General features: G+C 44.0%; 4 protein-coding genes and 2 pseudogenes across 7 annotated transcripts in view; 5 read left to right on the top strand and 1 right to left on the bottom strand.

Moving 5' to 3' along the window:
- LOC118638941 (leukocyte immunoglobulin-like receptor subfamily B member 3) overlaps positions 1–15,877 on the bottom strand; it is a 20,511-nt gene extending 4,634 nt beyond the window's left edge. The window contains 10 exon segments of the mRNA XM_036275082.1: positions 7,497–7,796; positions 8,101–8,233; positions 8,236–8,381; positions 8,602–8,913; positions 9,060–9,357; positions 14,684–14,756; positions 14,897–14,981; positions 15,117–15,401; positions 15,573–15,608; positions 15,733–15,877. Coding sequence (XP_036130975.1) covers positions 7,497–7,796; positions 8,101–8,233; positions 8,236–8,381; positions 8,602–8,913; positions 9,060–9,357; positions 14,684–14,756; positions 14,897–14,981; positions 15,117–15,401; positions 15,573–15,608; positions 15,733–15,766 — 1,702 coding nt within the window. The 5' untranslated portion in view covers positions 15,767–15,877.
- Positions 15,878–20,618: 4,741 nt separating this feature from the next.
- LOC118638942 (28S ribosomal protein S16, mitochondrial-like) lies at positions 20,619–21,107 on the top strand. Its single transcript, XM_036275083.1, has one exon. It carries the CDS (start codon positions 20,619–20,621, stop codon positions 21,105–21,107), a length of 489 nt encoding a protein of 162 aa, XP_036130976.1.
- A 1,003-nt stretch (positions 21,108–22,110) lies between these two features.
- On the top strand, positions 22,111–22,666 carry LOC118638671 (annotated as a pseudogene).
- A 206-nt stretch (positions 22,667–22,872) lies between these two features.
- On the top strand, positions 22,873–23,057 carry LOC118638666 (60S ribosomal protein L39-like). The gene has a single exon (XM_036274754.1). The coding sequence runs from the start codon at positions 22,905–22,907 to the stop codon at positions 23,055–23,057; it is 153 nt and encodes a 50-aa protein (XP_036130647.1). The 5' UTR covers positions 22,873–22,904.
- Positions 23,058–24,348: 1,291 nt separating this feature from the next.
- On the top strand, positions 24,349–30,760 carry LOC118638945 (annotated as a pseudogene).
- Positions 30,761–44,616: 13,856 nt separating this feature from the next.
- Positions 44,617–60,384, top strand: LOC118638647 (zinc finger protein 112-like). Of its 4 annotated transcripts, none has more exons than XM_036274729.1 (7): positions 44,617–44,654; positions 46,712–46,759; positions 47,653–47,779; positions 52,624–52,719; positions 55,827–55,928; positions 58,790–58,867; positions 60,346–60,384. In XM_036274729.1, the coding sequence occupies exons 2-6, from the start codon at positions 46,745–46,747 to the stop codon at positions 58,864–58,866; spliced, it is 417 nt and encodes a 138-aa protein (XP_036130622.1). In that variant the 5' UTR covers positions 44,617–44,654; positions 46,712–46,744; the 3' UTR covers position 58,867; positions 60,346–60,384. The 4 variants fall into 4 exon arrangements, with proteins under 4 accessions (XP_036130622.1, XP_036130624.1, XP_036130621.1 ...); XM_036274731.1 differs by having other exon boundaries at positions 58,793–58,867; XM_036274728.1 differs by lacking the exon at positions 60,346–60,384 and having other exon boundaries at positions 58,790–59,097.
- Positions 60,385–60,948: the final 564 nt, after the last annotated feature.

Raw genomic sequence — 60,948 nt, forward strand, 5'->3', positions numbered from 1 at the left:
ATTTAGCACACACAAAATATTCTTTCCATCAGGGAGCAGATACAGATGAAGATACAATTATGAAATTGGAAGACAACGTTGGGGAAATTTTGTAGAATGCAATACAGAGAGTCTAGAATGAGAAAATTAAGACCCAGGGGAATCGAGAGAGAGAGAGGCCAAAGGGTAGTGTGAGATTCAGGAGGAAAGCAGTGAGGATGATGTCTGCTACAGTCCTAGAGGTCTATGGTTGGGTATTTTACAGTGAAGTGTAGGGAACATGCAGCGCCAGGGTGCATGAATGTATACATGAAATGTGTGTCTTGATATTCATGACAAGAGGTGAAAATTGATGGGAAGTCACATTCAAGCAGAAATATAATGTCAAAAGTTAAGGGGGAAGTCCATTCAAATACGGAATTGTAAATGAAGAATTCTAAACTCATCCACATTTTTATTAAAAGGCTATAGTGAAAGAGTCTGAGGGGAGAAGTCTGTTAGAATGAGAAGATGGGGGCCCATCTGACATCCAAAAACTCATGTCTCATGTGTGAAATTCACACACCAGGTTCCATCTTTAGGAGAATGAGGAGGGTTTTGGTGGTCAATCCTTAGCTTCAGAGAATTTCTACTTCTTTGTATTGGAATTATATTGTCTATTAGATATAAGAAAAATTTCCAGTATCTAATTGGAAATAAATCATTTGCAGACATACATGGTCTCAAATATTTTATTGTTTACACACTCACTAAAAGCACACGAAAATAGTAATTAACCCAACAATATTATAGAGAAAAAGTAGAGACAGTGAGTTGCATAAGTGAGAAAAGTAACGGCAAAACAAATAAACTTAGGAAAAGTATATTTGTGCATGAGATTTTCAAATTAGTCCCAAGGAGTTCAGCTAATGTGTAATGACCTTTTCTTACCTAAGGAAGATAATACAAAATGGTTCAGAATTTTAAATATAAATACCAATACTCACAATGTTGTTACTAGGCAAATTTGAAATGCATATATAACCTCCAAATTGTTTGATGAAATTATATTAAACAAATAAATCTCAATCAGTTCGAAGCAGGCTGGAAAATTTAAAAGGAACTATTTGTTTTTATTTTTATTTTTATTAATTTATGTTTGTTTCGAATGTTTCTCCCTTTTTTCCCCATTGACACCCTCCTCGCCAGCCCCCCCACCCCATACCCGGCTTTGTTGTCTGTGTCCATCGGTTCGGCGTACATGCATATAAGTTCTGTGGTTTATCTCTTCCCTCTCCCCACCACCCCTTCTTCTGAGCGTTGTCAGTCTGTACCTTACTTCCATGTCTCTGGGTCTACCCAATTCCTCAGACTGTTATGTTCATTATATTCCATAAATAAGTGAGATCATGTGATACTTGTCTTTCTCTGTTTGGCTTGTTTTGCTTAGGAGAATACTTTCCAGGTCCCTCTATATCATCTCAAAGGATAATAGATCTTTCTTTCTTACAGCTGCATAGTACTCCATTGTGTACATGTACCACGGCTTTTTTATCCATTTGTCTACTGATGGACATTTGGGCTGTTTCCAGATCTTAGCAATTGTAAATAGTGCTGCTACAAACATGGGGGTACATATATTCTTTCTGATTGGTGTTTCAGGCTTCTTAGGGTATATTCCTAGAAGTGGGATCACTGGATCAAATGGCAGTTCAATGAAAAAGGAACTATTTAAAATGAAACGTATGACTTCATCAAACACAGCCCGCAGGCCTATTGCCAAGGGCGTCCGAAGGACTGTGGCTGTCACAGGTGCTGAAGCCCAGATGGCGCTCAGGAAAGCAGAGAGCTTGAAGAAACCTCTCTCAGTCATGGAGAGCAAAGTGAAGGCCCACTCTGTACCAAACAAGGACGTGCGGAGGCAGATTGCTGACCTCAGTGCGGCCCTGGCCACTGCTGTTGTCCCCCAGGGTCAGAGGGATGAATTCGGGGAGAATCTTAAATCTCTGAAGAAGATCTTCGATGACCCAGACCGGGCTAGCAAAGCTGATGTCCAGAAGCGAGTGTTGGAGAAGACAAAGCAACTCATTGACAGCAAGCCCACCCCGCCCTTCATCATCTGGAGATGGAGAGCGGCATGTCAGCCGAGGCCCTGAGGGAGGACTTGAAGCTCTTCAAGACGCATTCCCCGCAGACCTCGGCCTGCTCTTCACAGTGGACCATGAGGCTGGCAAGCTCACGTGCTTGTGTCATGTCCCCCAGAATGCAGCCGCCCGGGGCCTGAAAGCCAGTGAGTTGGTGCAGCACGTGTCAGGCCTGATGGATGGCAAAGGTGGTGGCAAAGATGTGTCCGCTCAGGCCACAGGCAAGAATGTGGGCTGCCTGCAGGAGGCGCTGCAGCTGGCCACTTCCTTTGCACAGCTTACACTGGGAGGTGTGAAGAGTTGAGGGGAGGGGATGCCTCCACTGGGAAGCGTCTCCCCCACACCCTGATGTACCCGTCCAACCAGGAGCTCTCCATCTGCTACCCGGATATTTGAATCCTGGGACTTCTAAATAGCCTCATCTCTTCTAACCCAGCAGTATCTGGAACTCACTTGGGTGCAGCCTGTGACTCAATGCCCATGTTACATTTCTACATGGAGCCCTGCACCTCAGCACGATCTGTGTAGAACCATTGTCCCAGGATTGCTATTTATTGTCATGCTCATGTCTACAGATAGGTCTCTACAGACCGAGGCTCTGGGTCTGTAGAAAGGAGTCATTTTTGCTGTAGAGAATAAAGGACCATGTGCAATAATAATAAAAAAAGAAATGTATGGCTCTGGCTGGTCTTACTAATTGGAAGAGGGGTAGCCTGCGGACCAGTGAGTCGCAGTTCAATTCTGGTCAAGGACACATACCTCAGTTGCAGTTCATCACCGACCCTGGTCGGAGTCATGCAGTAAGCAACCAATCGATATGTCCCTCTATGTCGATGTATCTTTCTTTTTCCCTTTCTCTCCCTCCCAATCTATCTGAAGATAAATGGAGAAATGTCCTCGGGTGAGGATTAGTGAAAATTAAAAAAAAATCTTTGGCTGGTTTTGCTCAGCGGTTAGAGCATCGGCCTGCGGTCCAGAGAGACCCTGTTCAGTTCTCGATAAGGGCACATGCCTCAGTTGCGATTTGTCTCAGGCCCAGGATGGGTCGTGCGGGAGGCAGCCATTTGATGTGTCCCTTTCATGTCCACGCCTCTCTCTCTCTCTCTTCCTCCCACTCTATCAGAACAAAATATAAAAATATGTTCTCGAGTGAGGATCAGAAAAATATTTTAAAAAAAGAAATAAAATGTATGCATTACTTAAATAAAATGGTGTCAAAAATTCAAGATAGTTTGTTATCAAACATAAAGACTTCTGGTCAAAGTGGCAGAGTAGATAGATGCAACATTTGGATCCTCTCACACCCGCAGCAAAGTTGCAGCTAAACTACAAGACAACCCTCATTCAGAACTGCCTGAAATCTAGGTGAACGGAGGTCCCAAGGATATAAGGAAGAAGCCACATGACACAGGTAAGAGGAAGGGGGACCTGCAGTAGGCTGAACCCACAAGCACAGGTATCAGGTATCAGGGCTTTTATTTATTTATGTTTAAGGAGTGTGTTCTTTACGTTTCTTAAACAATCCTGGTGTTATGATGACACCACACTGTGTGTGTATGACTGTGATCCAGCATGAAGGGTACATAGATGTGAATCCAAATCAGCTGTGTGGTACGGACCCTCACGTCACAGGGGAGAACAGAGGGCAGTGGAGGAGAGTCAGGGATGACAGGGAGGGGGAGCACCACAGTCCGATGGGGGAGGCGTCCTCCACAGGAACAGGGCACGTGCTCCCCTGCACCCAAACCTCATCTGCACCTCTCCTCCCCTGGACATTCCCAGCAGAGAGTTTCCCAGTTCGGGTCCAGATGCTCATTTCCCACGTTCTGGGATCATCAGATGTGCTCCAAGGCACCCCACTCTGAACGGTGCATTGTTCTCTCTTGTGTTTAAGTCCTGGCTGCATTGTGGATCCTTCCCGGGCTGTTCCGAGCCTGAAATAGCAGCAGCCCCAGGACCAGCAGGACCAATCCAGCCACGCCCATCCGGATGAGATTCTCCACTGTGTAATCTTGGGGGTAGAAAGATAAGAATTGTGGGTAAAGAGGTCAGAGAGGTCAGGGCAGACCCAAATCTCCAGGATTCTGTTGTCAACCCAGGGCTCCCAGTGCCTCTTGATACCTGTGACCCTGTGACGTCTTAATTCACAACCTGATCTGAGTCACGTTGGTAAGAGTTAGTTGAGCCCAAAAGCTCAGACAGAGTGTAAAAATGATGTCAATCCGGAAATGATTAAGAGCTGTGTGTTTTGTGTTCAGTCTGAGTGTCAAGACCCCATAAGCTTGTTTCCCTCCATCTGGGAGATCCCACGTTTTCAACAACCTGGACACAACGTCCACACGGTAGAGTTTGTTGTCAGGGGCTCCTGAAAGTCAGTAGCACAAAGGGGTGAAAGTCAGGTTCAGGGTGTCCTCCACCCCACCCACCCAGATCTCTCCTCTCTGGGGTTCTGCATTTCAATCGTCAATTGAAATTGTTCCTCTATTTATTCATTTATTAATTGATTTTTAATCTAATAACAAATACTTACAATGCTAGATGTATTTACCAGGTGAAAAATATGGATATCTGGATGAATATTTCTTGACACTCTTGTAGATACATAAATGTAGTATTATTATAGTAGTCAATACAGGGTTGGGTAAAAGTAGGTTTACCGTTGTGAGTCCATGAAACACAGAATTTATTCTTGTATTTCCATTTATTAATGTATTAGTCTCTACTAAAAAAACTGTAATCCTACTTTTGCCACACCTTGTCTATGTATAACTAAACGTAGCCATACACACACACACACACAATTCATATAATATATATGCATTATATAGAGTATAGTATAAAATATATACAGTATATTTGTCTGTTTCTCTTACATAAATAGTAAATTATACGTTATTATGTATATCAATATATATTTTTACTCTACCAATATGTAGTGTGTGTGTGTGTGTGTGTGTGTGTGTAGAGAGAGAGAGAGAGACAGACAGGCTGAGAGTTGAAATCAACAGGTGATAAGGAGGCAGGACCCTGATGGTCAAGGCTGGTCTTGAACAAGGAATAAGGTCCTGTCTGTGGGGTGTAGGGAAGGGGCAGAGGGGAAGAGGAGCTCGGAGGTCATGGTTAGTAGAGTTAGTTCAGTAGGACGCCCAGCTGGGGAAAGTGTCATCATCTTCTCTCTAGTTTGGACAAACGTTAGAAAGTCTGGTAAGATTCCTTGGATGGATGGCTAATTATGCAATTTTTATTGCAAAAGACAACCCCAACGTACTGTTTATCAAAGGTCATAACCAAGGAAGTCCACAGCTCTGGTTCAAACATTAAGTAACAGAGTGAATTCCCCAATTAAAATATTTAAAGAGCCTCAAAAGTAGGAAATTATGTCTATCTGTGACCTCACTTTGATACAAAAACCAAGATGTAAAAAAAAAAGTATTGACCTATCCTAATTGCAAATATCCAAGCAAAATATCCAAATATTGGCTCACACATGGATGATAAGCGGTCTTCAGTTGGGTTAATATCCAAAGGGGTGAAACCAGGAAGCCTCTGTAATGTGTGTCAGGTGTGTACACATCCGATTCTGGGATGAAGACCTGAGCAGGTGAGCGGTGGGGGTCTGACTTCTCTGCTCGGTCTGATCACCTTCCTGCTCATTTCCACACACCTCACCCCGCCCTCCCTACCCTTTATCCCTGCTGAGCTTCAGAAAGGGGGGTTCCGGAGTGGGAGACCCTGTTCCTTTCTGCACGCTCAGGGGCTGGATCCTACTTTGTGGAATCTCCTCCAACACTCATGTCTTAGTGTCCCCGACTTTCTTACGGACAGGGCTCTGAGCTGACTGAGCACAGAAAGGTCAGGGTCAGGGTCCCCTCACCTAGACCAGGAGCTGCGGGGGAATCTGAGGTGTGACAGCAGGTAGAGGTGGGTGCTGGGTGAGCCACCCCTCTCCAGTCCAGCCCACACCCACCTCCCACTCTGCAGACTGACACCCCTCCCACCGCAGTGGGGCCTGTGTGCACATGGAGTGTGTGTCTGGGAAGGGCAGGGGGAGGGCTGTGTCCTTCCTGAGCTGTAACCAGGGTCAGGCTGCATGTTGAGGGCACTGTGAGGGGGGTGGCGGGAGTCCTGCTCCACAGCCATGAACCTAGGACTCGGGAGGAACAGATTGTCTGAGATCCCACTGGGGAAGGGGCAGAGCTGGGATTTGAACCGGGGCTGTGGCTTCTTTTCCTGACTTCACTGCAGCTCCTTGAAGGCTTGTGGAGGAGAGCTCAGACACCGTCGGTGTCCCCAGCACAGACGGACATGCACACACGTTTGCACGCACACAACACACTCATGCACACACATGCACACACACGCACACACAGGCATACACACAGTGTCCAAGCATCTTTGGAGACATGGGTTCTCTGAGAAGAAGGAACTGACCTCAGGCCATTACCAGGAAGTGGCTGAGCCAAGACCAAACTGAGCTCCTCCCCCACCCCCTCCCCACAGACACTCACGGAGCCCTCCCTGGGCCTCACTCAGGGGCACCCTTTTTCAGAGCTTCCTGGGATCAAATGGAAGCTGATTGGTGGGGGCTCTTCCCTCTCCCCTTTTCCACACAGCGGATCCTCCCCAGGGTGGGAGCAATGCATGGCCACCCCACCTGTCACCTGCCAGCCTCAGAGTCCTGGAGCCCTGTGGGTCCCCAGTATGTCTGCCAGGCCCCACCCCTGGGAGACCAGCCATGCCCCAGCAGGGGGTCTTGTCCTCTCTGGGGCCCAAGGCCTCTGCTAGTCCCCACTCTTGTCTTGGTCTCTCAGGGTGTGGACACAGGACTGGAGACGGAAGGGGGTCGGGATGGGTTTCTCTGACCTTTTCCCTTTTTGGTCAGTCTGAGTCTCTCCAGCCTCCCTCTGGCCCCTGGGAACATGTCTGGGCCTCAGGGATGTGGGTGACGATGAGGCAGGGGTGTGACTTGCTCTGGCTTTTTCTTTCTTTTTTTTTTTTATCCTCACCCGAGGATATTTTTTTTTCCATTTTTTTTGTTCAGATAGAGCGGGAGGGAGAGAGAGGAAGGCAGAGAGAGAGAGAAACATCGACGTGAAGGGACACATCGAGTGGCTGCCACCCGCACGACCAACCAGGGCCGGGGACAAACTGCAACCGAAGTACGTGCCCTTAGCGGGAACCGAACCCGGGTCTCTCCGGACCGCAGGCCGACGCTCTAACCGCTGAGCCAAACTGGCCAGGGCTGCTCTGGCTTTTCCCATCCCTCTGGGAGGTGAGGTCCTCTCTGGCTGCCCCTCCTGTGACCCCCTCACTGCTATTCCAGCCCATGGTGGCCTGGAAACTGGGTCCAGAACTGACCATGAGGACACAGGGGGCAGGGCTGGGGGTCCTCACCTGAGACCAGGAGCTCCAGGGGGTCGCTGGGGTGTGACAGCAGGTAGGGGGAGGCACTGTGTGAACCATAGCACCTGTAGGTGCCCCTGTGGGCTGAGGTCACAGGACTGATGGTGAAGTTGGCCTGAGAGGGTGCAGTCGTCTTCTGCACAGGAAGGTGCTGGGGGGGATCCAGAGACCCCTCCCTGTGCAGGTGGAAAGTGTCAAACCAGATCTCAGATCCACACTGCAGGGTCACGTTCGCTCCCCAGGGTACTGAGGGGCCCGGCAGGATGGAGAGGGAGGGTTTCGTGTGCATTCCTGGGGAGGGAAGGTGTGATGTGTAGAGAGCTGCCCCCTCCCATATACCCTTGACCCTGAGCTGAGGGACCATGTCCTTCCCCAGGGACGCTGTCTGTGATCCTTCTCAGCTCCTCTCAGTGCCCCCGGGGAGGTGTCTCTATGTCTGAGCCCCTCACTCCGCCTTTGTCACTCCCTCCCTCTGCACCTCTGCCCCTTCTCAGCCTCTGCCCAGGACCCTCTCCTGCCCCCAGCACCACCAGGGGACCCTGTCCCCAGCTCCCTGAGCAGACACTCAGGACAGCGCCAGGGCTGGGCTCCTCACCTGTGACCAGGATGTCCAGGGGGGCGCTGGGTGCTGACCACGCATAGGAGAGGCTGTGTCCACTGTAGCATCTGTACCGGCCCCCGTGGGTGTGGTCCACACGGCCCAGCAGGAAGTCGGGGCTGTGCTGCCCATCAAGGCGCTGGGGGGTGTGAGCCCCTGGTCCTTGGTCAGAGCGAATCTGTCAAAGCCAGCCTCCGAGCCACACTGCAGGGTCAGGCTGTCTCCAGGCAGCACCAGGGAGCCCGGCTGGGCCGAGAGGGAGGGCTCCCTGTGCACACCTGGGAGAAGGGGACGTGGCATCAGGGGGCACACACCCCATTGCCCACTGGGGCTGCAGGAAGAGTCCTCTCCTGTCCCATCCTAACCTCCCGCCTGAGGTTCTGTCCCCCAGAGGCCAGTGTCACTGACCCCCGGGCCCCAGGGCTCCACTGGGAACAAGCCTAGGTCAGTCATTTTGGGTTCAGGAAACACATGGGTTTGCACAGTGTTTCCACTCACCTGTGACCTCGAGACGCAGAGGGTCACTGGAGTGTGACCACAGATTGGGGTAGGATCTGGGGGAACCATAGCATCTGTAGGTCCCCCCGTGGGAGGAGTTCACGGGGCCCACAGGGAAGGTGGCCCGGGCATAGGTCCGCCCAGCACTGGACTTCGATTGCGGTTCCATGTGTCGGGGCGGGTCAGCTCCTCCCTCCTTCAGCAGATGGAAAGTGCCCGATGTGTCCTGTGAGCGACACACGAGGGACACGCTCCCTCCTGAGGCCACCACAGGGCTTGGCTGGGCTGAGAGGGAGGGTGCTCTCTCCACTCCTGAGGGAGAAGGGCGATCTGTGTTAAAGGGACCATCACCCACATGTTCCCAGTGTGGACTGTGGGGTGAGGTCCCCATGAGCCCCCATTTTATTTCCTGAGTGTGAGGGAAGCCACAGTGGGGAGGGCACCCGGGTTCCGCTTACCTGTCACCACCAGGAGCAGGGGGTCACTCCGCTCTGAGAGTTTGCGCTCAGTGGTGTAATACGCACACTCGTAGGGCCCTGCATGCTGTGAGCTGGAGGATTCAATGAGGAAACCGGTCTTGTTGCTGAAGTTCTGTGGGGTCTTCGTATCCCAGGGCTCAGAGCCCCTCTCTTTATATAGAACGTAGGCAGTAGCCTGCAGAGATGCTTGACACCAGATGGTCACAGGGCTCCCCGTGGTGACCAAGGGGCCAGGATCCACCCAGATGGAGGGTTTGGGGACACCTTCTGGAAAGGAATCAGTTCCAATATATCAGGGGAGCTCTTCTCTCCCTTATGATGTCATGAATAAGCCTATGATGTCATTTAATGAGCACCCACTATGTGAGGCACCTGCTGGGGTCTGTCATTCATCCCTCTCCCCTCACACAGTCATGCACCAGGGACGGTGCCCCACCACCCAGGTCAAGGGGCTCAGAGGGGTCAGTCACCTTCCCCAGGTCACCCAGCCTGGACGGTGCAGGGCGGGGACTGGAACCCGGGACTGTGGGTGCCCTGTGCTCTCCTCATGCTGCCCCAGAGGTGACCCGGCCCGCAGGTCGATCAACGAGGACTCTAGAGGGAGATTGAGGATGAGGTGGGACAAGAGACACGAGAAATGGAGACAAGACAGGATTCTGATCAAGTCTCGTTTATTCAGGGGGAGTTCACGCAATATATAGGGGGGAAAACACGTGAAACAGCCAATGAGCATCCCACCCGAAGCCAACCCCAGCAAACACCCCAGGTGGAACAAATAAGCAAAGAACAGAGCAAACAATTATCTAGAGGAATGCAGGCACGGCACGCGGAGGGGCACGGCACGCGGAGAGGCACGGCACGCGGAGGGGCACGGCACGCGGAGGGGCACGGCACGCGGAGGGGCACGGCACGCGGAGGGGCACGGCACGCGGAGGGGCACGGCACGCGGAGGGGCACGGCACGCGGAGGGGCACGGCACGCGGAGGGGCACGGCACGCGGAGGGGCACGGCCCTGGGGCCGGAGACAGCAGAGCAGACTTTAACAAGATGGATACCATGCAAATGGTCTCCCACAGGTCCCCCTTTTTTATTAAATTTTAAGGCCGAAATAATACCTTGAGGGGACTGTGCCTGTCTTAGGTCAGGAATCTTGCACACGGTTCCAACCTGTCCGAACCCGTCATTGGAATAGCAAGGCAGCATAAGGCCTTGTTCCTGTCTTAGGTGGTGGTTGGTGACACGTGTGAGTTCCAGTTGCCCGTCTCTGGCTATCCAGTCCAGCTCACCAAGGTGACGAGGTTTTTAAGACTATTTGCCATCTCGGGCATAGTCATAGCTTATTGACTCACAGCTAGAGTGAGCTTCTCTGTCGGCCATTTCAAGTTTATGATAGTGGACCTGTATAGATTGCATCTTAATGGCATCCATCTGCTGCTTGAAAGCCATCACCTCATTGAAGAGGAAAGGTCCTAGTGACACAATCAGTAAAAGGCCAAGTAAGGGGCCCAACAGAGGGAGAAGATAAGGCAGCACCCCATTTAGCCCGCTCCAAAGGGGGTTATCGAAAAGTTCTTTTAAGCAGCAGCGTTCCTGCAAGGCAGTTGCATGGGGGGCCAAATAGGGCCCTCAGGAGCTCGTCAGGGTTTGGAGGAGGCCCAAAACCTCTTTTCATAAGCGGGCAAAGATGCAGTAGTTTTCCTAGCAGTAAGATTTCAGCCTTCCAGTCCATTCCTGAAATAAAAAAAAAAAACAGGAAAAGCCTCTCAGGGCGAATTTTCGTCCCTGGAGTTATCTATATGGTTATCTGCTATTCCTTTAACTTGATCAATCTGTTTAACCAGACGCTCTGGTAGCCATCTGGCAGATTTCATTTTCTTAGAGTAAATGCATACAGAACCTCGGCCCCAGATGAGGACTGGGTCTGGGCCATGCCAAGAGCTGGTTAGCGGATCTTTCCAAGAATTGTCTAACTGTATGCCCTTTCAAGGCGGCAGCCATGGCAAGGCCCTGTTGATAGGCAGCCCCAATATCAGAGCATAGGCGAATATAGCCAGTTAAATCAGTCTTTTTCTTATAAGGTCTAATAGCGGCTTGACAGGCGGCATTAGCGTTTTCAAAAGCCAATTGTTTAACAAAATCCGTGCCGGCGTCTGCATTACCGAAAATTCTGCCTGCTGCAGTAATTAAGCGGTGAACAAAATCTGCAAAAGCCTCATCAGGTCCTTGTTTAATGTTAGTAAGGGAGGAGCTCATGTCGCCCTTGGTGGGCAGCTTCCTCCATGCTCTAGTGCCTGCTGTCTGAACTTGCGCAAAAAGACCTGCATCATATTGCATTTGGGCATCACTATTAGCATGATTTCCTTCTCCTATTAGCATATCCAAATTCCATCCATTACCAACCTGTACGTTGCGTTTAGCAATGTCCCTACAGTTCTCTACATATTCTGATTTCCATAGGAGATAGTCTCCTCCAGCAAGTGTCGCTCGGGCTAACTTCTGCCAATCCCCAGGCGTAAGCCAATTCTCGGCTACTGATTCTAAAATTGCCATAGTATACGGGGCTGTGGCTCCGTATTGTGCTACAGCGGTCTTTAACTCCTTTATTTATTTAAAATCAAACCCGCTATGGTGGCGCCAAGGCTGTCCTTGTGCGTCCACTGTTTCTGTTACTGGAAAAGCCTCTATATCATCTAGCTCCTGTGCAAGTTGCAAGTGGGGAGGGATCTTTGGGACGGCTCCCCTCATGGGTGGTTTTTGATTCCCAAGGGTTTCTGGTTTTACTTCACTCTCCCTTTTAGATTTTCCTATTTTTAGTCCTTCTAATTGGGCTATGAGATCTTGGTGCTCTTTTTCCAGTTTTATTTGTTCTTTGAGGTGTTCAATTTTATCTCTAAGTTCTTTTCTAGGGTCAAGAACTGGACATGCCAGCGGGGGAGCACTGGGATTATTATTATAAGGCGGAGGGCGTTGAGAAACAGGCGGACAATCAGAGTTACGATATCTGGCCGCTTCATCCGCCAATTCATCCCAATCAACCTCCCCTCCGTCAGGAACAGTCTCCAAATATTCGGATAGTTCGGGATAAATTTTTGTCTTGGATTTGATTATTTCCTCTGGGGCAACACTAGTTTTTGTTCTTTTGATTTCTCCACCCTCTCTGTTAGTTTTTCTTGTCTCCCCATATGAGAGCCCTTAGGCATAATTTTATTCCAAGTGGGCTCGGTTTCTTCTTCCTCATTATCACCATCGAATGACATGAAGTCCTCACATTCTTTACTTTCATTTTAATTCCCCTTTTTTTCTTTCTGTAATATACCCTCGCCATTTTCTACTACATTGGCAACGAGAGGATCAGAATGTCTCTGAGATAAAACCTCATCTATTAAATACCAATAAGAAAAAGCAGTTACCGGGACCTTCTCGGGTCCATAAGTCTTATAATAATCTCTAAGAGCGTCACCAACTATTTTCCACTGTTTTTGATCTATAGATCCCTCTGTAGGAAACCAAGGACAAACTTTCTTAACATAATCAAAATACTGACATAAATGCTTGATTTTCACCTTTACTCCTCGTGCCTTTATAGCCTTTCCTAGTCCTTCAACGAATGTCTTATCTTGGCTCAGTGCTTGACCCAGAATCGCCGTTCACTTACCCGAGGGGTGCAGACGCAGCAGGTTCCCACGTCGTTCCCTCTTTTCTTTTCCTTTCTGCCGGCCACTCGAACGGCGTCCTTCACTGGATCCCCCGTGCTCGAGCCCCACGTTGGGCGCCACTTACGAGGACTCTAGATGGGGAGTGAGGATGAGGTGGGACAAGAGACACGAGAAATGGAGACAAGACAGGATTCTGATCAAGTCTCGTTTATTCAGGGGGAGTTCACGCAATATATAGGGGGGAAAACACGTGAAACAGCCAATGAGCATCCCACCTGAAGCCAACCCCAGCAAACACCCCAGGTGGAACAAATGATAAGCAAAGAACGGAGCAAACAATTATCTAGAGGAATGCAGGCCCGGCACGTGGAGAGGCCCGGCCCGCGGAGAGGCCCGGCCCGCGGAGAGGCACGGCCCGCGGAGAGGCACGGCCCTGGGGCCGGAGACAGCAGAGCAGACTTTAACAAGATGGATACCATGCAAATGGTCTCCCACACAGAGGGACCTCAGCTTCGTGCTCTGGGCTCCTCATCTGCAGGGGCCTGTCCATGTCTCATGTGAGCTGAGGGTCCTTCCTTATTCCCCACTCTCAGCACAGCAGAGACACGGGAAGAGCAGGGGTGTGGGGTGGCCTCTTTGTCTCCCCTGGATCCATCTCCACCCTGCAGAGGCCCCCTAGGAAGGTCGGGTGGGCTGTGCCTCTGCCTTCCTGAGCTCTGTGGGGCCCCTTATGTCACCTTATCTGACAGCAGCCTGTGAGCAGGAGGGGACCCGGGATGGAGAGACATGACCCAACACTCAGGGAAGAGAAGGGACCACCTGACCCCACAGCAGGAGCAGCAGAGCTGGGAACTGAACCAGGTCTGACTCCAGCCCTCTCTCCTCTGAGCTGAGCCTGGGCTGAGTGAAAGGACCTGGATGCCCCAGCCCCTTGTCCTGCCTGCCCCTCCCTGTGCATGTCACCATCACTGCTACAGAGGGGACGGTCCCCACACCACGTCCTGGGTGTTCCTGTGAGGCCCCCTCCCCCAGGAGGTCAGAGCCAGAACTGAACGGAAATCTAAGCTCTGGGCCATGAATCTGTCCTTTTACACTTGGGGACCCTGTGGCCCAGGCAGGGGAAGGGAGCATCCAAGTCAGTGTCTGCAGAGGGGCCTGAACCCCTCATGACTCAGCCCCTGTCCTTCATGAACACCCCCACCACCTCCCCACAGAGACCGTCAGTTACCCCGCTGTAGGCCTGACTCCGTGTGGGGAAGGGACCCATCCTCAGCTCCTCCTGGGATCAGGATTGGTGGTGGTGGGGGGTCTGTCTTGTCCTCACTTGAGCCTGGGTCCTCCTCCCCCATCCCGGGCCCCAACATCTCCCTGGGCCATCACCACCCCAACTGTCACTTGCTTCACTTAACCCTCTACAGGCCTATCCATTGTGGGGTGAATCCTCAGAGCCCTGAACCCCCTGGATTCACCAACAATGTATCCCCTGCTCCCAGCCCCTGGGACACAGTCTGTCCTTAATGTCTGGGGCATGAGACCCTCTGAGGGAATCAGAAGCATCCGGGGTGATCTGTGCTCCCTCTGAGCAAACACGCTCCATGACTCACCAGCTGTGGAGATGGGCCCTGTGGGTGGGGGGCTGGGGGAACAGAGGGTCCTGGAAGAGGATAGAAGAGGGTGAGAGTCTGGGGCTGACCCTGGAGACCGCACCTCACTCAGACTCCTCCTCCACCTGCCCGGAGCACCCTAGAGCCCCTCCCATGGCCCACGTGGCATCTTCTCCACCGAGGTGAGCGGAAGGGGTACCCGTGGGTAGGAGGGTCTCTGAGGGGCAGATGTCTTCTGGGTGTCCATCCCTACAGACCTCCCTCCCTCTCTTTCAGCTCATCGTTCTTCTGGGGACAGGACCCTGAGCAGACAGCACTGAAGGACAGGCCAGGGGCCCCTCACCTGAGACCCGCAGCTCCAAGGCTCACTGGGCGGTGACAGCAGGTAGGGGGCAGTGCTGAGTGAGCTGTAGCACCTGTAGGTGCCCCCGTGGGTGGAGGTCACAGGACTCATGGAGAACTCTGCCTGGTACTGCTGAGCTTGGTGCTCTGATGGAAGACGCGGGGGGGATCGGCTGCCCCCTCCTTGGACAGAAGAAAAGTGTTCGTCGGGTACTTTGACTGACACAGCAGGGTCACGTTCCCTCCTGAGGTCACGACAGGGCTGGGCAGGGCTGAGAGGCTGGGTTTGCTGTAGGATCCTAGGAGGGGAGGAGACAGCATGTTAAATGGGGTCACACCTCCCTCGTGGGCTGGGATGTGAGAGGGCAGAGGTCCTGAGAGCAGCCCCTTCCTGAGGGCAGAGCCTGAAGCTGGGACCCTGAGTGTCCCCTCACCTGTCACCACCAGCTCCAGGGGGTCACTGTGCTCTGACTCGCCAGAGGGGCTGCGATAGTAACAGCGATATCTCCCTGCATCATGGTCTGTCGTCCGTGTGATGGAGAACGTGGCCTTGTCTCCGGGGTTCGGTGGCTTCTGTGTTTTCCATGGAGGTGTGTTTCCCTCTTTATCCAGACGGTACTGCTCATCCCCCAGAGTCCCCTGACATGTGATGTTCACGGGGCTCCCCAGGGGGATCAGAGATCCTGGCTCAGCCTGCAGGGTAGGTTTGGGGAGGGTCCCTGGAAGGAATCAGAGGCTGGGTCCTAAGACATTCCCACCCCAGTCCCCAGCTCCCCGTCCCCGATGTCCCTCGACTGTCAGACAGGTCTGCTCTCCTCCTTCCCCATCTCCCTGGGGGTGTCCTTGTGTCCAGAGGGAGTGAGACCTGGGAGACCTGGGGACAGACTCACCTGCCTGCACTCTGGTCCTCAGGCCCACACTCAGCCCTGGAAGAGAGTCCCTGTGAGAAGTTCGCCCTGACCCCTGACAAGAACCCTCCTTCCTGTGAGCCTGCTGAGTTTCAGGAACTTCTGACAGAGCAGGGCTTCCCCTCCCCCCATCGCATCTCACCCAGGCAGAGGAGGGCGGTGAGTGTGGGGGTCATGACGTCCTGTCCCTCTGGGGTCAGCTGAGCAGATGGAAGGGACCACGGTGCCAGAAAGATGGACAGACAGACATGCAGGACGGAGAGAGAGACAACAGGCGGTGGTCCCTTGGAGTCCGAGCCTGCTGGTCACCAGGATGTCACATCTGCAGCCTATAGGGGAGCCTCTTTCTAGCAGCCTGACTCACTTTCATCACGAAGCAGGTAACAGGTGAGGTGACCCAGGGCACATCCTTCCCTGTCAGAGCCTCCCCGTGGGGTCTCCATCATCCTCAGCCCATCTGTCAGCACCTCCCTGGGGTCCTCACCTTGGACGTTGTCAGGTCCTGGAGATGCTTCAGGAAGACGTGGGTTCCCGTGGGGCTTAGATCAGCAGAGACACGTTCACCCTGTAACTGAGCAGGGCAGGCGCGTGTCCCTGTGACAATGATCAAAGAGGAGAAATGCAGGGAAATGAGGGAAAGAAACACATCCCCCTGTGGCCCCAGAGTTTGGGCTTCCTATCTCATGTTTTCATGAACTTCTCCTTTTCCTTAGCGACAGCCTCCAGCCCCTCCTCCCTGGGAACCAGCCTCTGGGTCCTGATCCTCCTCAGTGCCCCTGCTCCTTAGGCAGAACTGTCCCCAGTTTCATGGCTTTTTCCTAAAAATTAAGGTTCAGTGATTTGGTCTGGAGCTTTGATTGTCGAGGGAAATTCATCTTTATTTAAATATATGTGTACCACCTCCTGCCTGTGTGAACTGAGCAGTAATATCTCCATTGGATGTCCCCTCGTCTTTATTATTATTGTTATTATTATTTACAAGAGAACACATTCACCATTATTTATTTACTTTTCGATATGTTTCAGTCTTCTGGGGGGTACGTATTACACAGATTCTGTGTGTAATGGCTTTAGCAGGAAGGGACAGATGGACCCCAGGGTGTGGTCACTCAAGGGCTGGCCCTCGCTGTCTCTGGGTTATCATGTCACCAGCCCCTGGGGAAGGGGAACCTTCCATCCCCAGAAGCCTAGCACCTGTTCCTGGTGGATCAGGAAGTAGATTGGAGCCTCCTGAGATGCCCCTTGCAGGTGAGGGGACCCAGGGCACATCCTTCCCTATCAGAGCCTCCCACGTGGGGTCCTCCTTTATCTTCACGTCATCCATCAGCATCTCCCTGTGGGGCCCTCACCATGGACAGTGGTCACCGGGTCTTGGAGATGCTTCAGGAAGACGTGGGTTCCTGTGGTCTGCAGAGCTCTGATCCACAGAGACACGCTCACCATCAACTGTGCCGTTCGGGTGAGTATCACTGTGACAATGAGCACAGAGGAGAAATGCAGGGAAAGGAGACAAGAAAAATGGGTTCTTCTCCTGGCCCCAGAGTGTGGGTCCTCTTTCTCTCTCAGCCCCTGGTGAGCTTCCCCTTCTGACCACAGCACCCATCTGATCAGCGTGGGAAGAAGCCTGTGAGTCATTCCTGCCCCTCAGCACCCTTGCCCCTTGGGAAGATCTCTTCCTCCTTATCCTGTGACCTTGTCTTCAAGTTTAGTGGACAGTACGTGTGTCATTGCTCTGATTTGGGGAATAAAACATGCTTATGGAATGGTTCCTCCGTGGCCCATTTCTGGTGACCTTAAGCATCAACGTGCAGGTTGTCAGGAACCCAGGGCCTGAGAGTGGTTGTGGAGTCCTCGCCCCCGGGACATGGAGGGAGCCGTCCTTGTTCATTTCCACACCTGCCTAAGGCACGTGAGGTGAGGCATGAGAGGTGTTCTTGAAAATCCACACAACATGGACGATGCTAGACCCACTTAGGAACCTTCACCTGCTCCTCGTCTGAGAAAGGCTCTGTACAGTATTTCTGAAATATGCGTTCATGCTCAAAGCACAACAAGGAAGTGAAATTCCCCCGAATGGAGAGAGAACATGTACAGACGGGGAGGTCAGAGTTGAGTGGCCACTGGTACCTGGGCATAGCGAAGATCATCAGTGTGGAGTTTTCTCTGTCTGTGGGGACAGAAGAGGGACCCTGATGTCATCACAGGCAGGGAGGGGATCAGGAGCAGGAAGTTATAGAACTGACTATTGCACCTTAAAAATCTGAGATTCAGAAGCATGAAGAGTTCTCCTGTCCTAGATCAACTGTATAATATACTTCTTGAACACAAAGGAGATTTTCAGTGTGTGTCAGAACTACCTGTGGGCATGGGAACATAAAAGGTTGGAGATTCCTGCAAATGTGCAGTTGTAGTGAAGACACGATGCTATGGAAGGCTGTGCACAGAGTCACAGTGGGAGTCATTATGTCCAAGAAAACAGACCTCTAGAAACACGTGGAAGTCATTTTAATGGAAGAACATTCAAATGTCTGATAACATAAGAAAATTTGAATTCTTGCACAACAACAATCGGGGTTATATGAAAAAAGAACGTGACATTTTAGTAATGAATTGTGCAAATATCTTAGGGGTAAAAATGCCCCAAACGAAAATAATTTGATTTAGCACACTCAAAATATTCTTTCCATCAGGGAGCAGATACAGATGAAGATACAATTATGAAATTGGAAGTCAACATTGGGGAGATTTTGTAGACTGCAATACAGAGAGACTGGAATGAGAAAGTTAAGACCCAGGGGAATAGAGAGAGAGAGGCCAAAGGGTAGTGTGAGATTCAGGAGGAAAGCAGTGAGGATGACGTCTGCTACAGTCCTAGAGGCCAATGGTTGGGTATTTTACAGAGAAGTGTAGGGAACATGCAGGGCCAGAGAAGTGTAGGGAACATGCAGGGCCAGGGTGCATGAATGTAAACATGAAATGTGTGTCTTGATATTCATGACAAGAGGTGAAAATTGATGGGAAGTCACATTCAAGCAGAAATATAATGTCAAAAGTTAAGGGGGAAGTCCATTCAAATACGGAATTGTAAATGAAGAATTCTAGACTCATCCACATTTTTATTAAAAGGCCATAGTGAAAGAGTCTGAGGGAAGTCTGTTAGAATGAGAAGATGGGGGCCCATCTGACATCCAGAAACTCATGTCTCATGTGTGAAATTCACACACCAGGTTCCATCTTCAGGACAATGAGGAGGGTTTTGGTGGTCGATCCTTAGCTTCAGAGAATTTCTACTTCTTTGTATTGGAATTATATCGTCTATTAGATATAAGAAAAATTTCCAGTATCTAATTGGAAATAAATCATTTGCAGACATACATGGTCTCAAATATTTTATTGTTTACACACTCACTAAAAGCACACGAAAATAGTAATTAACCCAACAATATTATAGACAAAAATAGAGACAGTGAGTTGCAAAAGTGAGAAAAGTAACGGCAAAACAAATAAGCTTAGGAAAAGTATATTTGTGCATATATTCACATATACATTTAAATTCAAGGAAGGTTAGAAAATATTTGGTGCGAGTGTATGTATGTGTGAGTCCCATAAACACAGAGATTTTCAAATTAGGCCCAAGGAGTTCAGCTAATGTGTAATGACCTTTTCTTACCTAAAAAAGATAATATAAAATGGTTCAGAATTTTAAATATAAATACCAATACTAACAATGTTGTTACTGTACTACGCAAATTTGAAATGAATATATAACCTCCAAATTGTTTGATGAAATTATATTAAACAAATAAATCTCAATCAGTTCGAAGCAGGCTGGAAAATTTAAAAGAAACTATTTGTTTTTATTTTTTATTAATTTATGTTTGTTTCGAATGTTTCTCCCTTTTTTCCCCATTGACACCCTCCTCGCCAGCCCCCACCCCCACCCCATACCCGGCTTTGTTGTCTGTGTCCATCGGTTCTGCGTACATGCATATAAGTTCTGTGGTTTATCTCTTCCCTCCCCCCACCACCCCTTCTTCTGAGGGTTGTCAGTCTGTACCCTACTTCCATGTCTCTGGGTCTACCCAATTCCTCAGACTGTTATGTTCATTATATTCCATAAATAAGTGAGATCATGTGATACTTGTCTTTCTCTGTTTGGCTTGTTTCGCTTAGGAGAATACTTTCCAGGTCCCTCCATATCATCTCAAAGGATAATAGATTTTTCTTTCTTACAGCTGCATAGTACTCCATTGTGTACATGTACCACGGCTTTTTTATCCATTTGTCTACTGATGGACACCTGGGCTGTTTCCAGATCTTAGCAATTGTAAATAGTGCTGCTACAAACATGGGGGTACATATATTCTTTCTGATTGGTGTTTCAGGCACCCCTGCATCCCATCAACGTGGGAAGAAGCTTGTGAGTCATTCCTGCTCCTCAGCATCCTTGCCCCTTGGGAAGGTCTCTCCTCCTTGTCCTGTGACCTTGTCTTCAGGTTTAGTGGACAGTACGTGTGTCATTGCTCTGATTTGGGGAATAAAACATGCTTATTGATTGATTCCTCCGTGGCCCATTTCTTGTGTGACCTTAAGCCCCTTGCAGGTGAGAACTGCCCCTTGCAACGTGCAGTTTCTTGAGTCTCTGTGTCCCCACCTGCAGCAGGTTGTCAGTAACCCAGGGCCTTAGAGTGGTTTTGGAGTCCTTGCCCCCGGGGACATGGAGGGAGCCGTCCTTGTTCATTTCCACACCTGCCTAAGACGTGAGGTGAGACATGAGAGGTGTTGTTGAAAATCCACAAAACATGGGATGATTGCTAGACCCACTTAGGAACCCTCACCTGCTCCTCGTCTGAGAAAGGCTCTGTACAGTCTTTCTGAAATAGGTGTGGGGGGCTCGGCGCGGTTATGCCCGCGGTTTCACAGCGTTGACCCTGCGCGACCCTCCACCGCCACTTTAGGCGGTAGAGTTGGGCCTTGCGGGTGGCGGGACGCCGGGAGGGACTGCCACTGGCGCACACCGGCTGCACCATGGTCCAGCTCCCTGCTCTGCTCCACAAGGCCTACCGTGGAGGCCGCTTAACCATCCTTCTTTCCCTGGGTAGTTGCACCAACCGGCCTTTCTACCACATCGTGGCGGCTCCCAACAAGTATCCCAGCGATGGCCGTTCTGTGGAGCAGCGAGGCTCCTATGATCCACTGCTCAACAGTCATGGAGAGAAGCTCGTTGCTCTCAACTTGGACCGGATCCGGCACTGGATCGGCTGTGGGGTCCTTCTCTCCAAACTTGTGGAAAAGCTTCTGGATCTTTCTGGCTTTTTCCCTCTGCCTTCCGTGCTGATCACAAATGCTGAGAGGCTGCGACGGAAACGGGCACGTGAAATCCTCTTCGCATCTCAGAAGACAGATGCAAAGGCTGCAGAAACAAAAGCTGAGAGGCTGCGACGGAAACGGGCACGTGAAATCCTCTTCGCATCTCAGAAGACAGATGCAAAGGCTGCAGAAACAAAAGCAAGCTGACTTCAGTGAGCACAGTCGCATGAACCAGAGCTCAAGGGAAGTACCCACCCAGCAGCCCCACCCTACAGGTTGCAAAATTATTCTGGCCATGGAGCTCCATATCGTCTTGTCAGGATCATCTTTGAAAAAGAACAAATCTATTTAATTCTTATTCTTTGGAAAAAACAACATGTATATGAACCGTGTGAACTGCCAAATTTGATGTCATGCTGTTTTTTTTTTTTTTTTGCTAAGAAACAAACAACCTAATATGGACTTGCACGTATTGAAGATTCCGCAATGGGAGAAGATAGGCACCAGATTTCTGGAGTAAGGGGAGGAGCGCATGGGGGAAGGGGCGTGGCTTCTATAAGGCTACTTCTGCTTCCGCTGAGTCAGGTGGCTCCCGTGGTAGGAGAAATCAGGACTTCCGCTCTGCTCCGCTTCCAAGCTCGTCGACGCTAGCCCTTCCAGGCTCCTCTTTGCAGCCGCAGTAAAGTGACTTCGCTTCCAAGCTCGTCGACGCTAGCCCTTCCAGGCTCCTCTGCAGCAGCCGTAAAGTGCGGTGTTGGACGCTAGCCCTTCCAGGCTCCTCTGCAGCAGCCGTAAAGTGCGGTGTCGTGGCCACGCCCCTTTGGGCGCCTCTTGTGATGCCGGCGCCCTGGGCGTTTTGTGCGGGAAATGGAAGCAGTTCGGAACTTAAGTGCCGCCGGTCTCACTGTTTTCGAGGAAGCTGCTGCCAACTCCATACTTTCGCTGGCCATGGGGCTGCTGGAGCAGTGCGAGGAAGTGTTCGGGACCCCTGACATTGACCGGGTGTTGGGTGTGCAGCGAAAGGCCTCGGGTGGCGAGGTGCGACGCGGGTACCACAAGGTGTCCCTGCAAGTGCACCCGGACGGCGTGGGTGAGGACGACAAGGAGGATGCCACCCGCCCCTTCCAGGTCCTCGGGGAAGTCTATTCCGTTCTGAGTGACCAAGAGGCGCCAACCCTAGTCCCCCGCGCGGCCCTGTTTAGTCTCCAACAAGATGAAAGAAATGATCATGAACCAGGAGAAACTCGCCAAACTGCAGGCAAAAGTGCGCTTTGGTGGGAAAGAAACTGCTCATAGAAAGAAGAAGGTGGTTCACAGAACAGCTACAGCAGATGATAAAAAAAACTTCAGTTCTCCCTAAAGAAGTTAGGGGTAAATAATATTTCTGGTATTGAGGAGGTAAATATGTTCACAAACCAAGGAACAGTGATCTACTTTAACAATCCTAAAGTTCAGGCATCTCTGGCAGTGAACACTTTCGCCATTACAGGCCATGCTGAGACTAAGCAGCTGACAGCAATGCTACCCAGCATCTTAAACCAGCTTGGTGCAGACAGTCTGACTAGTTTAAGGAGACTGGCTGAAGCTCTGCCCAAACAATCTGTGGATGGAAAAGCACCACTTACTACTGGAGAGGATGATGATGACGAAGTTCCAGATCTTGTGGAGAATTTTGATGAGGCTTCCAAGAATGAGGCAAACTGAATTGAGTCAACTTCTGAAGAAGATAATCTTGAAGAAGTTACTGGGAACTGCTATTTTATATTATGACTGCTTTTTTTCAAATTTTGTTTATGGATCTGATAAAATCTAGATCTCTAATATTTTTTAGCCCAACCCTGCTGGACATTGAAGCTTTTTTCAGTTTTTGCTTATACATAAATCATTCTTTGCAACTAATTAAGCTGAAGAGGCCTGGGGTTAAAGTTTGAAACAGGTTATAAAGTTCTTTGCCTAGTAAACAAAATCCGCCATCGTGGTGCGTGCGGTTGATTCTCTTTCGCCATGTCTTCTCATAAGACTTTCAGGATCAAGAGGTTCCTGGCCAAGAAACAAAAGCAGAATAGGCCCATTCCCCAATGGATTTGGATGAAAACTGGTAATAAAATCAGGTACATCTCCAAGAGGAGACATTGGAGAACCATACTGGGTCTATAAGGAATCACACATGAGAGATGGCTGACACATTTATGCTGTATCTAGCTTGTCTGCATCTTACCATAATCACTGAAATTATCACTACTGTCTTGACAGTTGGGCATTTTAATTGGGAAATTTTTGGAGGCATGATTTTTTTTTCCTGCAGTAGATTGGTTCAGTAATAAATGTGAGACCTTTTAAACTGCAAAAAAAAAAAAAAAATCTCTAGAAGACATTCAAGCTTTTGAAAAGACATACAAAGGTTCTGAAAAAGAGCTGGCTGATACTAACCAGGCCTATATGAACTTTAAAGGGGACATGAATCAGATCCTGGAGTGTGTGCTGTGTGTGCAGTACACAGAGGAACCCAGGATAAGGAACATTATTCAGCAAGCCATTGATGCTGGAGCGGTCCCATCCTATAATATCTTTGTCAAAGAATCGAAGTAAAAGATGAATGCAAGGACAAGGAGGGCTCAGGAAGAGGCTAAAGAAGCAGAATTGAGCAGGAAGGAGTTGGGGCTTGAAGAAGATAACTTGAAAGCACTCATTCAAAGCAGGCAAAAGGATTGGCCAAAGGAAATGGACAACTTTTCTGGCTCAGATGGAAGCAAAATACTGCAAATCTTCCAAACGAGGAGGGAAAAAACAGCTCTCCAGAAAGAAAATAAATAATGGAATTTTCTTTTCAAAAATCCTTAGGTGTTAATTGATGCCATTGTAGAAAAGGTACAGTCAAGATTTGAAGACAGAAGTCAATTCAACCCTTAAGTTGTTTTTTTCCACCTAAATGATTCAGATTAAGCATGTAGATCAGAATATTTCAGTCTGATCTTAGGTATCTGTGAAGTCCTATGAAGGAATTTGGTGGTGGTTGTTGAGGGGAGAGGAAGGGGAAGGTTGGTATACTTCTGACAGCACTTGCTTCTGTGGATCTTCTGTACAAAGAACTTTATCTAGAATTTGGGTCTGTCCATACTTCCTTTACCAGCTGTCATTTTGCCACACAAAAGTGAGCTGCAGAGTATTCTGAGTGATGCACATGTTTATTAGAATAGGTACTCCACCTAGCTAGAATGCCTTCAGAACACTAGCTGGAAATCTGTCTTCCAAATACTTGACAGTTTGCTTTCTGTCATAATATTCTTGAATAGATCCGCTCCTTTTGGTGTGTTTTGCTCAACCATGTTTTGTACTCTTTGCTTCAAGTATAGGAGAAACAGGTTTTCACATTATTTCAAATATCTTTGTAAGACTGACATATATATATACTAAACAAGTAAAAAAAATATTTCTGAAGTATGGGACCATGCACAATGCACAAAAAGGAAGTGAAATACCCCAAATGGAGACGGAACCTATACAAACAGGAGAGGTCAGAGTTGAGTGGCCAGTGGTTCCTGGGTATAGACCGGGGTCATCCGTGTGGAGTTCTCCCCCTCTGTGTGGACAGGAGAAGGGCCCTGATGTCATCACAGCAGGGAGGGAATCAGGAATCAAGGGGAACGTTAAAAGCAGTTTCCCCTCCACATGTTGGGATGGGCAGTGGTATCTCAGCCCTCAGACTCAGCCCACAGGCAACACTGAGTCACATGCCTTGTGTGAGTGTGTGTGTGTGAGAGACAGATTCAAACTGAGTAGGTGGTAGACCAGTTGGCCCTACGTAGGTGGTAGACCAGTTGGTCCAACCTAGGTAGTAGACCAGTTGGCCCTACGTAGGTGGTAGACCAGTTGGCCCTACGTAGGTGGTAGACCAGTTGGTCCAACCTAGGTGGTAGACCAGTTGGCCCTGAGTACTTGGTAGACCAGTTGGCCCTACGTAGGTGGTAGACCAGGTGGCCCTACGTAGGTGGTAGACCAGTTGGCCCAACCTAGGTGGTAGACCAGTTGGCCCAACCTAGGAGGTAGACCAGTTGGCCCTACGTAGGTGGTAGACCAGTTGGCCCTGAGTAGTTGGTAGACCAGTTGGCCCTACGTAGGTGGTAGACCAGTTGGCCCTGAGTAGTTGGTAGACCAGTTGGCCCTGAGTAGTTGGTAGACCAGTTGGTCCTACCTAGTTGGTAGACCAGTTGGCCCTGAGTAGTTGGTAGACCAGTTGGTCCAACCTAGGTGGTAGACCAGTTGGCCCTACGTAGGTGGTAGACCAGTTGGCCCTACGTAGGTGGTAGACCAGTTGGTCCTGCCTAGGTGGTAGACCAGTTGGTCCTGCCTAGGTGGTAGACCAGTTGGTCATAAATACTGTCACAGATAGGTTGTATGTGCCTTGAGAACAAAGAGGACCAATTTTATAGCTCCTAAGGAGGTGTGACTAGTTGGTTCGTCAAATTTTAACAAAGTGACAATATCCAGGCTTATTGAATTTGTGAGTAGACCATCCTTTGAATAAACTGACCTAACCTTTCTGGAACAGTATGGTAGTGTTGATCAACTTATAACATGTATATACTCCATCATCAAGAGTTAGAATTCCAGGGCTCTTGGTGGATGAATCCTTAAAAATGACACCAAATGAAATAAGCAGGATTATTATTTAATTGCACATACTTTTGATGGGACCATGGAAAATTAGTGTATGAGATTGACATGCTGGATTGTGAAGAGGAGGAAACTACATAAAGTGAACTCAAGGTCCTCAGAACCAGAACAACTTCCCACCCATTCTCTCTCCCCACTCAATGCTGCCCCTCTACCAGTGGCCGTTGGTCATAAGATTGAGGTTGCATGTGTTTGGTGTTGTAGGAGACAGTGACATTTAAGGATGTGGCTGTGGTCTTTACTGAGGAGGACCTGGGGCTGCTGGACCTGTCCCAGAGGAAGCTGTACCGAGACGTGATGCTGGAGAACTTGCACAACCTGGTCTCAGTGGGTGAGGACAGGGGCCCTCTATAACTGAATGTCAGCTCCCAGGAGTATTTTGATTTCAAATGTTTAAGACTTTTGGACTTTTACATATACCCAAAGCTGGAGATCTAAATTTCATAAGTTCTGTGGTGTGTCTTATCTATACCTTTCTTATTTTTTGCAAATTGCATTGCTACATCTTGAGGTGAGGTTCAAAATCAGTTGGTGAGTTACATCTTGTATTGAATGAAATAGAATAAAGATAGCATAACTCATTGTCAGAACTGCATACAGTGTAAGCAAAATTGTGAGTAAGTCTGGAAAAGATGATTATTTGATCACCTGTTGTATTTATCACAACACGTCACTATCAGAATTTGGAGAATACTACTTACAGTGCATGAGGACATGCTTCCTGCCTACCTTCCTTTCTCTTCCCTTCCTTCCCTTTCTTTTTCCCTTTTCTTCAATCCCTTCTTTCTTCATTTACCTTTACTATGTGTATTGTTCAGATTAATCTAGCCTAAAATATAGTAATTAGAGTCATCTCTTTTATATATAAACCCAAAATTTAAAAAAAATCAGCCCAGCCTTTGGGGCTCAGTGATTGAGAGTCAACTCATGCAGCAAGAGGTCACTGGTTTGATTCCTGGTCAGGGCACATGCCTGGATTGGGGGCTCAATCCCCATAAGGGATGCATAAAAGGCAGCTGATTGATGGTTCTCTCTCACATCAATATTTTTATCTCTCTCCTTCTCCCTTCCTCTCTCTCTAAAAAGCAATAAAAATATTTTTTAAAAAATTAAATCATACAAACAAAAATCAGGAAAATCTAGCTGCTAATCTGATAGCTGAGAACCTGTTTGTCATGAGTAGTGAGGGAAAGTCTTCTCAGTCTTTTTATAATTTCTGTTCTTGTGTCTTCATGATGCATGAAGTTTTTTAACCATCGGAAAGTTTGGATGCTGCCTCCATTTGTCTCCCTTATTTTTCTGTACATACCTGCCTTGAGATTTACCATCTCATTTATACTTGTCTGTACTTTTCTTACTTGATAGCTTTCCAAAAGCTTTGCTTTTTTTTTTTTAAAGAAAGGAAATTCTGTTTTATTTTTTATTGATTGATTGATGTTAAAAAGAGAGGAAGGGTGGGGAGGGAGGGAGGGAGGGAGAGAGAGAGGAAGAGAGAGAGAGAGAGAGAGAGAGAGAGAGAGAGAAATCAATTTGTTATTTCACTTATTTAAGTATTCATTGGTTGATTCTATGTGCCCTGACTGGGATTCAAACCCACAACTATGGTGTATTGCACAATGGTCTAACTAACTGAGCTCCCTGTCCAGGGACGCTTTGCCTTCTTGAACAAATCTTTTTTTTTTTATCCTCACCCGAGGACATTTTTTTTTGCATTTTTCTTGAGATAGAGCAGGAGGGAGAGAAGGAGGAAGAGAGAAACAGGGTGAGAGAGATGGTCTGAGAGAGACACATCACTAGTTGCCACCCACACGACTCCAACAGGGGCCATGGACAAACTGCAACCGAGGTACATGCCCTTAGCAGGAACCAAACCCGGACCTCACTGGTCCGTGGGCTGATGTCTCACCTCTAAGCCAAACCAGCCAGGGCTCTTGAACAAATCTTTACTTTTATTTTAAAAATTTGAGCCAACATTTTATTGAAATATATATATATATAAATGCATACATTATAAATGTACGCCTCCATGAAATTTCAGGTAGTAAAATTATTCCTTGTTTAGGTTCTTTTTTTTTTTTTTTTTGAGGTTACATTTACATGTGCATATTCTAAGCATGCAATTTGATGAGGTTTGACAAATTAATGTACCTCTGTAACTTGCACCCTTCAGAGAGCTAATCAAATCTTATGGTATATTCTACCCACATCTCCTTCATTGAAAGTTGTTTTTCGCAACATTGGTACATCTATGTATTTTGCATTGTATCTGTCCATCTAGTTGCCCTGTCCCATCTATGAAGAATATCCTTGAATCCGCCCTGGCCGGTTTGGCTCAGCGGTTAGAGCATCGGCCTGCGGTCCGGAGAGACCCGGGTTCGGTTCCTGCTAAGGGCATGTACCTCGGTTGCAGTTTGTCCCCGGCCCTGGTTGGTCGTGCGGGTGGCGACCACTCGATGTGTCCCTTTCACATCGATGTTTCCCTCTCTCTCTCTTCCTCTCTCTCCCTCCCACTCTGTCTGTACAAACAATGGAAAAATGTCCTCGGATGAGGATTTAAAAAAAAAAAGAATATCCTTGAATCCTATTTTCACTGAACAGATGCACAGACTAAAGGGTTTCTTGTCCCTTAAGGATTCTTATAAACAAAAGTTCACAGAGAGTGGTGCTAAATGGATCTCACTGTCTTTACTCCTCCTGGAGACAGCAGCTTACAAAAACAAGCATTTATTTATAGTTCTGTGAGTCAGGAATATGGATGCAGCTTGGCTGGGTGATGTGGATCAGGATCTCATATAATTGCTGTGAAGGAGTCCAGCAGAGCTTCAAGTCCTAATGGGACTGAAGGATTGGCTTCCAGATGGACTCAGTCACATGGTTATTGTCCAAAGGCCTCAGTTCCTTGCCTGTGATTATCTTCCTTGGGCTTCCTCAGTGTCCTCTAAACATGGCAGCTGGTTTCCCACAGCTTTTTCAATTAAGGGAGTGGAAGGCAAAAACCTGAATGTCTTTTGTGACCTAAGCTTGAAAGTGATGTATGGTCACTTCTGCCATATTCTATTGGCTTGATTGACCAATGCGGATATATTGTGGAAAGGGATTTGATAGGATATGGGCAGCTGGAGGCAAGATAATTGGGGTCCATCATGTGTGTCGGCTACCCCAGCAGCTTTTCATATGTACAAATACATATGTACAAAACCATGAAGCTAACACTAGCCATTCACATTCATCAGAAATTTCAGCCTAATTAGGTGGCAACAATTATCATAGGGTTTTTACTCTCATAAGTTGTGTCATTTATGGGAATGAGTTTTCTATTTTCTTTCCAGTTATAATGTTCACTGGTTAAATATTATATAATTCCTTTCACTTTTGTGAGAACATCCTCTCCTCTGTAACTTCTTATATTTCTAATTTTGACCTCATAAGTAAGTCTTGGTCTAGTTACAAAAGAGTCTCGTTAACATTTAGTGAATAGGAGCCTAATCATAAACTCTTTGTTTCCATAGGCATTAAAAAGCCAAAGACAAAGTCAAGCTGATTAAATACGGTCTTCCCATGTGTTTAATCTGTGATATATTTTTATCTCTGAACAGACATTCATTTGTACTCATTTTCATCTCTGAATTCTCCTTATCCTTCCAGGATATTGGAATCAAAATGAGATAGAAACTCTTAAAGAAGTTGGATTAAGTTTTCTTTTTCATGAAGACCTCGTATGCTGGCAAATATGGGAACAACTCACACGGAAGTTAATCAGAGATCAAGAATTGGTAATAAGTCTTCAAGGAAAGAAGTCTGATTTGGGAAAACAAGGTGTTTCTTCCTGTCAGTTGTTGGCAGGAGAATCTGCTCATGTTTCTGAAGGTGAGAACTATGTAATAAACCTTCAAGAGGAAATTCAAAATTCCTATAATATAAAAAGTCAACAATTGCCAATGAAGGGCACCTGTGATATTTGGAAGAACATGTATTTGAGAGAGTCACAGAATTATCAGAGTAAGTATCAGCAGATTGACAAAAGATGTAAACTGTGAAAGTGTGATCACTGTGTTAAGAGAAGGTACTCTCATGACCATGATGCTGATCTGGAAGTACACAAAGTTGAGAACTCTTATAGTCACAAGAATTGTGGAAAAGACTTCATGAAGAAATCATTGCAGCATAGTGTAATCCACTCAGGAGAGCAAACCTCTAATGAGAATGGGAAAAGCTTCAGCGTTGGCTCCAATGTTGAACATCATCAGCAGTTGCACCTAGGAGCAAAAGTGCATATGTGTAGTGAATTTGGGGAGGAATTCAGTCAAATCTCACCTCTCCAAGTTCCTCAAAGTGTCAATACAGGAGAGAAACCTTACACATGTGAAGATTGTGGGAAAGGCTTCATGTGCAGCTCAAACCTTCATGTTCATTATAGGATCCACACTGGAGAGAGACCATGCAATTGTGCTGTGTGTGGGAAGAACTTCAGGTGGAAATCAAATCTTCAAACTCATCAGCGAATCCACTCAGGTGAAAAACCATACAAATGTGACATGTGTGGAAAGAGCTTTAGTCAGAATTCATATCTTCAAGCCCATCAGCATGTCCACACTGAAGAGAAACCCTACAAATGTGCTGTGTGTGGTAAGAGTTTCAGTTGGAGTTCAAAACTTCAGACCCATCAGCGTGTCCATACAGGGGAGAAACCCTTCAAATGTGCTGTGTGTGGTAAGAGCTTCAGTCAGACCTCAGGTCTTTAAAACCATCAGCGAATCCACACTGGAGAGAAACCCTATAAATGTGAAGAATGTGGGAAAGTCTTCACAGCCTACTCTGGCCTTTATGTTCATCAGAGGGTCCACACAGGTGAGAAACCCTATAAATGTGTTGTGTGTGGTAAGAGCTACAGTAGTATCGAGTTTTGGAAAGGGTTTATGTGAAGCTCATATCTTCATGTTCATCATAGTATCCACACTGGAGAGAAATTCTATAAATGTTGTGTGGGGGTAAGGTCTTTAGTCATCCTCACATCTTCAAGCTTATCATTGAGTCCACTCAGGATTAAAGTCATAAAAATGTGAGATATGAGGTAATGGCTTCAGTCATAGTTCACATCTTCAAAACTTCAACGAGTCAGCACTGGAGAGAAATCCTACAAATGTGCTTTGTGTGGTAAAGACATCTCATTCCTTTATGTTTGTTAGAGAATCTGCACAGGAGAGAAACCCTATAAATGTCGTGTCGTTGGTAAGAGTTTTTGTTATACCTCAGGTGTAAGAAGTAGAAAACCAAGTCAAAGGAGGAGAGACAAGAAAAAGCATTTTTTGGTGTGCCTAATTGAAAAGAATACAGGTGGGTCAGAATGTAGGCCTAGTTGAAAATGAATCTGGATTAATTCTTTTGTGATTCTCTCACCTCTGCCCTCTGGTTGAGTTGACTTCCACATTTGCTCATTCCCACTCATTCATAGGATGTTTATTTAAAGAAGCAATACTCTACCTGGCTGGTGTAGCTCATTGGATTGTCATCTCATGGATTGAGAAGTCCCAGTTTGATTCCCAGTCAGGGCACATGCCTGGGTTTTCAGCCTCAATCCCCAGTAGAGAGCATGTGGGAGGTAGCCAGTCGATGTTTTTCTTTCACATCAATGATTCTATCTCTCTAAAAAACAAAAAACCAATAAAAACATATTTTAAAAAAAGAATCAATGTTCTGTTAACCTTAGATCATAGCCCTATCTAAATACTTCTAAAGCATTTGTTTCTGAACCTTCTTTCTCCATCTCAGTCATGTACAGACTTGACATTTTCCTGAAGTATACCATATCCAAACATAAATATTTTTATATTTACTGTGGGTTATGATTTGCCATTTTAATCATTTACCAGCATTTTGGAGGTTCTTTAAAAAATTAATTTTCAACCCTGGCCATTTTGGCTCAGTGGTTGGAGCGTTGGCCTGTGGACCAGAGAGTCCCAGGTTCGGTTCCCACTAGGGGCACGTACCAAAAAAAAATTTTTTTTCAGAATATAGACTTTAAAGATAAAATGTCTGCCCTAGCCAGTTTGGCTCAGCAGTTAGAGCATTGGCCCATGGACCACAGAGGCCTGGGTTCAGTTCCCACTTAGGGCACATACCTTGGTTGCAGTTTGTCCCTGACCCTGGTTGGGGTCGTGTGGGTGGCAGCCAAAGTCTCTCTCTCACATCGATGTTTCTGTCTCTCTTCCTCCTCTCTCAAGATAAATGCAAAAAATGTCCTCAGGTGAGGATTAAAAAATATATAGATAAAATGTCTGAGTCCGGCCGGTGTGGCTCAATGGGTGAGCATTGACCCATGCACCAGGAGGCCACCAGTTTGATTCCTGGTCAGGACACATGCCCATATTGTGGGCTTGATCCCCAGTAGGGGGCATGCAGGAGGCAGCCAATCAATGTTCTCTCTCATCAATGTTTCTATCTCTCCCTCTCCCTTCTTCTCTCTTTAAAATCAATAAAGGAAAAAAATTTTTTTTAATTATATATAATTTCTGAGATTTTAAACAAGCAAAATAATTTAAAGCGCTAATACAGCCCTGGCCAGTTTTCTCAGTGGTTAGAGCATTGGCCTTCAGACCAATGAGTCACAGGTTTGATTCTTGTCAGGGCACATACCTTGGTTGTGTTCATCCCCGGCCCTGGTCAGGTCATGTGGGAAGCAACCAGTTGATGTGTCCCTCTCACATCGATGTTTCTCTTTCTCTCCCTCCCACTCTATCTGAAGATAAACAGAAAAATATCCTTGGGTGAGGATTAAAACTATGTATATATAAAAAATAAAGTGTTAATACAAGTAGTACCACTGACACCCTTAAACAATAGTTTACTTTTAAGTATTTTTAATTTATTGACCTTTCTAGAGAGAGACATAGAGATCGATTTGTTGTTCCCACCCATCTTTAACATTCATTGGTTGATTCTTGCATATGTCCTGACCAGAGACCAAACCAGCAGCCATGTATTGGGATGACACTCCAATAAACTGAATTACTAGGTCAGGGCAATAGCATTTCATTGGACATTTCTTTTATATCAGCAAATAGATACTGATGTATTTAGTCTTGGAAAACTAGGATATTGTACTATGTTGTCACTTGATTTTCTTTGCTCATTCATATATTGCAAATATTTTCTATGAATAATGATCTATAGTCATTTAATTGCCCAGGATTCTGTTATGGTTTAGCCAATTTTCTGCTGATGAATACTCAGTTTGTGTTTTCTGAACAACTCAATAGTTCAATGAAAAACTGAGTCCAGTAACATCCATCTTCATACTGAATTTCTTGGGAGAAATTTCTAGAGTTAGTTTATCAGAGAATAATCATTTGAGATTTGGTGTATACTGTGCAGCTGTCTTCAAAAAGTACATGAAACTGCTCAATTCGTCCACCCTCCTACGTTATGGATATGTAGTCTTGACTAGCTAAAAAGGGCCTCCTGGTATTCTTGCTCACCAGAAGAAATTCTCTGTGGATCAAGATATACAGCGTCTCCACATATTCTTAAACACCGTGTCTAAATTTAAAACCAAAATTAATTAGTGTTTCAAGGAAAAAGAAAGATTGTCCCAGCACAAAGAGAAAGACGATGAAACTGACCACCAGTTGGTCCAGATACTGAAATTTTTAAATTACTTTTTATTTGGCAAAGTTTCCCATGTAATTTCAAGCATGTTAAATAGGCCTAATTATTTTAAAAACTGTTTTTTTCTTTTTTTTTAATCCTCACTGGAGGATGCTTTTCCATTGATTGTTTTGATAAAGTGGAAGAGAGGGAGGGAGGGAGAGAGAGAAACATCTATGTGAGAGAGACACATGGACTGTTTGCATCCCAACCAGGGTTTGGGAGCAAACCCACAACCAAGGTACATGCCCTTGACTGGGGAATCGAACTGGAAACTGCGGTCTGAGGGCTGACACTAACGCCTGAGCCAAATTGGCCAGAGCCCAAAGGTGGATTTTTAAACAGCTTCTATTATTGTTCATGAAAATATGGAGGATTCTACCAGAGAACTGTTGAAAGGAATCACATAGTGCTGGGTTTCATAAATACAGTAACTCATCAAGAATGTAATATACTTCTAGCTGGGTTGCTCGGCTGCTTGGAGCTGCATCCCATATACCAAAAGATTGCAGATTTGATTCCATCAGCCACATACCTAGTTTGTGGGTTTGATCCCTGGTCAAGGTGCATTTGGGAGGGTAGCAATCTCTTTTTCTCTCACATTGATATTTCTCTTCTTTCCTCTGTCTAAAAATTAATAAACATACCCTGTGGTGAGAATTTAAAATATATAAATATATTTATATATATATTTTATAAAGAATATAACAGATGGGATTTAATGCTAATTAAATGTCATTGAAGATGTTAATTATCTAACCTGCAGAGCTCAGTGGTCACATACCTGGGTTGCAGGGTTGATCCTTGGCCATAGTCGGGGTTGTGTGAGAGGTAACAAATTGATGAGTCTCACATTGATGATTCTCTCTTTCCCTCTTCCTCCCTCCCTCCCTCTCACTCTATCTGAGAATCAATGGAAAAATATCCTTAGGTGAAGATTATAAAAGAGAGAGAGAGAGAGATGGCTTCAAATTACTTAAATTCTTTATTAACTAAACACTGGGTTGGATGGCTACAACAGACTTTATTTTTATAATACGTTTTGTGGGGTTTTTTTTGTTGTTGTTTTTTAGAGAGGTGAAGGGATAGAGAGATAGAAATAATGATGTGAGCCCTGACCAGTTTGGTTCAGCGGTTAGAGCGTCGGCCTGTGGTCCTGAGAGGCCTGGGTTCAGTTCCCGCTAAGGGCAGGTACCTAGGTTGCAGTTTGTCCCCGGCCCTGGTTGGTTGTGTAGGAGACAACCACTCAATGTGTCCCTTTCACATTGATGTTTCTCTCTCTCTCTCTTTCTCTCCCTCCCTCTCACTCTGTCTGAACAAAAAATGGAAAAATGTCCTTGGGTGAGGATAAAAAAAAATGCATTGATGTGAGAGAGATACATCGACCACTTGCCTACTGCACGCTCCCCACTGTGGATTGAGCCTGCAACCCAGGCATGTGCCCTGGCCAGGAATCTAACTGGGACCTCTCAGTCCTGGGATGATGCTCAGTCCGTTAAGCCACACCAGCCAGACTATAATAGACCCTTTACTGCCTAACACTGCATTGAAAAAATTTTTTTCTTCTAGCCCTGGCCGGAGTCGTGTGGGAGGCAACCAATCATTATGTCTCTCTCTCTCTCTCTCTCTCTCTCTTCCCATCCCACTCTGTCTGAAAAAAAAAAAGGAAAAATATCCTCGAGTGAGGATTTTTAAAAAAATTCTTCTGAAAAAAATCTTTGCTTTTATTTTATCCTAATATATGTGAAACTTCAAAACTGAGATTACTAAATACTCTTTTTCCTATCATAGATATAGAATCTGTTATTAGGAGATGACAGTCTCATTTGTGATAATGGTTTCCTTGTTTTAACCTGTCTTTTTCTACATATTTGCTATTTTTTTTCCTTTGGCGGGAAATTTCCCCAGAATTTATATTGGCTTTAGTTAAAGGAATATGGTTTCTTGTTCAAATATTTTCAGTCCTTTCTAGGAAGTGTCCTTGTCCCCCAAAATGAGCCTGTATCTACCCCAGCCTTTAAGTCAAAATTTTACTTTACAAGAAATTTATAATATTGGGGGAGAAAGTATGAGGAAGCCACTAGACAAATGCATAATTTGGACACATAATTTGACATTTTGATTTCTCCAGTAGTTCAAGGACATAAAATGTAGCGGTAGTTGTGGTGGTGGGATATAGATGTAGAAAAAAATGAGCTTTGGTAAGATAATCAAATACAATGAATTTATCTGTTTGAATATTGATTGTAATAAAGCAGCTGCAAAAGGCTCTTTTTCAATAAACAGGAATTAAAATTCGGATACAGAGTTGATGACACTAAGGATTGTTCATTTTATTTCATAAGGTAATGATTTTTTGGTTACATGAGAAAATATTCTTATGTGACAATATTTAGAAGGAAATGACAGTGTCAAGGAGTTGCTTTAAAATAATTTTGTTCAGTAACAAAATTAAAAGGTGAGAAGTGGGAAAATGTCGATAAGTGTTGAATTTAAGGTACAATTGTCTTCCCTTATTTCAGGTTTCACTTTCTGTGGTTTTGGTTACCCATAATTAACCATGGTTCAAACATAGTAAATAAAAGATTCCAGAAATAAACAATTTGTAAGTTTTTAATTGTGTACCATTCTGAGTAGATGAAATCTCCCACCCTCCAGCTCTGTCCCACCAGGACATGAATCATGTCTTTGTCCAGTATGTTCGCTGTGTATAAGCAAGCCACCCATTAGTCACTTTCTAGCCATCTCAGTCATCAAACTGACTGTCTTGGTATCTCAGTGGTTATGTTTGTGTAACCCTTATTTTACTTAATGCCACATTCACATAACTTTTATTACAGTATAATTGTTATACTTTATTGTTAATTTCTAACTGTGCCTAATTTATAAATTAAACTTTATCATAAGTAAGTATGTATAGGAAAAAACATAGTATATATAGGGTTTGCTACCACCCCCAGTTCCAGGCATCCACTGGGGGTCTTGGAACATACCACTGCAATAAGGGAGAACTTACTGTATATGCATTTGGTGTTTCATGTTACTATTCTCAATAGTTTGTATTATTCTTATGTTTCATTTACTTTTATTAAGTCCTCACCCAAGGATATTTTCTCAAATATCTACAGATAGAGTGTGGGGGGAGGGGTGGAGAGAGAGAAACATCAATGTGAGAGGGACACATCGACTGATTGCCTCCCATGGACCCCGACCAGGGTTGCGGATGAATTGTGACCGAGGTACGTGCCCTTGGCTGGAATCAAATCCATAACTCTTTGGTCCCTGGGCTGATGCTCAACTGCTGAGCCAAACCTGCCAGGGGTATAAGTTTCATTTTTTAAAAGTATTTTCTGCTCAGAAGGAAAGTGGTAAATATATACTTCTGTAGTTTCACTTGACTCCATTTCCTAACTCAGCCTATTACCACTCCTGAAAAATCATGACCTCACCTTGTTTAAACTGATTTGTAAAAAAGAAATATTCATAGGAGTAGTCAAGGGAAACCTGAGTCTGAGCTAAAAAAACAAAAACAAGAACCCTTTTTCCTATTACAATATTTTCTCACCCTGGCCGGTTTGGCTCAACGGTTAGAGCTTCAGCCTGTGGTCCGGAGAGACCCGGGTTCGGTTCCCGCTGAGGGCATGTACCTCGGTTGCAGTTTGTCCCCGGCCCTGTTTGGGTCGTGCGGGTCGCAGCCACTCGATGTATCCCTTTCAAGTTGATGTTTTTCTCTCTCTCTTCCACTCTATCTGAACAAAAAAAATATCCTCAGGTGAGGATAAAAAAATACAATATTTTCTCCAATCCCTTGCCAGTGTAGCATCATTCATTTTTCAGAAACAACATTGCTGTTTCTGTTTTATGGCCTGGTCTGTGCTTGGAACTCCTTGTGGAGTCTTGGCATCTTGGTAGTTCATGCCAGATAGCCCAGAGGTAGGTGAATATAGGCACATATAAAGCAGGAACTGAGTCAAACCAAGTCTGAGATCCCACATTCCTTAAGATGGAAGTCCAGTGCTGCACAGACTAAAAAAGTCCCGTTTTGAATCTTGTCTTTTGTCATGTCACTTTTCTGGTAAATTGTGTTTTGATATGAAAAACAGTTTTCCCTAAGTATCCATCCACGTTTCATTAAAATTCCCTAGTGCTAGTTTTTTCTTGAGAAAATAATTACAGAAAGAAAATGCCAACAGCTAATTGCTGGTGGGCGCGGGCGGGTGTGTGTGTGTGTGTGTGTGTGTGTGTGTGTGTGTGTGCACACGCGCGCAGGTACTCAAGTTGAATTCAACCAAAAGAGTGGCTGGACGGTGGAAGCTGTATCACACAGAGGGTTCTGGTAGATGTAGTCAGAAGCTTTTCCACCCCAGGTAAGCCCAATTGTAGCTCTGCAGCTTTGGGGTTCTGGGGATCCTAGTCTGGAAGTTCTATGCCCTCAACAACACTTCCTCCTCAGGAGTCCGCGGCGCAGCATAGGTGCGACTGGGAGTTCTGGTAAGTGAGAAACACGGATTGGTTGCCTCCTGTATGCGCCTTAACTGGGGATGGAACCCCACAACCTGGGTATGTGCTCTTACAGGGAATCAACCTCCCACTCTTTGGAGTAGGGGATGGTGCTCCAACCATTTCAGCCCCACTGGCCAGGCCCAAGTGATTTTTTGTACATTATATCTGGTGCAATCATTCTCATGTTCATACTGTAGATCTTAAATGCAGTAACCCCTCCATAACCTGTATTGAAGCCTCACACCCTGACGAACATATCTTCCCAGATATCTTACCCTGACTTAGACCTCTGGATTTTTAAAATTAGCCCTGACCAGTTTGCTCAATGGTTAGAGCGTCGGCCCTCGGACCACAGGGTCTTGGGTTTGATACCTGGTCAAGGGTCAAAGGCATGAACCTGGGTTGCAGGTTCAATACCTGGCCATGGTTGGGATCATGCGGGAGGCAACCAATTGATGTGTACATTAATGTTTCTCTTTTCTCCCCCTTCCTCCTTCCCTTCCCTCCACTTTATCTAAATAAATGAAAAAAAAAAAAAGGATGGAAGGGTATAGATACTCTTCTAAATTGAGAGACAACAATCAAATGCAACAAATGGACAATTTTTTTAGATGATTGTAAAATTGGAAGTTATTTTTTCAGGTATGAAATAAAACTAAGAAATTACCTTCAATTTCTGTGTGTGTGTGTGTGCACGTGTGTGTGTGATCGATGTAGTGTGATTATACCAGACGTTGGAAATATTTAGGGGGGAAATAGTTAAGTGTCGTGGTTTTGCTTTGAAGTATTAGAGTAACAAAAGAAAAGAAAAAATAGATCAAGGAAATGTGGCAAATGTTGATAACTTGAATTTGGGGGATGAGGGATGAGGCTATGGTGTTTTTCATTCTTCTGTACTTCTATATATGTTTGAAAATTTTTATTATATAAAGGTATAAAAATGCTAGTTCCCTTCCAGAAGGAAATCTGGAAAGTAGAACCTTTGTGTATTTTTTGTTGTTGGATTTTCTGGATGAGTCCAATCCTCACCAGTTCACCTAAATGAAAAATCGTGGTCACACTGGTTTCCATATTCCTAAGACACTTTATTGTATTCATGATATCAAGAGTAGGATGGAAGTTATGTGTTGCTTGAAGTTGGACACAAAGCTATTTCAAAATTTTATATAGTATTTATCTCTATATTACAATAATACCTCCAATTAATGCAGCTCTTTTCATTTGCCTCTCGAGCCACATTTTGTAATGAGCAGTTAACATTGAGGAAGAGCCAAAAGTTTTTGCTGCTTCTGCTTTACACCTTAATAAAAGTCTGCGTTACTTTCTTAATCTGTTGTCAGGTTTGGAAGGGATAGTTTGTAAAGGACTATATGAACACTATGTTAATAAGATTTTTAAGGCATCTTTCATTATTGTATTTTATTTCAAGTAATAGTTGATATTTTGATTATTGAAATAATGGTTGTGTATTATACATTAAGAGACTATATGAAATTTGAAGAACATTTTGAATTATTCATACTCCCAGGATGTACAGGTAACAACTAACATTTTAATATGTTCTTTTCAGGTTTTTACATTTAGTTACCTACATTTTATAAAAGAGGTGTCTTAGGTCTTTTTTTCTTTCCCTCCTTTTTTTTTTTTTTTTTCTTTTTTGCATATATCTTCAGATAGAGTGGGAGGGAGGGGGGAGAAGAGAGAGAAAGAAACATTGACATGAGAGAGCCACATCGTGTGGTTGCCACCCACGCAACCCCAACTGGGGCTGGGGACAAACTGCAACCGAGGTTTGTGCTCCTAGCGGGAACCGAACCCTGGACTCTGTGGTCCCCAGGCAGACACTCTAACCCCTGAGCCAAACAGGCCAGGGCTCCTCCTTTGCATTTTACTTTGGAAATTCACAGTATGGTCAAATGCTCTAAGAATAGGATAACATCCCATTGAACGATCACCAAGTTTTAACCCTCCTCAATATTTGCTAATCTTATTGCATCTAACCTTCCTACTTATTCCTACCACCACCCCACCAGTCACGTTTGAAGAAAAAAATTTTCAAGAAAAAAGGGAGGGTGACCAAGCTCGCCTAACAGTATAGACTTCAAACTGACTCTCCTAAAAGGAGTAACTACTATCCAAATACCGACTATCCAAAGGGAAAAAGGCAGCTTTGAGGTAAGGGCTGCCCGCAGGAGATTCGGAAAGTGTAGTCCAAAAGATCCACAGGGTGAGAGACAATTCAACTTCCCCAAAACCGCCTGTAAAGTGAAAATACTTAAGTATACAATAGAGACATCTAAGAAGCATTTAGCATCCAGGAAGGCCCCCGCCTTCCTTCAGGATTCTTAAACTGAAATACAATTCACCCTCGTTGCAGCAGCCAGAACTTCCGTCCCAGAAAGGCGACAAAATGGCCTGGGAACTCTGGGAAGTATAGTCCTAGAACACTACTGGTAGGATAACTTCCGCTCCAGGAGGCGGAGGCTGCGTTCCTGCTCCCGTCGGGAATTCTGGGAAGCGTAGTCCAGGAGGTCTCTGTAGGCAGAGTCACTTCCGCTCCAGGTGCTCGCAGCTGCGGCCTTCATTCCTCCCGGAAAGGTGAGCTCTCACTTCCTTGTGTCCCTCTCCCCACGCTCACATTGACCTGTCTTTGCTTTGCTGTGGGCCAGTGGTGAGCAGGGCCGGTCCACCTGGAGGAAGAGAGTCCGCCTGCGGCGAAGGGCGGGCTTGTGATCCCTTTAAATGAGCCTGTGGAGCTGTGGGGCGGTTGATGCATCCCCGACTTAAGGCCCTGACCCGGGTCGTATAGCGCTGGGATTCAGGGTCTCTTTAGCTCTGTACTTTCCCAACCGGTTTCCCGATCACCGGCCAGCGCTGCTGCTTTCTGGCAATGTAATATTCGGAAAGCATCTTAATGTCTCTGTCTCTGTTTCCTCTTCGTTAAGTTGGTGTTGGTGTGTCTACCTAATAAAGGTATTTTGAGAGTGTAGAAGTAAAAGACGGAGAACCTGGCTTTTGATACACATACGTTTGTTGTTACCGGCACTTTGTAATTTCCGGAGAAGCGCGTAGTTCCCTGAAAACTTCTGTGAACCCGGGATGGGGTCAGAGCACCTTGGTCCTTCTCTGATCTTTGAAGAAAGCGAGGCTGTATCTGAATTTCTAATAATGCTTTTAACTTTAATTTTTGGAGAGGGTCACTCTTGGCTGTTGTCTGGGATATCCACTGTAATGTATGCGGGAGTTGATGAAATTCTAATTTTTCTCAGCCTCCTTTTCTTCCCAGCCTTGACTCCTTAAAGAAGGCTGCAGGGAGGAGCAGAGCCTCACCTGAGGATTTAGTATATTTCTTCCTTCTCTATCTCTTTGGGGAGACGATATTTCCGTCACTCATCCGCAAATTCTACTTCGACGATGCAATGATATTTATTGAATAATGCAGGGAGGGATGGGGAGTACTTGGGCATGAGTAATAACGATAATGTTTAAACATTGGGTGCTAAATATTATTATAGAAATTTTATGTAAATTAGCACTTAATCCTCACAAGAGCCCAGTGGAGGTCAGGGTTACTGCTAGTCTCATGTTAAAGATGAGGGAATGGAGACCCGAGAGCGAAAGTTGTTTATCCTAAATCACATAGCTAGTAAGACACTGAGCTGGGATTTGAATTTAGGCAGTTTCAATCTATTATCTTAGTTCTTAATTTGTTTAGTATCTGTTTGAGAAGGCATATTTTGAATTTTTGTAGAAGGCCATGAAAGCTATGTCATTGAGCTTTGAGGTGTTTTTTTTTTTTAATCCTCACTGGGGGACACTTTCAATTTTTTGTTCAGATAGAGTGGGAGGGAGAGAGAGAGGAAGAGAGAGAGAGAGAAACATCGACGTGAAAGGGACACATCGAGTGGCTGCCACCCGCACGACCCAACCAGGGCTGGGGACAAACTGCATCCGAGGTATGCACCCTTAGCAGGAACCAAACCCCGGTCTCTCTGGACCACAAGCCCACGCTCTAACCGCTGAGCAACCGGCCAGGGCAAGCCTTGAGTTTTTTATAAGATTTTTAAAAGGCATCTGCAACTTAATTGTAATTTATTTGAAATAATATTTATAGTTCAATTCTGATTATAGAAATGATTGCACATTGTAAAGAATTAAGAAAATGCACGAAGTATAAAGGAAAAGATTCAATTACCCGTGACCACAGGATACAGAGATCATAGTATTTTAATGCTTTCCTGTTCCATAGATTTATTTTTGGGTTTTTACCTAAAGTTTTACAAAATAGGTATCATAGGTTTTAATTTCCTTTTAAGTTTTTAATGTGGAAATTTATAATAATAGTCAAATGTAATAATAAATAATGAACCCCTGTGAAACCATCACCCAGATTTAACCCTTGTTAACATGTCGGTCTTGTATCAATCCCTACCCCTCCAAATTTTCATGTTCCAGTATTTCAAAGCAAATCCCCACAATTGAGTCATTATAACAGTGATTGATTTATTTTTTTCATAATTGCCAAATATGGATCATCATATATTGTTTTTATCCAAGACCAAGAAACAGAGAGGTTATTAGCTACTCTAAGGTGTTTAGTCTTTGTAGACTGGAGTCTGGAACTTACTGAGACAGCTAAGGGACACAAGAGTGTTGTTGCACTGTGGAGAGTGATGATGATGAATTTTGTTTTCTCATATCTAGTTTTACTTACTTGCATCTTGGGGCTCTTTGTTGCTTATTTCTTTCTTTCCATACCCTGAAAGTTCTTTCGTTGCTGAGTCCATGTCATATTTTCCTCTGTGTACAAGATTGGCAAGGGTTTGTAGTTAGAGTAGCTACTCAAAAGATAGCTGGCATCAGGGGTTTGCAGTTCAGAGTTTCTGAAATTTGAATTAGATAGCAAAATGGAATAGAAACGACCCTTGGGGATATTTCTTAATCTCCTATAATATTGGTGAGCTATAGAATTCACCAACTATTTCAGAGTATTGAAAAGTTAATGAGTAATTATTTTAATGTAATTTGATTATTTATGTTTTGTTTTTGTTTTTTTTAATCCTCACCCGAGGACATTTTTCCATTTTTTGTTCAGACAGAGCGGGAGGGAGAGAGAGAGAGAGAGAGAGAAACATGGACATGAAAGGGACACATCGAGTGGTTGCCACATGCACGACCCAACCAGGGCCGGGGACAAACTGCAACCGAGGTACGTGCCCTTAGTGGGAACCAAACCCAGGTCTCTCTGGACCGCAGGCTGATGCTCTAACCACTGAGCAAAACCAGCCAGGGCTAAGGTAATTTGATGATTTAGAACAAATGTTCTAAGAACCACATTGGTAGAAATGATGATAGCTAACAATAATATTGTGTTTTATGAGTGAGGCAGTGTTTCCAATGGTTTATAGATATTAATTTCCTTCTCCTAACAAACCTGTTATTACTTTCATTCTACAGATGAGGAAACAGGTTTTTTTTGTTTGTTTGTTTGTTTTTTAATCCTCACCCGAGGACATTTTTCCATTTTTCACTCAGATAGAGTGGGAAGGAGAGAGAGGAAGAGAGAGAAACATCGATGTGAAAGGGACACATCAAGTAGCCGCCACCCACACGACCCAACCAGGGCCGGGGACAAACTGCAGCCAAGGCACATGCCCTTAGCGGGAACCGAACCCGGGTCTCTGTGGACCGCAGGCTGACGTTCTAACCGCTGAGCCAAACCGGCCAGGGCTGGGTTTTTTTTTAAGAGACAAGTATCATATAGCAAAATTGACCCTTTTTTTTCTTTAAGGGGTAAAATTTTATTAATTTTAACACAGGTGTAGATTTATGTAATTACCACCATCATCGGCTACATAACAGTTCCATTACCCCTCAAAACTCCGCTCCTATTTTCCCTTTATAATCACTCCTTACCATATCTGTAACCAGCCACCAGTAACCACTATAACCCTATTGTTTTGTCTTTTTGAGAATGTCTTGTAAATGGACTCATATCAGATAGAACCTGTTGAGGCTGCATTATTTCAGCATAATGTCTTTGGCATTCATCCAAGTTGTTGTATTAGTATTTCATTTGTTTTTGTTGTTGGTTAATATTGTATTTATGGACATATCATAGTATCCATTCGCCCATTGAAAGATATTTGGGTTGTTTCCAGTTTGGGCAATTATGAATAGGCTGCTATAAACATTTGTGTACAAGTTTTTGTGTACAAGTTATCTCTAGAATACATAATCAGGAATGGGATTGCTGGGTAATATGGAAAGTGAATGTTTAACTTTATAAGAAAGAGCCTAACAGTTTAATGATGTTTGAGAGTTCTAGTTGCTCCACATCCTTGTCAACGCTAATTATTGTCTTTTTTAATTCTAGACATTCTAATTAATAGGTGTGTATTGGTATCTTATTATAATGTACATTTCCCTAATAACTAATGATGGTCATCAAATATATCTTCTCTTCAGCTTTTTTTTTTTTTTTTTTTTTTTTTGCCAATATTCTCAGCTGTAAAAACTGTCCCAGTCTCTCAGGTTGTAGTGAGGATTAAATGAGGCATTTCCTCTAAAGCACAGAATTTGGCTCTTGACTTCTCACCACCTTTCTGTTTCCTCATTTGCCCAGGTACCCTCTGACCTGCTTTCTGTTGGAGCACTCTGATTAGCTCTTAGGGCTAATACAGGTCTGTCATTCTCCAGGGCTAAAATTAGGCCACATTTTCTCCATTGAGCCCATCCAGCGCCTTCCCTTATCCAGTCTGGGTTTCGGAACCCCTTCCATGTTCTCCCAAAGGGACCTGCTCAAACTCTACTCTGGCATCTATCAGTGTGTGTTATACTTGCTGATTATCTCATTGTTCTCTCATACTAGGCTCTGAGCAAGTACAGATCTGGGATTTATATCCCTTTTAGAAGGTGATCCATAAATGTTGGGTAAGTGAAAGAAAACTCAACTCTTTCACTGCTGATTATGTGGCCAAGTTAATACTTATTCTTGGTAGTTATGCATACATGCTGTGGATTCTACAGCAGTGGCCTTGTGGGACTTGGGAGGGGGTGGGTACTATACTAGAGAAGCAGAAAACCTCTCTATAGGGTGGTGCCTAACTCATAGCCCAGGATTAGCCCTTTTTTGAGTTCTTTTTCACAGATGACCTTGACATTGCCTAGGAACAGTAAATAAGGTCAATAACAGTAAATATCTGTTGAGAACAGTGAATAATCTTGAGGAAGAACTCAAGAAATTAAATTCCTGGTTTCCTAATCCTTCCAAAGGTCAAGCACTGAGCACTTTTCACAGATGACAAATGTAGTAGCATCATGGGCTTTTAAATTTTTTGTTTTCCCTTAATTGATTTTACAGAGAGGAAGGGAGAGGGAGAGAGAGACAGAAACATCGATGAGAGAGAACATTGATTGGCCGCCTCCTGCATGCCCCTCACTGGGGATCAGGCCCACCACCTGGGCATGTGTTCCAACAGGGAATTGAATCAGTGACCTCTTGGTGCATGGGTCAATGCTCAGCCACTGAACCACACCAGCTGGACATCATCATGGGCTTTTTAAACCTTTCATTATATCCCTGTGGGAAGAGGGTGTATCATTTGAATCTCCTCCAGTTTTAGGAAGAATATTCACCAGCCATTAAACCTTTCAGAAGGGTGGTCTCAATATATATAATAAACATATATTATTACCCAGGCCACAAATTCAATAAAAAGACATAATGCCACACAATGGAGTACTATGCAACTGTAAGAAAGAAAGATCTCTTATCCTTTGAGACGACATGTAGGGACCTGGAAAGTATTATCCTAAGTGAAACAAGCCAAGCAGAAAAAGACAAATACCACATGATCTCACTTATTTGTGGAATATAATGAACATAACAGTCTGAGGAATAGGGTAGACCCAGAAACATGGAAGTAGGGTACAGACTGACAGCCCTCAGAAGAGAGGGTGGTAGGGGGAAGGAAGAGATAAAGATACATGCAGAACTTATATGCATGTATGCATAACCAATGGACATGGACAACAAAGCTGGGGACAGGGTGGGGGGGGAGGGAAGGAGGGTGTCAATGGGGTAAAAAAGGGGAAACATCTGTAACAAAAATAAAGTTAAAAAATAAATTAAAACACACACACACACACAAAAAAACCCACATAATGCCACCTGGCTGATGTGGCTCAGTGGTTGAGCGTTGACCCATGCACCAAGAGGTCAGCGGTTTGATACCAGTCAGAGCACATGCCTAGGTTTGGGCCCGATCCCCAGTGCGGGGCATGCAGGAGGTGGCCAATCAATGTTTTCTCTCATCGATCTTTCTGTCTCTCTCTCTCCCTCCCTCTTTCTCCCTCTCTCTGAAATCAATAAAGAAAAAATTAAAAAAAAAAAAAGACATAATGCTTGCCACCTAGATGTCTTACAAGACACACTTGTAAGGACAGTTTTATGATGTAGAGTAGTATCTGTTTTTCTGCAGCTACAAGATAATAGAAAACATTGGCATGTTTTCCACTACTCACCCATATAATTCTAACAACAATCTTATAATGTTGGTGCTAGTATCCTAGTGTTGAGGATCACAGAAATGAAGCACAGAGAGGTTTATTAATTTAACCATGTATTTAAACATATATAGCAATGCCAATATAATGTAAATGTGCAGCCAATATATAACAATGTCACCAGAGTCCAATTTTAACCAGCACATTCCACCACCTCTCCATTCCCACATTTCCCAGCATTAGAACGAACACTTCAGCAACCACGAGGTGCGTGAGGACTGCTGGGTGTAGCCGTGGAGGCTGTGGCATGCATGCAGGCATCCTGAAGAGCTTAGTGGTAGCTGGAATCCAGCCAATACTCTGCTTGCTAAGGTGTATGTGGCAGCATCTGTCTAGGGGAAGGGACACCCTCTTCCATTTTGCACAAAGATGTGTTTCCCTTTCTCTCATGGCTTCTTTCTTTTTTTGTTGTGCCTTCTCAGGTCTCTGCCTTTCCCTAGGAAAAGAAGGAGAAAATGACCAAGTCTCAGGTGAGTTGGATCTTTATGTCTGTCACTTAATAATGCTATTTCATTTCTCAGTAAGTGGATACCTTTTTTCTCTTTCTTGGCCAGTATAAAGAATGACAGTAGACATTTAATACCACTTACATGGTATGCTTCTTGTTTTACTTTTTAAAAAATTTTCCTTTTTGTTTTTTTTTAATCTTCGCCCAAGGAATTTTTTTTGTTTTTTTTGGTTTATTTGCATTTATCTTCAAATAGAGTGGGAGGGAGAGAGGGAGGAAGAGAGAGAGAGAAACATCAATGTGAGAGAGACACATTGACTGGTTGCCACCCACCAACCCCAACCAGGGTTGGGGACAAACTGCAACCGAGGTATATGCCCTTAGTGGGAACCAAACCTGGGACTCTCTGGTCTGCAGGCTGATGCTCTGACTGCTGAGCAAAACCTGCCAGGGCTTCCTTTTAGTTTTTAAAATCACTTTATTTCACAAATAATAGTGTAAGAGAGACTAGAAATTTAAAAAAAGAAAAACCCACAAGCTATTACACTGCTTACAAATCACCTCCACCCACCCCCATGGTCATTTTTATGTGCATTCATAACTATACTTGCAATAATAGCTACAATTTTATTTTACTTTATTTATTTATTTATTTCCTTTATTGATTTTAGAGAGAGAGGAAGTGAGAGGGAGAGAGAAATAGAAACATGGATGAGAGAGAACATCGATTGGCTGCCTCCTGCATGCCCCCCACTGGGGACTGGGCCCACAACCTGGGCATGTGCCCTGACTGGGAATTGAACTGGTGGCCTCTTGGTGCATGGGTCGACACGCAAATGCTGAGCCACACCGGCTGGTCTACATTTTCTCATTGCTGTCCCTCTTCCATAAACATCTGTGTGTTTGGTGTTGTAGGAGCCAGTGATGTTCAAGGATGTGGCTGTGGTCTTCACCGAGGAGGAGCTGGGGCTGCTGGACCCGTTCCAGAGGAAGCTGTACCGAGACGTGATGCTGGAGAACTTCCAGAACCTCGTCTCAGTGGGTGAGGACAGGCGCCCTCTGTTAACTCAGTGTCAGCTTCTTGGGTGTCTTTGTGTGCTCAGTTGTTTGAAGCTCTGGGACTGCTGAAATTATTCTCTGAGCTTGGGCATCTAAGAGTCCTAATAATTCCCGTGTGACAAAGTCAAGACAGTTCTGTCCTTTGAAGTAGAAATGAGCACTTTGTGGTCTTGCCCCATTGGTTTGTCATGAAATCAGTTTAGTGAGTTGCTCCAGCTTTTTGTTTTTCAGGATGTCAGTAACTGTTTATTAACTTAATTTTTAGAGGTATTTTGTTTCTTGCTTTAAGAATGTGTTGGTAAGTAACTTTAAACTTTACAAAACGTTTAAAAAAGTAAAAATGTAGCACAAGAACACCCAAATAGCTTCTACCCGGATTCCCCTGTAATAACATTTTACCCCTTTGCTTTATCACTTATGCTCATATTCTTTCTCTTTCCATATAATTTATGTATATATATGAAAATATATGTATATTCATAATACTTTTTTCCTGAACCATTTGCGGGTAACTTATATGTTCCATCTCCCTATATCTCCAAATACTTTAGTGTATATGCACAGTTTGGGAGTCCTCAAGACTGTACTCTCTCAGACACCAATTGTAAGTTCAGGGGTCCCCAATAATACCCTGAGGCTTGATAATTAGCTGGGAAGACTCAGAACTCACTGAAAGGTGATATACTCATGGTTACATTTTATTACATGGAAATGAAATAGGTTAAAATCAGCCAAGGGAGGAGACACATGGGGCAGAGCCCAGGAGAGTCTCTAGCACAGGTTTCCAGATGTCTTCTTTCAGTGGAGTCGTGGACAGCATAGCTCTTCCCAGCAATGAGGTGTGACAGTACACATGGTGTGTTACATCCGAGCCTTGGTGTCCAGAGTTTTTATGGGGCTTGGTCATGTAGATGTGGTTGGACACCTGTGTGGCTAACCTTAGTTTCCAGCCCCTCTGGAAATCAAGCTGATATCACATGGACCAAAGTCCCCACCATAAATCACATTGTTAAACTATCTGGTCTGGCCCAAGGCCTCTGGGTAAGAAAGGCATTCTTATTAAGTAGGACATTCTGAGGACTTAGGCATCACCTTCTGAGAGCTGAAGGCAAAAACCATACCTATCTTTGAGCAAGGTTAATTCTTTACTGAACAGTGTATTTTGTAGAAGTAAGTACCTTTTCTTACATATCCCCAGTGCAGATAAAATACTTTTCATCCACTCTGTCATTTATGCTCTTATTTTATCAGCAAAGCCCATTCTATTCCTTACAGCATATTTTTATCCCTCTAGAGCAAGATCTAGTCTAGAATCTAGTCTAGCTGTCATATTCCTTTGACCTCCTTTATTATTTTTTTTTTCAATTTATAAAATTTTTATAAATATTTTTAAAATATTTTTTATTGATTCTTTTGTAGAGAGAGAGGAGGGAAAGAGAGATAGAAACATCAATGTGAGAGAGACATTGATTGGCTGCCTCCTGCACGCCTCTCACTGGGTATCGAGCATGCAACCCAGGCATGTGTCCTGATCGGAAATTGAACCTGGACCTCTCAGTCCATGGGACGATGCTCAGTCCACTCAGCCACACTGGCCGGTCTCTTTGACTTCCTTTAATTAGCAACATTTCCACAGCATTTCTTTATTTTTTATAATAGTGACATTTTTGAAGAGTACTGTTACCCATTCACCAATTTTAATAGAACATTTCTAATATTTCCTCATAATTGGTCCAGATGATCCTCTCTGGCTGGCACTGTGATTGGTAGTGGGGTGTCCTTTTGAGAGTATCACTTATAGCCCTGGCCGGTTTGGCTCAGTGGTTAGAGTGTCGGCCTGTGGTCCAGAAAGACCCGGGTTCAGTTCCCACTAAGGGCATGTACCTCAGTTGCAGTTTGTCCCTGGCCCTGGTTGGGTAGTGCAGGTGGCAACCACTTAATGTGTCCCTTTCACATCAATGTTTCTCTCTCTCTCTCTCTCCCTCCCACTCTATCTGAACAAAAAATGTAAAAATGTCCTCGGGTGAGGATAAAAAAAAATAAAGCAAAATGAGAGTATCACTTATAGAGAGGCACACCATCTGTCTCGGGGGTGATGTCAGTTTTTTTTGTTGTTGTTGTTACAGATGTTTCTCCTTGTTTTACCTCATTGACACCCTCCTCCCCATACCCCCTGCCCTGTCCCCGGCTTTGTTGTCCATGTCCATTGGTTATGCAGGTGATGTCAGTTTTGGTCACCCAGTCAAGAAATTAGATGTTGTCCAATTTCTCCACTATAAAATTACTGCTGTTTTTTCTCTTGCAATCACAAGGCAACACTTTTTTTTTAAATCCTCACCCGGGGACATTTTTCCATTTTTTGTTCAGATAGAGTGGGAAGGAGAGAGAGGAAGAGAGAGAGAGAGAAACATCGACATGAAAGGTACACATCGAGTGGCTGCCTCCCGCACGACCCAACCAGGGTCAGGGACAAACTACAACCAAGGCATGTTCCCTTAGTGGGAACCAAACCTGGATCTCTCTGGACTGCAGGCCGACGCTCTAACCACTGAGCCAAACTGGCCAGGGCACAAGGCAACACTTTTTAAGGTGGCACAAATATTTAGCATCCAGTGATGATTCTTGCTGTATTTAGTCTTTACCATTATAGTTACAAAATCATGATTTTCTGGCCTAGTATGTCCCTCACATTTAGCAGTCAGAACTTGACATTCTACAGTAAGCAGGACCACCCCCCATTCATTTATTTTTTTATTTTTAGGTGTTTGTGAAATCTTTTTAAAATATGGCTTTAATTATTTTGGTGCTAAACTTGTACCAAATCTGGCCCTTTGAAGCTGACTTTTGTGCCCTTGTAATATGCCCAACAATTTTTTTTAACACTTCTTTACCTTATTGTTCATCTTTTATTTTGCCCCAGATCTGGAATTATCCATTTCTTTTATTAGAGAATGGTGTTTAACACCAAGGTCTAGATGTTAAGTATTATCATTGCCATTAGTGTTTTTGTTTCTTGGTCTCAGGGACTAGAGCTAGGAGGTAGGGGGATGTGTGTATATGCACGCATACATGTGTTCATATACATACACATACACAACTACATGTGAATATATACACATGAATAGATGTTCAGTTTTATTCAAAATAAGAGAGATGTTGATTAAAATTATACTTGAACTATCATTTCTGACCCGTGAGATTGGCAAAAAATTTAAAACATTTTTTGGACAAAGCTGTGGGAAATAAAACACTTTCATACATTGAAAGTAGGAATGCAAAATGATACAACCCCAAAGGAGGGGCATTTGACAGTATCTAACAAAACTGTGTATTAACCTACCTTCACTGGTGTAGTTAAGTGGTTAGAGCTTCATTGGCCTGAGCACCGAAGGTTCGCAGGTTCAATTCCCTTCAAGGGCACGTGCCAGGGTTACAGGTTTATCCCAGGCCTTACATGTATGGGAGGCATCTAATTGATGTGTCTCTCATCGATTTCTCTCTCTCTCTCTAAAAAAAAATCAACAGAAAAAAATATCCTCGAGTAAGGATTAACCAAAAACAAACCAAACTATGTACTAACCCTTTCCTTGCAGTTCACTTCTAGGAACATTTCCTAACGATAGCAAAGTACAGAAAAGCACTAATAACACTATAATTTCTGTAAGAAAGGAGAAGTAAATACATGTATCTCTGCTTATCTTTATTAGAAGAAACACAAAAGGATTAATAAAAAATAACAAAGTTAGTTTTTATAGGGGGTGGAAGTAACTGGAAGGAATGTTGAAGAGAGTCACACCTCTTTGAGTATATCTTTTTATCTAGTTTGGACTTTGGAAAATATGTTAGTTTAACACATTGTAAATTTAAATTAGAATGCAAAGGGATGATCATCTAAAACTAAAAGAAAAATGGAACAAGTGAATTCAGTTGTATTTGAAATTAATACCATAACCACATTGAAGAGAAAAGAAAGAACTCATAGAAGTAGCTAAGGAACACAGTATATACCCAGTATATATAACTATATACCCTTAGTTTAGGTACAGTGGAAGAGGGAGGAGAGAATGAATTGCAGTCCTGAACACTTTCAATGGGTTTGTTTTTATTTTATTTATTTATTTTTTTAATTGAATTTTACAGGGAGAGGAAGATGGAAACATTGATGAGAGAGAACATCTATTGGCTGCCTCCTACTTGCCCCCTGCTGGGGATTGGGTCCCCAACCTGGGCATGTGCCTTGACCAGGAATCGAATTGACGACTTCTTAGTGCATGGGTTGACACTCAACCACTGAGCCACATCAGCTGGGCTCAATGGGTTTGTTTTTATAGTGATATATGGAAGAAGCAATTCTGAAACTATTTTATTTTTATTTATTTAGAGAGAGAAGAAGGGAGGGAGAGAGATTTGTTGTTCTACTTATTTATTGGTTAATTCTTTTATGTGTCCTGACCAGGGATCAAACCTGCAACCTTGAGGATGACACTCTAACCAACTGAGCTATCTGGCTAGGGCTGAAACTCTTTTAGATGTATTGTAGGTGCCAAGGCAGTTCATTGGAGAGGTACAGTCTTTTCAACATTTGGAACAGAAACCTTGGGTGTCGATATGCGTCTATTTGCATGTCTTAAACCTCACAAAAAATTAACTCAAATTAGACAAGAGATCTAATGTAAATCTAAAAGTATGAAATTTCTTTTAGAAGGAAACATAGGGAAAAGATCTTTATGGCCTCCAAAGCATTCTTAGGACACCAAAAGCATGATTCAGAAAATGATAAGTTGGACTTCCAAATTTACAAATTTTGCTTTCCTTGCCTTTTTATAGGGAATCAGCCTTTCAAACCAGACCTTATATTTCAGCTGGAAAGAGAAGAAAAGCATTTGATGATGGAGACAGAAACCCAGAGAGATGGGTGTTCAGGTGAGACCTGTCCAGCAATAACCCAGCGGCCAAAGCACCCTTCCTAGAACAAGTCAGAACATATCATGTCTCTGTTTCAATTCTGAAGGCTTTCCATCTCACACATGGTAAAACCTAAAGTACGTAAAGTGGCTATTAGGCCTTACGGTTTCTGTGCCCTCCGCATCCTCTAGCTTTCCGTATTTTCCTACTATTGTTTGTTTGCTCATTCATTCTTTCTCAGCTGCACTGCCCCATTGATGCTTATCAGACCTGTCATTTATGCTTCCACTTTAGGTTCTTTGGCTTGATTTTCTCTGCCTTCAGTGAATGAATTGGTTAATCAATCCTCCCTGAGATAGCTAGCTAGTAGGTATAGAACAAATAAGTGAAATCAAAGGATACTCCAGAATTGTTTTTTTGTCATCTGATGAATGCTTGTCCTAATTCTGTGTAGGTGTCTTTGATTATTCATATATGTGTAGCAATTACTCCTAAAAGATTAAGAATCGCTAATCAACTAGAGGAAGTATCAAACATGATCAGAGCCAACATTATAATTGACCTTCCCATGCAGTAATTTCAAGTGAGACACTTTTACATTGGCGATAACTTCCATATTCATATGCCCAGGTCTTTATCTTCCCATTCTGTCCTCCTCACCCCCTCCCACTCTCTAACCCTATACTTCTTTTTTACCTAACTACACTTTTTTAAAAATTCTCACCTGAGGATATTTTTTCCATTGATTTTTTTTTTTTAGAAAGAGTGGAAAGGATTGGGGGAGAGAGAGAAAAACATCACTGTGAGAGAGACATGTTGATTGGCTGCCTCCCACATGACTCTGACCAGGGTCAGGGACAAACCGCAATTAAGGTACGTGCCCTTGGCCGGAATCGAACACATGACTAGTCCATGGGCCGACGCTCTAACCGCCGAGCCAAACCGGCCGGGGCTTTCAGTGTTTTTTTGCAGTGTGTATTTTCTCCATCAAAAAAAGTTGATACATAAATTTGACTTAACATAATTTCTTATCAACACTCTACTGTTGATATTAAAATAGAACTTAATTGTAGAGATATAGAAAGGAAATGACAAGGAGTGTCAGTATTCACCACTGACTAACGGAAATTAAAGTTAATCTTAAATATGTGATCTTTTCCACAAGAGGTTGAAACTAAGTGAAATGATATTTCCCCCCTCTATGCCTTTAACATTAATACCACTGGTCAGAAAGAAACTTTAATCTCTTTTATATATTTGAGAGATTCTTATGTCTTAAATTTTGTATGAATTTGTATTGAAATTTGTAAGAAATTGGGCTTTCCCTGGCAAGCTTCTTTCAGGTCCTAAAGCCATCATGTCAGTCCCACAGATACAACATGTTAAACTGGATCTTTATGGATGAATATTGAGTGTTTTTGATGATACCAAAACAAAACTATAACAATTAAAATGAACTCTAGGTGAAAGTCCAAACTTTTTTCATATATGCTATTTACTTTTTCTGACATGCCTCTTATAGTATGCCTCATTTCACCTTTAGGTGATAAAATATTAATGTAACAACTGAAGATTTACTTTTCAGAAGCTAGAGACATCACTAAGAATTTTTTTTAAGTACTAAGATCTTATGAATGTGCCCTGAGTGTTACCTTGCTATCAATGCAGGGTAGTATTCGAGTATAACATCACACAATCATCGGTGTGGCTTTTAACTTTTATTTTTCTTTTTTAAGTTGAAGATAGGGAACTGCTACAGGTAAGATTTTGTGTGAGGAAAAACAAACAGCAAACCAAAGATTATTTTATTTTTTATTTTAATTAAAAAATTCTCTTTCTTTGTTGATTTTAGAGAGAGAGGAAGGGAGAGACTACTAGAGAGAGACAGAAACATCATTGAGAGAGAACATCCATTGATTGGCCACCTTCTATCTGCCCCCAGCTGGGAATTTGGCCCACAACCTGGGCCTATGCCCTGACTGGGAATCGAACTGGCAACCTCTTGGTGCATGGGTCAATGCTCAACCACTGAGCCACACACGGCCAGGCCTAAAGGTTATTTTAAAAATTAAAAAGATTTCCCCTGGCCAGTTTGGTTCAGTGGTTAGAGTGTCGTTCCGAGGACCAGAGAGTCCTGGGTTTGGTTCCCACTAAGGGCACGTACCTCGCTTGCAGTTTGTCCCGGGCCCCGGTTGGGGTCATGTGGGTGGCACCCACTCGATGTGTCCCTCTCACATCAATGTTTCTCTCTCTCTCTCTTCCTCCCTGTCTCCCTCCCGCTCTATCTCAAGATAAATGCAAAAATGTCCTTGGGTGAGGATTAAAAAAAATTAAAAAGATTTGCTCATCTGGGTGGCTCAGTTGGTTGGAGCCTCATTCCATACAACGACTTAAAAGAACTTATTATTCTTATGAAAATAAAAATAGCTCATGAGATCGTAGACTGGTTTGGCTCAGCGGTTAGATCATTGGCCTGTGGACCAGAGAGTCCCGGGTTCCACTAAGGGCATATACCAAGGTTGCAGTTCGTCCCCAGCCCCAGTTGGGGTCGTATGGGTGGCAACCAGTCGATGTTTCTCTCTCTCCCTCCCTCTCCCTTTCTCCCTCCTGCTCTATCTGAAGATAAATGCAAAAAAAAAAAAAAAAAAAAAGAAAGAAAGAAAAGCTCTGAGAGATAGACCAGATGATGCCTCAAACATATTTTTAAGGTTTAAGTTTACCAAACATTACCATGCCCATGTGCCAGAGAAAAAAGAAAAAGTTATTATCAAAATGAAAAGCATTTGTCCACATGAAACAATATTCTTTCAATTTGAGACTTTCCCCTTCTATTTTCTCCTTGGCATCTCCAGGAAACCTCTGAAAATGTGTATGCTTTTACTAAACATGCCACCATCTTTAATGTCCAGCTTATGTTGCAAAGCCCTGATTTTGAAGCTTGCTGATAGCCCCAGTTATATGAATGTAGCCAAAGAAGAGCCACTTTCTTAGTATTCTTAGAGGTAGTCAAATAAATATTCCTTTAATTCATTGAAGTTTCATGTCATAAACTAAGTGCAAAATCTTGAAATCTCTGAATAAAAGCATTCACAGTGTACATGTCTAAATTCTCTTTTTCCTTATAGGCACCAAGAACCAACATAATATGGAAAGTATTCAAGAAGTGGGATTAAGCTACTTTTCTCCCAAAGAGCTTTCCTTCTGGCAAACCTGGCAACAAAGTGCAGGTGGGTTAACCAGGTGTCAAGATTCCATGAAAAATTTTCGAAGGAATATTTCTAAGTTGCAAAAACTAGGTGATTCTCCCTGCCAGATTTGGGCAGGAATGCCAGTTCAGATTTCTGAAGATGGGAACTATATATTGACTCCTGGAGGGGATGGTTCTGATTACATAAAAAAACAAGAATTTTCATCTTGGAAAACCCAGCATTCTTGGAGGAAAATGTATCTGATAGGGTCACATAATTATCAGTGTAGATGTCAACAAATTTCCATGAAAAATAATTTCTGTAAGTGTGAGGGGGTCAGTTGGATTGCACATGATAATGATAATCTGAGAGTACACAGAACAGAAAAAAAACACAGCTGCCATGACTGTGGAGAAGACATTATGAAGATGTCACTGCATAATCAAGATTTAATTCAAACAGGACAAAAGCCCTACCCCTGTAATGAGTACAGAAAAGCCATCAGTGATGACTTCAGCTCTGAGGTTCATCAGCAATTAGACTCAGAAGGGGAGCCCCGTACATACAGCCCACAAGGAAAGGGCTGTAGTTATAATTCAGTTCTTCATATTCATCAGTATGTTCATAGAGGAGATGATTGTGTTTTTCAAAGTTCACATCTACAATCTCACCGGAGAGAACATACAGAAGAGAAGCCATGCAAATGTGAATATGGTGAGAACTTGAGTCGGTGCTCCTCTCTTAACATGTATGGACTTATTCAAACAGGAAAAACATCCTATAGTTATGAGAAAGCCTTAGGTGATAGCTTAGACCTCAGTGGTACTTTTAGGGTTAGTACTGGGGAAGAACCCCATAAATATAAGGAGAATGGGAATGTCCTTAATCAGAGTTCTTGTCTGCAAGTCCATCAGAAAATCCACACTGAAGAGAAACTATACACAGATGTGGACTGTGAAAAAAGTTTCATTTGTAGCTCAAATCTTAACATTCAGCATAGAGTTCATATGGAAGAGATTCCCTATAATTCTGAGGAGTGTGCTAATGGCTTCAGTCTGCCCTCACCTTTTCAGGACCTTCAAATAGTCCACCCTAGGGAACAACCATATAAACATTATTCATGTGGTAACAGACTCAGCCAAAATTCATATCTTCAAGGCCATCAGAAAACTCACATTGGAGAGAAACCCTATAAGGAGTGTGGGAATGGCTTCAATTGGAGTTCAAGACTTAAAGATCATCCGAGAGTCCACACTGGAGAGAAGCTGTACAAATGCAATGCTTGTGGTAAAGGCTTCAGTCATCGATCAGTTTTTAATGTCCATCAGAGAGTCCACACAGGAGAGAAACCTTATAAATGTGAAGAGTGTGATAAGGGATTTAGTCGGAGTTCATACCTTCAAGCCCATCAGAGGGTCCACACTGGAGAAAAACCATACAAATGTGAAGAGTGTGGGAGGGGCTTCAGTCGCAGTTCATACCTTCAAGGCCATCAGAGAATTCATACTGGAGAGAAACCATATAAGTGTGAGGAGTGTGGGAAGGGCTTCAGTCGGAGTTCACACCTTCAAGGCCATCAGAGAGTACACACCGGAGAAAAACCCTACACATGTGAGGAGTGTGGAAAGGGATTCAGTTGGAGTTTTAATCTTCAGATTCATCAGAGAGTTCACACAGGTGAGAAACCTTATAAATGTGGAGAATGTGATAAGGGCTTTAGTAAGGCCTCAACTCTTCTGGCCCATCAGAGAGTTCACACAGGAGAGAAACCCTACCAGTGTGATGAGTGTGGTAAGAGTTTCAGTCAGAGGTCATACCTGCAAAGCCATCAGAGTGTCCACACTGGAGAGAGACCATATATATGTGAGGTGTGTGGCAAGGGCTTCAGTCAGAGAGCATACCTTCAAGGTCATCAGAGAGTCCACACGAGAGTGAAACCATATAAATGTGAGATGTGTGGAAAGGGCTTTAGTCAGAGTTCACGCTTTGAAGCACATCGGAGGGTCCACACAGGAGGGAAGCCATACAAATGTGAGGTGTGCACAAAGCGCTTCAGTGAGAGTTCACGCCTTCAAGCTCATCAGAGGGTCCACACAGAAGGGAGGCCCTATAAATGTGAACAGTGCGGCAAGGGTTTCAGTGGGTTTTCAAGTCTTCAAGCCCATCACAGAGTCCACACTGGGGAAAAACCATATAAATGTGAGGTGTGTGCGAAGGGCTTCAGTCAGAGATCAAATCTTCAGGCTCACCAGAGAGTCCACACAGGAGAGAAACCATACAAGTGTGATGCATGTGGTAAGGGTTTCCGTTGGAGCTCAGGTCTTCTAATTCATCAAAGAGTCCATAGCGATACATTTTATAAAAGTGAGAAGTATGGTAAGGATTATCCTTCATCAGGGAATCCATACCGAAATGAAATCCTATAAAATGGTATTTTCTTTTGTTTTGAAGTTCTTAAAAGTAGAAAAAGACTTTTCTTTAATGAAAATGTGATGTTTCAACCCAACCTCAACATTCACAATAAGAGACCACACAGCAGACATCTAACAAGAGATTTTCATAAGAGATTTTGTAACAAATATGGCATCAGTCATTACACATGACTTTAGCTAGTTTCATAGGGCTTATAAAAGATAAAGAGTATGGTCAGCAGTTTAATAAAAGTATAATGATGAGCATACATAAATCAATATCCACTAGAATATAAGCTTAAGGGGAGGAGCTTCATTCATTGCTAAGTCTATAAAGCCATGACATTGCCTAACGAAATGTACATGCTCAGTTCTTTTTGCTAAAGGACAAAGTGTATATTGAAATTTTTATTAAGCTTCACCCCCCCACCCCCCCACAATCATATGTATTTGGAAGACTGCAAGTAACCTTAATATATTCACTTCAAGTAGATAACTATTATTGGGAACATGGAACATCAAGCAGTATTGCATCCTGTCCTGTATGCCATCTTAAGCAGGGATGAGGTAAATTTACCATTTGGTCTCTTTCTGTATACTATCAGTTTAAATTTAGCTCTGTGTCTGTGTCTGTGTCTGTGTCAGTGTGTATGTATGTGCACTTTAAATGACAGTGCAAACTGATAATGTTTCTGGTTAACTTTTAAAAAATGGAACACCGCATTTTACATCATTGAATTTTTAGTCTTGCCTGTGTGTTAAGGCAGAATTTTACTGTAATATTTGACGAGTGTCAGAAATGGGTACTAATGAAAAATACTTTCTTAATAAATTACAATTCTTGTTTTCAGTCTCTATCTTTCCATCAAAGCTCTTTGGTCTGACTGAGTTCTAAGAGTTATAACCTTTATCCAATTCAACTTCCTTAGGCAGGATCTGTGATGTGTTTGGAGGTCTTTAATTTTGTCAAGTTTTCCATTCCCATACTTTTCCCACTCACACAAAGAAAGGGAAAATATTGACATTTTAAAAACATTATGTCAAACATATTGATTATGAGGATATAATAGCCTTTATTTCATGGTCTCTTTCTTCAAGAACAATGTATGTTGTTGGTGGGAGTGAAAAATATAAGCTTTTTAGAGAACAGTTAGTCATACAATATATATTAAAATGTCAATCGTGTAACCTGGCCAAGCAGCTCAATTGGTTAGAGCATTGTCCCTATCCACCAAGGTTGTGGGTTCAAACCCTGGTCAGGGCACATACAAGAAGCAACCAATGGCCCGGCTGGTGTGGTTCAGTGGGTTAAAGTATCATCTCATGTACCAGAAGGTCACTGGTTAGATTCCTGGTCCGGGCATGTACCTCAGTTGCAGGTTCAATCCCCATCACTGTCAGGTGCGTGCAGAAGGCAACCAATTGATGTTTCTCTCTCCCTGCCTTCCTCCCTCCTTCCCTTCCACACTCTCTAAAAATCAATGGAAAAAATATCCTCAGGTGAACATTTTTTTTAAAAAGCAGCAACCAATGAATGCATAAGTGGAACAACAAATCAATATTTTTTTCTTTCTCCCTTCATCTCTCTCTAAAATCAATCAATAAAAAATTAATTTTAAAAAACTTTTAAAAATGTCAAATATGCATACCCATCTGGAAATCATAAAATTTATGATAATATAGAAAGGATGTGTACATTGAGGGTGATTTTTTTAAAGTGTAAATACATAGGAGTTTGGATAAATTTTTTTATGTTCCTGTAATATGGAACTTCAGAAAATACCAAAAAGATCTAAAATGACAGGAAGGGATCATGCACGTTGTTTAGTGAAAATGTAGATTGAACTTCATAATATCCAGTTAATTTAAGTCTGTATACATATATATTCAGACACATGCTTAATAGATAATATATGAAAGATTATCCACCATCATGTATACAGTGGTTTTCTCTGGCAAGCAAAAGTATGGCTTAGTCTATTTTTCTGTGTGTTTATTTCATTTAAAAATTATGAACTCATACTGTGACTTCTCTGTTTTATTAGATAGCATTATGGCCAAAATTAAAGAAGAAAACCTCTAAAGGTAATTTTCTAAATTTTCTAGATTTTTGACAGTTTAATTAGGTGTCAGCAACATTATCTTTCTGTGAAAATGTTTTAGGTCTGAAAGCCCATGAAGCCTAGATCCTGGTGCAATTCACTAGTATTATAAATTGGTGCATCATAGTTTATGTGTCAGATTAACCTCCATTAGATGAATATGGTGACCAAAGCCCTGGCTTAACCTAGCTTCCAAGGTGCTAGTTCAAGTCACACAATATCAGAAATTCAGGGCTTCTAATGCATTTCTTTACTATCATTATTTCCAAGGGAAGATCATGAGAGCTCATGGTGTTTTTATCAGTTAGAGGGCTTTTAGTTGTAAGTCACAGAAAACATAACTCAGGGTTGCTTACACCAAAAATCTTTCTCAGTTCATATAAATGAAAAGGTACAAGTAGGTTAAAACTTGGTTCTGGGTTAGTCAACAGGGCTTTATATTACTTTTCTTTAATTTTCTCACCTCTGTTCTTTGGTATGACCTTTTGTCTTCATATTACTTGCTTTTTGTTCATAGCTAAGGAAAGAGAGCTTCTGCCTCATTTT

Source organism: Molossus molossus, unplaced genomic scaffold (genome assembly GCF_014108415.1).
Source record: "Molossus molossus isolate mMolMol1 unplaced genomic scaffold, mMolMol1.p scaffold_m16_p_21, whole genome shotgun sequence".
Taxonomy (NCBI): Eukaryota; Metazoa; Chordata; class Mammalia; order Chiroptera; family Molossidae; genus Molossus; species Molossus molossus.

Excerpts from the sequence above, each read along its gene's own strand:
- LOC118638666 (XM_036274754.1), top strand. The coding sequence starts at position 22,905 with ATGTCTTCTCATAAGACTTTCAGGATCAAGAGGTTCCTGGCCAAGAAA.
- LOC118638647 (XM_036274729.1), top strand. Across the intron at positions 52,720-55,826 it reads CCAGAGAGATGGGTGTTCAG|GCACCAAGAACCAACATAAT; the intron begins GTGAGACCTGTC and ends TTTTCCTTATAG. Across the intron at positions 55,929-58,789 it reads AACCTGGCAACAAAGTGCAG|TAGATAACTATTATTGGGAA; the intron begins GTGGGTTAACCA and ends ATTCACTTCAAG.
- LOC118638942 (XM_036275083.1), top strand. The coding sequence starts at position 20,619 with ATGGTCCAGCTCCCTGCTCTGCTCCACAAGGCCTACCGTGGAGGCCGC.